Here is a 72,089-nt window from a genome sequence, read left to right as displayed (position 1 = left end):
TGAATTCCTTTAAGATAGCCATGTGGAGATGTGGAAGTAGACAGCTAGACTCAGGAGCAGGAAGCTCAAAGGGAAAGTATGATGGTCAGGAGTACACTGTGGGGAGCACTGACTACAGCCTAGGAACACTCTGATGACAAGGACCACTTTGTATTATATATACTTGCCATAGAATCTAACACGCACATATGAGCTCTTGCATTCATTGCAATTAGTAAATATGTATAAAGGCGCTGTACGGGTTATCTTAAAGAAGCAAAGTAAATGTTCACTTGGAAAAGTTTTTAAGATATAGCAAAGAAACAGTGAATGACAGGGAAATCAGATATTCTAATTTTGCTCTGAATATTCACATTTTTCTACTAGCATTTTAAACTGGTTACAATTTGCCACATTAGAAACTCCCCAAATGGCTACTTTCTTTACTGGCAAGTTTATTGGGGTTCCAAATCTAGGTTAGTAATGAGACACATTCTAAGGACATTACTTTGTTAGTATTTTTTCAACAGGCTCCTCACTCAATGTGGGGCTTGAACTCATGACCCTGAAATTAAGAGTTGCATGCTCTACCAACCGAGCCAGCCAGGCATCCCTGAGACAAATATTTTTAAATGAATATTTGTAATATAATTCTAACACCACTGTTTTCTGAGACGAAGAATCATAATGAAAAGGGTACCTTTTCCTTACTTCCGGAGTAGTTCACAAAGTTCAGAAGATGCCCTCCCTGCAATTCTAAACTCACCTTTCATCTTACAACTGGACAGACTGACAAGAATTGATTGGACTAGGAGTGCATAAGCTTATTGCATTTTAGTTTAAGTTGCCTTACATGAGACATAGACATAAGTGTGGAAGTGTGTCTGAAGATGCACACGTGAAGTACTGTGAGTGTGAAGGTGTCCGTTTTCTAGAAGTCAGTATTAGTTTCCTAGGGTTGTCATAATGAAATACACAAACTGGTATCTTAAAACAACAGAAATTTATTGTCTCACACTTCTGGAGGCCAGGAGTCTGAAATCCAGGTGTTGGCAGGGCCATGTTCCCTCCAACCACCGCCCCCCCCCCCACCCAAGGCTTCTCCCTTGCCTCCTGCTATGCCCCCAAGCATTCCTTGGCTTGTGGCAGGATAACTGTAATTTCTGCCCTTCTCAGCACCTGGCCATCTTCCCTGTAGGTCTGCGTGATATTTTCCTCTCTGAGCCTCTTTTTTTTTCTTCCTATAATGACCCCAGCCATATTGGATTAGGGTCCACTCAAATTGAGTATGACCTCATCTTAACTTATTACATTCGCAGACAGCCTATTTCCAAATAAATTCACGTTCATACGCATTGGGAGTTAAGACTTCAACATATCTTTGAGGGGGCACACAATTCAAAGGACAGAGTGAACTATGGGAGGTAGTGAAAATGCATACACAAATGTGCAAGAGAGGGCTCATTGTGTGTGTGTGTGTGTGTGTGTGTGTGTGTATAAGTGTGCATGCACATAGTAAAGAACTATGACCAAGTAACCAATTCATTGATCTCTATTCTGCTTCCTGGTCCTTGCTTTCACTGGTTCCTTGGATAGCTTTTATGCTGTCCCATGACTCCATTCACAATGAGTAATGGATTGTTTCCGGGCTCTCACTCCCACTTTTAATGAATACCAACACTAATTAACTGACAGTAACATGTAGCTGCTCTTGGCTGCATGCATTTCTCACTGAGGTCATAACGGCTGTTGGTAATGTAATTTATTACTCTGTAAGGCACACTCTGGGACTCTCAGTGTGAAGACCGTTTTGGCAAGTGCCAAAGCAGTATAAGGCAGGCCTTTCTCGGTAAGGTAATATGTTCCATAGCTCTGGGCCTTGGTATAGTGACGCATCAAAGGCATAATGGTTCCACTGGAATGCTGTAAAGATTTCCAACCACAGTACCATCTGCTGGGAGGGACAGAGGACTACTGTTTGAACAAGGATTGCTGCTTATATCAGGATATCAGGATCAGCAACAGAACCCCCGAAATTATCAGAACACAGTATATTTTGCTATTATTAGTATTGTTAGCTTTAGAATTGTTCTGGGAGTGAGTGACAAAATGCCATCGCAGAAAGAAACAACACCATACAAGCAATATCAAGGATTTCTGATTAGGAGAATGGCAGACACCCAAGCCCTTGTGTGCCCTGCAGGGAGGTCACCTGGGCAGCCTACTTTAGGCCCCAACTCTGTGCTCCCCATGAACTCCACCAAATTAGCTTTACATGAGGAAGCCACCTTGCTTCTCTAGAGGATCAAAGTAGCTGGACCCATTCCCAGAGTTCTGCAGATAACCAGGTCACAGGGTACATTTGCACCCTGTTCTGCTCCTACTACACCATGCTGCAGATTCCTCTCTATTTCCCAGTTTATATCCATAGAGGGGAACTTGGGTTCACATGCTTCCTTCTATTATCTGCACTAATCTGGTAACCTGAGATCATTTATGTACCCTCCACTCTCGTTACAATGCTTCTGGAACTGTGTTACATTTTTCTCTCATGTATGGGGCTACTGTTCCCAACGAAGTACTTTTATCCTTCCTATAATAACCTTTGTAATAGTAACAGCACCTCCTTGTAACACTTAAAATGCTTGTCTCACAAGGGCAGCATGATAAGGGAAACTATGCCAATATAGTTTTTTTAAGTGACATCTGAATAGCGAAAAATCATAAGACTGTCTAGCCAAAGTAACAAATGACAGTGAAAAAGATGCATTAATAGGACTAAAATTAATATGATGAATAAAGAATGGAAGAAAATGATGTAAATAGGATGAATTTTAGCTGTCCCATGGTGGGTGTTATTGGTCAATACGCCACATTTGCATTCATTCTTTTTCTGCTGCTCAATTCACATATAGAAAGACTGCTTTCTACATACATCCATATATACAAATACATAGTAAATGTGACCATAGAGTATTGAGACTGACTTTTTAAAAAATGTCCAGAACTTACATTCCAAATTATTATTTTTCTTAATCCTGGAAACATGTGTCTGTTCCAGTAGTACTGGAACAGTCTTATGGAACTAGGCTTTGTTTTTGTTTTTGTTTTTTTTTTAGAAATACCATTGAATTTAATTTCTGAAAACTAAAAACAAAAATCACATGCATTATTTCGTAGTTACATCTTAATTTAAAAAAAATTTTTTTAACATTTATTTATTTTTGAGACACGGAGAGACAGAGCATGAACGGAGGAGGGTCAGAGAGAGGGAGACACAGAATCTGAAACAGGCTCCAGGCTCTGAGCTGTCAGCACAGAGCCCGACGCGGGGCTCGAACTCACGAACCGTGAGATCATGACCTGAGCCGAAGTCGGATGCTTAACCAACTGAGCCACCCAGGCGCCCCGTTACATCTTAATTTTTGATTGAGATATAATTGACATACATTATATTAGTTTCAGGTGTACATCACAATGACTCAACACTTGTATTCACTATGAAATGATCACCACAATAAGTCTAGTCACCATCCATCACCATAAAAAGTTACAAGAAATATGGTTTTTTTCCTCAGGATGAGAATTTTTAAGATCACTCTCTCACAACCTTCAAATATGTACTACTACTATACCATTGACTATGGTAACCACTCTACACACCACATCCCCATAACCTATTCATTTCACAACTGGAAGTCTGTATCTTTTTTGCCCATTTCACCCACCACACAACCTCCTCCCTGCTGGCAACCACTACTCTGTCATCATATCAAAGAGTTTTCTTTTGGTTTGTTTGTTTGCTTTTTAGATTCCATATATAAGTGAGATCATATCAACTTTCTCTGTCTGAATTATTTCATTTTAGTATAATACCTTCAAAGTCCATCCATGTTGTTGCAAATGGCAAGATTCCATTCTTTTTTATGGCTGAGTAGAATGCCATGATATATCGCATCTTTTTTATCCATCCATCTATCAGTGAACACTTAGGTTATCTCCATATCTTGGTTATTATAAATAATGCTGCAATGAACACAGGGGTGTACCTATCTTTTCAAATTAGTGTTTTTGTTTTCATGGATAAATACCAAGAAGTAGAATTGCTAGATCATATTGTAGTTCTTTTTATTTTTTTGAAAAACCTCCATACTGTTTTCCATAGTAAGAAGGATACTCACTCTTACCACTTTTATTCAACATAGTATTGAAAATCCTAGCTTGTGCAATGAAAATCCTAGCTTCTGCAATTAGGCAAGAAAAAGAAATAAAAGTTATCCAAACTGGAAAGGCAGAAGTAAAATTGTTACTGCTTGCAGGCAACATGATTTTATATAGAGAAAATCCTAAAGACTCTACCAAAAACCTGTTTGAACTAATGAATAAATTCAGTAAAGTTGTGGAGTACAAAAGCAACATAAAAACACTTGTTGCATTTCTATAAACTAATAACAAACTATCAGAAAGAGAAAATAACAAAACAATCCCACTTATAATTGCATAAAAAATAATAAAATACCAGGAAAAAATTTAACCAAGGAGGTGAGAGACCAGTACACTGAAAAACATAACACATTGATGAAAGAAATTGAAGATACAAAAAAAATGGGAAGATTCTCCATGCTCATGGATTAGAAGAATTATATTGTTCAAATGTCATATTATCCAAAACAATTTACAGATTCAATGCAATCCCTAAGAAAATTCCAACGGCATTTTTCACAGAAATAGAACAAACAATCCTAAAATTTGTATGTAACCACAAAAGACCCTGAAAAGCCAAAGCAATCTTCAGAAAGAACAAAGCTGGAAGCAACATGCTTCCTGATTTCAAACTATATTACAAAGCTATAGTAATCAAAACAGTATGGTATTGGCTTAAAAACAGACAGATATGCCAATGGAACAGACTAGAGAACCCAGAAATAAACCCACCCATGTATGGTCAATTAATTTATGACAAAGGAGCCAAGAATATACAATGACTAAAGGACAATATATTCAATAAATGGTGTTGGGGAAACTGGAAAGCCACTGGAAAAAGAATGAAACTAGACCACTATCTTATACCATACACAAAAACTAACTCAAAATGGATGAATGACTTGAATGTAAAACCCAAAACCATAAAACCCATACAAGAAAACATAGGTAGTTCCATGATATCTGTCTTGGGGATTTTTTTTTTTTTTTTTGGATCTGACTGCAAAAGCAAAGGTCACACCCTAAAATTGTCATCAAACTGTTTCATCATCTTTGAATATTCATCATATTCAGAGACATAGTTCTAAAACTCTTTATCTTTAAACCAGCCTCCTTGAATGAACATTTACCATCACATTTTAAACTCTATATTCTTAACAACAAAAGTGATAATGTTCATTATAACAAGTCAAAGATACATAAAAGAAAAGAATAATAAACAGCTGTGTGTATTAACCTGAAGGGATGCCCAAGGTATATTTTAATTAAAAAAGAAAAAGAAGGATATGTATCATATAACTCTGTTTTTAATTTTGTCTATAAATGTATATATCTGTAGTGTGGATGTACCAAATTCTGTATAAACGCTGCTCTGCAGATGGACGGTTTGCGGTGAATACAAGCAATGTTCCAGGAAATTTCCTTAACCATGAGACTTTGTAGAGAGGCACCTTTATATCTGTAGAAGAAATTACCTTAAGCTAGAATTTCTGGGTCAAAATGTATGTATCATATTTCTCATTACTCCTGGAAAGAGGAAAAAATCCATAGACTTGGTAAGGTATCATTGAAAACCAGTTCATAGAAAAATTCAAAGTCCTATCTGTTTCCCTGTGCCAATGGCCACATAAAACTAGCCAGATGATTGTTTTGATATTTGGTCAGAACATAGTTATATTGTGCAACAAATCCATCACAGTGGTAGGCAGCTATGTTTGTTCAAGCTGTCATACTTGAGTTATTTCTCATTCTCCAAAGATCTAAAGCCAAGTTTCAAGATGAAATGATGGTGATACAGGCATTAAAAAAATACCATAGTTATAATATTAGATATAACCTGAAACCAAAAAATATCCAGGAAATAAGATGTGGATTTGGTCATCCTATTTTATGACCACAGTGGATACAATAATCCAAGCCTAACATATTATTAAACCATTGTAAACTCTGCCTGAAAAAAGCAATAATTTCATCCATTTGTGACATTCTTTAGAGTCACATGATACCTACCATAGCAACGTCTATGTTTCACTGCTGAGTCATTCTCCTAGCCTTATCACCTTCATAATGTCATCACAGTGACTTGTCAGCACGTAATGTGCACACTGATAAAAAATGCTGCGTGCCAGTCTACAAAGAGTACCTTCTACAAAGACCGTCAAATAATGTGTCCACCAACAGTCATGAAATATCTTCTTTTATCTGTATATGTTTATTATACTTTAGTGTCTTCAATTTTCATGATATTCTAGTGTTCAGGAGAGAGGAAATACATACTCTTTGTAATGTATAAAATAATAAAAATCAAGGTCATGACTGAAGAAAAGTTCTAGTGTGTTCTATAAAGTTTAAATTTTTATTTCACTTGACAAATATTTATTGAGTGCCTCCTTTCTACCAGATATAGTCCTAGGCATAGGGGACTTAGAAATGGACACACTGGTCACTGACCTCAAGGAGGCGAGAGACAAACCAATAACCACATTTGCATAGTGTGCGAGGAACTATGACGTAGATGTATGTAAGTTGCACTAGGAACCCAGATGTCAGTCACCTATCATACTTAAGATTGTCTAAAATACCGAGAACCACCACATCTGGCAAGCTGAATATTCAGTTTGCTAAATAGTACTGAGCTCAATGATTTTTTTTTAATGTTTATTTATTTTTGAAAGACAGAGAGAGATAGCGTGAATCTGTCTGGGCAATAAATCATACAATAACTGACCATCTACAAGGTTTATATCTAAGCTCTTCACTTTGAAAAACTAAAGGACAGACACATATATTTATAGTGGAACCTTAGGATAATGTTCATTGGGATTAGGAAGAAACAAACTTTCTAACTTATGAAATCAATTTATCAAATAAAATGATTCTTTGGCCACCAAGGTATCCAAATCCATGTAAGGATAAGCCATTACACAATGAGATTTGACTTATTTATACAATCTTAATAAACAAAAGTCATTGAAAATAAAAATCTTATCTTTTGATTTAGTGTTTGTTGACAGGAACAGAGTTCTGTGTGACACAGCCATTACAGCTTAAATCAGCTTTCAAAGATGAGCTATAAAATAAAGGAAACCCAGGGAATCTATAAAATAAAGGAATCCCAGGAAAGGTTTTTAAATTGAAGATGTGTTAGCTTTAGAAACATCTGCATAATCCACTTAAAAGGAAATAGTAAACTTCATAAAATATTTCCATCAATGTTTACTTTTAATCTAAAAACACGGTAGTCTATAAAAGTGCAATTTTAACCCTTTAGCTTTTCTTCTGAAAAAGCTGGTTTTCTCAGTTTTTCCTCCACAGCAGAGGGTTATTTGCTGATTTTGCATTTGTTTGTATACCATGAGAGTTCTTAAGTCATTTGCTTAAATAAAATATTGCTACCTTCATTTAGTGTTTTCCTGCAAGGGAATAAAAAAAGAGGTTATTAATTTTTTTCCTTAAGGCCATTTTGCAAGGACTCCAGTACATCATCACTTAGCACTCATCTATATACCAGTAAATAACAACTCCTTGCTTCCTCTCTTCCTTCCTTCCTTCCTTGGTCTCTCTTCCTTCAACAGTATTGACCAGCAACAATTACATGATTATAATGGCATTATCTACACAGATTCCAAAATCAACTTTACAGTTATATCGCAACTATTCCATTAAAGGGTTTCATAAAACAGTGTAGTATTAAATTGCAAATATATATGGTTAAGTTTAGAAAATCGAACACTTCTGATTCAGCATTGTGTAATAACTTCATCAGCAGGATGATTGAATATTTGAATATAAGCCTGCGTATCAATCCATAGGGCCCCAAACCATTTTTTACTGCCTTTGAGGATGCGCTCTGAATTCCAAGTGATCATGGTAACTTAGGAATGCAGTCAGATAGAAACTGATTAAAATCACGGAGAAAAATTGCATGCTAATTTAGAAGTAGAAAAAATGCATTGTGCAAATAAAATTATTGAGAATGATTTCTTATGTGAAAGAATGACAGAAAAATATCACCCAGTCTGGAACTCGGAGTGAATAGAAAATGGCTGTTATAGCAGTGCAGAAATGTCATTTCTCGAAGTATGCATAATAGGCTCTAGAAACCCAAAGGTTAATTCTTGCTTGACACTCACATAGTATTACCAAAGCATACCATTCAGTTGGGATACACCCACTGAAAGAAACATTGACGCTGATAGCAACATTGACATATATGTCTGTATTTTGTGATATTAAGATTATTAAGTCTCTTAGAAATGACTGACAAGAGGCCCCCGAGTATATTCACAGCATGACTCCAAAGCACCATCCTCCACTTCCACTGAGGATGGATTCAAGTACACATGGGTGAGGAAAAGCAGATGAGTGAGGAAATGGGCAAGAAATGGTTTGAGATCAGACCAAAGTCTCATCTTCTGGAAATATTGGCAGTGTTGTCCTCCCTAGAAATATGGAGGAGCAAAAAACCAAAATACTGTCTTTCAAGAGCTAATTAATAGCAAGCAGCTTCTCAGAAATTGCAACAGCAGAATTATATTTCTCTTTTGACTACAGTATGTCTGTATGTATGAATTACTTACATGTAACATAGGAGTTTATAAAGCATATGAAGAACTTTGTGTTTTGTTTATTTGCTTCTTTTATAACCTGCTTCACTTCCGAAAGGATTGTTAAGCGGCTGGCAATGACTCTGTGAAGACGGCAGTTGCAGAGGCATGGTATTTAAGTATTCCTGAATCCCCTCATAAAGAACTGGCAGAGCAACTATAACAACAAAACCCAAAAACCGACGGGCAACATGTGCGGCAACCTAGGTGCCAAGATATCTCCACAAAATACTAGGTGCCAGAGCTCCCATAGTTACGAGACCCATGTGGGACCGTATTTAGTGCGGAAGGAAGCAAAAGAAAGTCAGCAAGACATCTGGCCACCCTGAGAATGGGAGAACGCCAACAGGCTCTCAATGAAGGCCCCACAGTCATCTGAGAGAGGGGCTTAGGCTGGAGGTCTCACCAAAGCACTCCTTCAGGACAAAGCCTCACAATGAGAAGAAATTGCTAGGATAAAATCTAATTTGAGCAGGCAGGGGCACAGAAAGGAAAGAAAGAGAAGGTCCTGATAAGTGTCATGAAAAAAACAAGGGGGAGCATAAGATTCATGAAACTAGAAAAGATATCCCAAACTGCTACCACCACTCTAAAAATACTAGAAAATTCATTTCCCTTAAAAATTAGCATCAGAAAAATATCAGGGTTTGATCCCAAGCAAAGTTGTGAAATGAGAGAGAGAGAGAGAGAGAGAGAGGAAGAGGGGGGAGCAAAACAAGGTCCTTAAAAACAATAAAAATAATGGAAAAGAGATGCCCACCAAAAGATGAAAAATGTAACCTAATATTTAGAAGTGATATAAGTGATATGAACAAAATGATAGAAGATAAAAGAATAACAAGTGAGAACAAGGAAAAACTCAACAATGAAGTGACCAGAGACAAGTAACGTTTGAAAAGAAAGGTGACAAAAGTTGTTAAATAATAAGAAGTAAAGTAAAAACGATATAATTTAAGACTAAACCAGGATGAATGCAAGAGCAAGTAAACACAACAGATAAGATCCTTGATGAATCAGACGACTCAAAAAACTAGAAAACTTCCTCAACCTGATGAAGGGCATCTATGAAAACTCACAGCTAAGATCATACTTAATGGGAAAGACTGACTGGCTTTCCTCTAAAGTGAAAAACAAGGTAAGGATACCTGCTCTCACCATTTCTGTTCAAGATTGTGCACAGGGTCTAGCCATGGCAAGTGGGCAAGAAAATGAACTAAAAGCCCTCCAGACTGGAAATGCAGAAACACTATCTCTATTTGCTGATGACACGATCTTTTTCTTTTTAATGCATATTTATTTATTTTGAGAGAGATAGAGAGAGAGAGAGAAAGAGCACACATGTGCATGCACATGAGCACAAGCTGGGCAGGGGCACAGACAGAGGAAGAGAGAGAATCCCAAGCAGGCTCCAAGCTGTCAGCACAGAGCCCGACACAGGACTCAGTCTCACCAACCATGAGATCATGACTTGAGCCGAAATCAAGAGCTGGACACTTAACTGACTGAGCCACCCAGGTGCGCCGACATGATCTTGTATAGAGAAAATCCTAAGCAATCCACTTAAAAACCATCAGAACTAATAAACAAGTTCACCAAGGTTTCATGATATAAATCAATATGCAAAAGTCAATAGTATCTCTGTACATTTGCGAGGGACAATCTGAAAATGAAATTAAGAAAACAATTTAATTTACAATAGCATTAAAAGAAATAAATACTTGGGAATAAATTCAACAAAAGTCCAAATTATATACTTTGAAAACTACAAAACACTGATGAAAAAATCAAGGAATACAGACATTAAAATCCCAGATGGTTTCTTTAGAGAAATTGACAAGCTGATTCTAAAATCTTTATGGAAATTCAAGGAGCCCAGGATGGAAAAAATTAAAAAACAAAAAAATTAAAAAACAAAAATAAAAAACCTTGAAAAGGAAGAGTATGGAAGACTCATACTTTCTGATTCAAAATATTCCAGGAAGCTACAATAATCATAAAAACATAGAATCATAAAAAACATATATATAGAATCATAATAAAGAGCAATCAAATAGAATAGAGTCCAGAAATAGATCCTCCCATTCAGCCCATTGATTTTCAATCAGGTACTAAAAGAATTCAATGGCAGAAAGAATAGATTTTTCAAAAAGTGATGTTGGGACAACTAGATGTCTGCACTGCAAAAGAATAAAGTTGGACCTTCCCTAACCCAATATACAAAAATTAACTCAAAATTGATCAAAGATTTATATGTAAGAGCTAATATTATAAAACCCTTAGGAGAAAACATGGGTATAAATCTTGAAGACCCTGGATTAGGCAATGGTTTCTGAGATATGATGCCAAAAGCAAAAACATCAAAAGAAAAACAGATAAATTAAATTTCATCAAAATTAAAACCCATTGTGTTTTAAAGGACACTAGCAAGAAAGTGAAAAGATAGCCACAGAATAAAAGATAATTTGCAAATCATAGATCTGATAAGGAATTTGTATCTAGAATACATAAAGAACTTTTCCAACTCAACACGAAAAGACAAACAACTCAATTTAAAAATAGCAAAGGATCTGAATATGCATTTTTCAGAAGATATACAAATGGCAAAAAAAAAAAAAGCAGACACATGAAAAGATGCACAGCATCATTAACCATCAGGGAAATGAAAATCAAAACCACAATGACATATCATTTTGTACCTACTGATATTGCTATAGTCAGAAAGATAATAAAAGTGTAAATTAAATGAGGATGTGGGGAAATTGGAATCCTCATACACTGCTGGTTGGAATGTAAAATGTTGCAGCTACTTTGGAATAACAACTTCGCAAAAGGTTTTACAAATTTACCATACGACCCAGAAATTCGAGTCCTAGGTATACACCCTAGAATAACAAAACTATATATTTATACAAAAACTAGTACACAAATATTCATAGCAACATTATACATAATGGGAAAAAATGGAGTAAACCCAAATGTTCATCAATTGATGAATGAATGGATCAGAAAAATGTGGTATATCCATACAATGGATTATTCAGCAATAAAACCAATTGAACTGATACCCATTACAACATTATGCTAAGTGAAAGAAGCCAGTGTCAAAACAGCACATATTTTATTATTCCATTTACATGATATGTCCATAATAAGCAAATCTGTAGAAATGGAGAGTAGATTAATGGTTGCCCAGGGGTTAGGTGGGTTTGGGGGATTAAGGAAATTGGGAGGTGACTGCAAATAGGCACTGGGTTTCTTTTTGGGGTGATGGAATGTTCCAAAATTGATTGTGATGTTAATAGCACCACTCTGTAGATATATTTTAAAAAACATTGTACACTTTAAACAGGTGAATTGTGTGGTATATGAATTATATGCCAATAAAACCATTACAAAATATATTTTAAGAGTATTAGATTTTAAGAAGTATTTTAAAATTTAAAAGTAAATGATGGGATAAAAAAAAACTCATGAAAATATAATAGGTCTATTATACCTAGATAGAAGCCCCCAAGGGGGAAAAAATCAAGTCATGGGATAGGACAAATGCTAAATTCTATAATTCAAGAAAGATTTCCCAATAAAAAGAAACTTGAAACTATATATTGAATCATCAGCATTGATAATTACTATTGATTTAAAGAATGTGTGAATGGAGATTACCTATGGGGATGGAGATGAAAATGGGTGAGATCTGAAAGGAACAATCAAGGGCCACCCTGAAATTTAGTAATATTGTCTCCAAAGCTTGGTCGTGGAGATACAGATGTTTGTGTTGTCGTTCGTCTTTATGCCTCTCAAATATGCTATTGTGTGTTCGATATTTAGTAAGAGCAATCAAATTGACTAGTGTCACAAGGCAGGATCTAATAAGTGCCTCATAAGGGCAGAATTATCCTGCAATGAGTGTGTGAGCTTTTAAATCGAGTCACATGGCGATATCTAACATCTGTAGAGCTCTTATATACAACAGGCATAAAACACTTTATATTCATTAGTTAATTTGATCTTGTGAACTGCCCTAAGAGGCAGGCACTATTCTTTCCCCATTTGACAGATGAGGAACCTAAGGTACAAAGTTCAGCAACTTGTTTTAAGTTTGCCCAGTGAGTTGGTGGCAGAGCTGGAATCTGAACCCAGGAAGCCTGGCTTGAGGGGCCATAGCCTTCATTTACAATGCTCCACTCTCTGTGGGTTTGCTTAGGCAGAAGTGGTGGTGGTTTAAGATATTGGGAGTCATGCCAGCTATTCACGAGGACAAGAGAGGGAAGGGCAGGCAGCTTCTGAGATTAGTCAGAAGGCTAAAGTGGGGTCAGCTCCAGAAATACCCTTAATGCCATGCAAATCATATATCTGATATCTAGTCTTTAGTCTTTAATCAGTGGTAGGTCTTAAACATTCTTGAGCAAGCAGTAATAAGTGGAAGTCATGTTTAAGAGATGATAGTAAGCTAGACTGGAAAGTGGAGGAAAGAACCAAATGAAGACAGAAGATCTGTTTGGAGATTCAGGGGGTGGGAGGGATGGATGAATTTAAAGGGGATGACTTTGAGCCAGGAACCAGAATCCTCAAATACTATTTTTGGCCACAGTACTGAGCAGTTCCCAAGTGAAATTGTGTGCAGGGGACCAAGCCAGCAAAAGCATGTCCTTTAATACTTTGGAGTCCTGACTCCCAGCAAAGCATGTCTCCTGCTTGAAGCCTGACAAATGAATTGTGTAGAGAACTCTGTCTGCCTGACTAGGGGCAGGACAAGAGCTTAGACCAAAAAGTGTCAAGAAGTCACATAATTCTTCACCCTAAGCAGCCTACCATTCTCATGGTGAAACAAGAGTAGTCTGAGAAGGGCAGCTCAGACAGGTGAGAGCAAGCAGCTGTGAGAGCAAGAGGGCCCAGAGCATCTCCTGGGACGGGATTAACACATGCCCACGTTCGACAATCCCACCCCTGCTACTGGCGCTCCTCACACTCTCATGGACAGGGACTGGAGAGAGAAGGGTTTCCCGCTGCACCTGCAGGCAGAAAGCACTCCTGCAACAGTCAAGCATAAGTGATCTAAGCACCACTAACGGTGGTGGATATGGGAGCAGAAAGAAGCGATTTGCCATGAGATCACGATGACTGGTTGGTTATGAGATGAAGGGGCGGAGTCATTAAAAATGAGACTTTTGAGCCAAGACAATGACAATAGTGGTACTGAGAGAGCTGTGGGAACCACATCTCTTTCTAGAGATGGTTGCTCAGACTAGACAATTGTTCTCCCTCTTTCTGAAGCATCACAGTGTAGTGAAACACAAAACTTAAATGAAATTTCAAATTCCTGCTACACTACCTTCACTGCTTGAGTGAAGGCTAAAAATTCAGTAGTAACTTCTCCTCAGGTTCATGTTTTTTTAATTTACAGAGAGACCTTTTTTTTAGGGTAATGTACATACAATCTATTCATATTCCTTTTTATTAAGCATAACAGAAAATGTTATGGGTTTCTTAATACGAATGTTTCTATTTCTTGAGTACTTATTTTGTTCCAAGCATTATGCTAAGCTTTTTGTACACATTGCAGTAATAAACCCTCACAATAGTGCTATGAAGACTGTTACTGTCCTCATTTCGCTGATTAGGAAATTTAAGCACTGAGGAGTTTAGAAAGCTAAGAAACTTATTGCAAAGTACGTGGCTAGTAAATAGTCAACCCAGACTTCAAACCGGGTTCTAACTTCGACTTGTTTTATCCGTGGTTACAAATGGTGTTCATACTGGCTCTGATTTCTTTTCCTAGCGTCTAGCATTCTCCTGCCAAAAGTTTTGCTCATGTGGGGGTTCTACAAAATTAACAGGTGTTTTTTTTTAACTAGACCCTAATCATTGGTTGTTTAACTGAATTGCTAGTCAGTTTACTCAGCATCTCTAATTCCTTCTTTATTTGTTAAAGCATGAAGTTGACTGAACTCTCCCATGTGCCCAGCACATCAGTCTGCCGCACAAAGTGAACACAGAGACTTTCCTTCTCTGTCTCAAGTTTATCATATGTGGAGAGACATACCCTGAGAAATAAGGTATAGCGTTCCAAAACTATTCAGGGCAACGTTATTCAGAGTCCCAATTAGACTGGCACGATAATAAAGAATTCTGTTCTGGAGTCACCAATTTGAGTCCGGTTTGGAGAAAAGTCTGTACCTAGTAGGCAAATAACAGCAATAATTGGTATAATAATCTAATGTAAATTATTTCCATTGCCAGTGCTTGCAAAGTGACTAAGGCAATAAATAACTTGAAAAACTTAAAAAAAAAAAACTATACCTTGATAGATACAAACTGAAATACAAATAATTGAGATCATTTTTCAGAATCAGATGAAACAGCTATCTTTCACTGAATCATTCAGATACTTCCTTTTCCAAAATGTTACCTGGGCCTGAACGATTTGTAAGTTGCTTCAATGATCTGTTTTGCTTTAGCAGCGGAGACTTAGAATGAGAAAAACACTTCAGGCTGAAGGTTTAGAAGATAAGGCCAGAAGGGAAACGTCACAGAACTGAGTGACCTCTGCCTGAAGCAGGGGCAATAATAACAAGTCCACAAGTACAGAAGAGGTTGATGACCACTGTTGTCTCCTTGCACTGAGCACAGCATGGTGACAGCACAGTGCCTGGAGCACCGCAGCCACGTAAATAAGTCCTGAGGCATGAACTCCTGCTTCATAACAAGATCCCTTCCCAACAGGCGCAATGCAGGAAAGGGTAACTCTCTTAGTGAGAGTTGTCTCTTGCGTGAAGTCTCAAAACCAAGTTCAGTACCCCCTCCCCGACTCTGTGTAAGGAGAGCATCCCCATTAAAACTCTTGTAAGTTGAGGGGCGCCTGGGTGGCGCACTCGACTCCGTTAAGCGTCCGACTTCAGCCAGGTCACGATCTCGCGGTCTGTGAGTTCGAGCCCCGCGTCGGGCTCTGGGCTGATGGCTCAGAGCTTGGAGCCTGTTTCCGATTCTGTGTCTCCCCCTCTCTCTGCCCCTCCCCCGTTCATGCTCTGTCTCTCTCTGTCCCAAAAATAAAATAAACGTTGAAAAAATAAATAAATAAATAAATAAACTCTTGTAAGTTGAAATGACATAAAGTTGAAAAGTACTTCTAGTTAACTTCTAGGGAAAAGATTTTAAGTGTTCCCAGGCCCAATAAAGAATCTCTCTTAGGCTTTTCTGGTACCTTAATATATATCTTGCTAATAGATGCACAGAATGAATCAAGATAAAGCACAGATGCTCAGACACAATTCACAGGCCTGGCCTGTTGAGTACAGTTCCTGGGGGTGGGAGGAGCCGGCCGCTCTCGCTGCTGAGCTGTGTGCTGCTTTGTAACAACCTGATACAAAACAAATGCTGGAGGCTATTTTTGCTTTTCACTTTTTCCCCTAAACACTGAAACCCTCTTCAGACTTCTTTTGGTTATCGAAAGCAGGTACTAAAGTAGGTCTTTTGCTAAAGCAAAGTGGCATACTGCAGCCTTCCGGATCGTGGGGGACACCTGTATTTAGAATGGTTTAGATTGAGGGACGACCTTTCTTGGGACCTTTCTCAAAGAAGAGCCTGTTGTGTTCTCAGCCGTGAGTCCTACACTGCTCGTTCCTCATGAACACTGGCCAGTGTGACATAGCCACCCCCCACCCGCTTCATGCTCTGTGGTCTCAGGAGATGAAGCTCTGCTTCCTAAATCAAACACTAGGAGAGGATTGTAAACCTAGGTGGTACTAAACTCAGGGGAAAGGAGAGAAAGAGGACAGTGATTCTTAACGATCTCCAATATTTTTCTCTCTAGTTTTACCAGTTTTCTCTCCAGTTTTATCTTAAAATCACCTCTCTGATGGGGTGCCTGGGTGGCTCAGTCGGTTAAGCAACCAACTTCAGCTCAGGTCATGATCTCGCAGTCTGTGGGTTCAAGCCCCATCGGGCTCGGTGCTGACAGCTCAGAGCTTGGAGCCTGCTTCAGATTCTGTCTCCCTCCCTCTCTGCCCCTCTCCCACTCGCACTCTGTCTGTCTCCATCTCAAAAATAAATAAACATTAATTTTTTTTTTAAATCACCTCTCTGAATTATTCAGGATAAAAGTAGAACACCTGGTAAGCCATTTCATGACTGCTGAGGCCTCTGGCATTAAAAAAGTCAAATAGATGAATAAGTGACTTGCTTACAAATGCAGTGACTTAGAGGTGGACTCAATAGCTTACATCTGCTTAGTCTCAACCCAAATAATGCTTTAAAAAAGTGTTTCATATTAAGTCACTAGGAGAAGGTATCTTGTTACAATGCTCCATTTATTTATTATTTTTTTATTTTTTTTTATATTTATTTTTTGAGAGACATAGAGAGGCAAAGCACAAGTTGGGGAGGGGCAGAGAGAGAAGGAGACAGAATCCGAAGCAGGTTCCAGGCTCTGAGCTGTCAGCGCAGAGCCTGATGTGGGGCTCGAACTCACAAACCATGAGATCATGACCTGAGCCGAAGTCGGACGCTTAACCGACTGAGCCACCCAGGAGACCCTACAATGCTCCTCTTAAATGGGAATTTATCATTATTCAGACGCATCACTAAATTAAACTCACATATCACTGTAATATATCCTAATGCAGCCCTCAGATTAGTCACACAGAGAAATACAGTATGTATTGAAATGCAACCATTTTTTGCCTGTGTGGTAGGACACAGAAGCTATCTTGTTTCACAAGTATAACATGATGGTTTTTATGGGGGAAGTAAAGGATAATTTATCCAGTGGGGGAGGAATGTAATTAGCTTGAATATAGAGTATTGGAATTGGGCCAGCACAATAGCCAAGTTACTGAAAAAAAGATTCCATTTTGGATACCAAAAATTAAAATAGTGTCCCCCTAGGGACGCCTAGGTGGCTCAGTCGGTTAAGCATCCAACTTTGGCTCAGGACATGATCTCATGGTTCGTGGGTTCAAGCCCCAAGTCGGGGTCTGTGCTGACAGCCCAGAGCCTGAAGCCTGCTTCAGATTCTGTGTGTGTCTCTCTCTCTCTTTCCCTCCCCTGCTTGCTCTCTCTCTCTTTCAAAAATAAATAAACATTAAAAAATAATAATAAAATAAATAGTGTCCCCCTATAGAAGCTTTATTCTCATGGTTATTTTCTTTTTCTCTCTCTCTCTCTCAAAGCAGAAAATATCACGTAATAAGATACTAAGGGATTTGTCAAAAATAACATTTGTCAAGCATCCACTGCATGGTAGGCACTGTGTTAAATAGTTCCCATTTTCACAATGACTCTGTGCCAGTCTGTGCAGCCAAACTCCTTCCACATCCCCCCCCCCCCAAATGTCTGTACTTTGCCCCTCTCTGAGCCTGAGAGTGATCCCTTAGTGATATAATGCACTTTCAGAGAAAAGGACCTGGGAAGAGGCCTGAGCAGACTGGAATTAGGCTTGGGCCCCGAGGCAGAAAATTCTAGGGTCCCTGGAACCTGGATGATGGCCTAAAAGGCAGGGTGGCCACAAAGAGCACAGGTTCTACAGGAATGCGCCCCTTGACCGTGCATACTCCTCAATCCCAACCCCAGCAGCCAGAACAGGGACATGGAGCCTGGTACGGACCCCCCACGTACTATTCCACCTCCTGCCTGGGTCTGAGGCTAGTGCTACCAAACTGGGTCTGACTCCAAAGCTTATGCTCTTAACCATGAGGCTACATAGCTTCAAAGAACACAAAAGGTGTTTGAAATTTGCTAGTTGAATGAGTGATTGTATCGAGAGGCCCAGTACCTGGAGTTTAATGAGTAAGACTTGAATATTACCTATGAAACAAAATTGAAAAAATGCTGGGCTATACAAGCAAAAGAACTCTGATCATCACCAGTTTTCAAACCTGTGACATTCGGTTAGACTTTCCGTGAGGGGTATCTTGCAGCTTAGCTGTCCATGAAGGCAGTTATTTCCTAGCGCACAGGTTCCAGCATGCTGGATTTTTGATCAGAGTTCAGGACTCCACATTCTCCCCATGATAAGCCATCTCAAACAAGCCCAGAGGCAATACTGGGGTAATAGGAGAAGAATAACCCCAGGTTATGTTGCTTAACCTGCTGTATATTTTTACGGGGTGGGGGGGGAGATTTCAAGAAGAAAAAAAAGGAAGTGAAAGTCAATCTAATCAGCACCAAAAATAGTCTCAGCAGGACTTCCTGGTAACACGTCGAGGTATTGATTCATTTATATTGTTTTTAAGTAAAATAACCCTTAGATGGATATTTAGAGGTATTGATTCATTTATATTGTTTTTAAGTAAAATAACCCTTAGATGAATATTTGGAGGTTTTTATTAGTCTTTTTACAACAGAAGAAATTTTTTTAAAAATAAACTTTTTAATGATTCCGAAATATGGCATATGCCCTTTGTCAATAATTTTGAAAATGTGGAAATGTACATTGAAAAATCAACCATAACCCCACCAACAAGACAACGATCATTAGTGTTTATTGCACTTTTCTATGCTAAAACCATAACCAGTCACTCAATGACAGCTTCTCTTTTCTCCTAACGTTTATAAGCATTCTCCCATACTATTAAGAATCTTTGCGTACATCAATTTTATTTTTTTTTAAGTTTACTTATTTATTTTTGAGTGTGAGAAAGAGAAAGAAAGAGCATGCCCAAGCAGGGGAGAGGCAGAGAAAGAAGAGAGAAACCCAAGCAGGCTCCTTGCTGTCAGCATGGACCCTCATGCAGGGCTCTATTCCACGAACCATGAGTTCATGACCTGACCTAAAATCAAGAGTTGGACACTTAGCTGCTGAACCGAGGGACCCACCCAGGTGCCCCTGGATACATCAATTTTTAATAGCTTCGTAGTGTCCTATCATGTAGATTTATTTAGGGTTAACAAGGTAACTCTATTTTCATTTTGTTCGGGGGCTTTGTTTCTTTCTGTTTTTGCTTTTATTTTCCCCTTGATGAATAATACTGTATTTGCCTTATTTTGCCTTCAGTATAATATTTTTCACATACGTATGTAATATATAAGCACATAAATATATTTTAAGAAGTAGGATAACTGAGTCAAAGGGACAGAGTACTACTAAGATTCTGCTAAATTGCTGTCTAAATCTGTGGATCCAATTTACACATCATATTCTCCTTCTACCTCCACCGTCAGCATGCAGCACACTGTCATTTGTTTGCATATTTGAAAATTGATACGTAAATATGGCATCCCGTTACTGGAATCTGTACTTATTTTTAAAAAGGCAATTTAAATAGATAAAATTATGCCACATTGACCATTGAAACATATTAAAAGATCATTTTATCCAATTGTTAAAAATACTTCCTGACCTTTAATCGGTAATAAATACATGACATATATCTCTTGAATTTACACAGTTCTAAAAAATTTTGTTTCACTTATTGTTATTTTTTTTTTAATTTTTTTTTCAACGTTTATTTATTTTGGGGACAGAGAGAGACAGAGCATGAACGGGAGAGGGGCGGAGAGAGAGGGAGACACAGAATCGGAAACAGGCTCCAGGCTCTGAGCCATCAGCCCAGAGCCTGACGCGGGGCTCGAACTCACGGACCACGAGATCGTGACCTGGCTGAAGTCGGACGCTTAACCGACTGCGCCACCCAGGCGCCCCCACTTATTGCTATTTTTAAAACCAGAGTTGGAGACGTCCTTGGCTTGGTCTACAGAAAGGGCAGACTTTGGGGCACATATTCAAAATTCAAAATTGAGTTAAAATGATTCCACTTTATACCTGAAAACCATATTCTTATATCTCCAAATTCAACTGCTTAAGATTCACAGTGGCTTGTACCACTAGTTTCTTAACTCAGCAGCAGCCTACCTCAATTTATCTTCTTTACATTTATGACATTTTATTTTTGTTATACTCCCCATTTTCCATACTACTGCGTGCCATATGCTCATTTATCAAAAGTCAAACCTAATTTTTTTGGTAGACATCAGTGAGAATTATGTTATCACCATTTCAGCTAAATATACTTAAACACAAACAAACAAAAAAGAAAAAGGAAACAGGTATGAGCATCACCAGCCTGGAGGGAGACTCACTCGCTAGAAAAGCATCTGCACAGCAACTTAGCAGGATGTGGGATTTTTGCCACTGACTTTTTTTTTCCATTCATGGTCTCACTTGTGAACAGTAGGAGTGAAGGGAGCTGGTTGGTGGTCTGTGCCTGTCCAGTCAATGCTGGGAAACTGTCAGGATTACAATGCTCCTTTGTTGGCTGGCTTGGCAACTATGCCAAGAGCTGAATGGGCCACAGAGACTGAACTAGTTATGACGACTGCTTGGTCCTCTCAAATGACCAGAGGCCCTCCCACCTCTTTGCCCGGCCACCCTGGGATGACAGTATGGATGTGGAGATGCTCTGATTCCTCCCACAAGTTGGCTAATGGAAAATTTTGACTTCCTCACAATCAATTTCTATCTAATTCAGTTAAGAGTTCCGATCTCACTTTTAACTTACAAAAATGAAGGAAGGAAGGAAGGAAGGAAGGAAGGAAGGAAGGAAGGAAGGAAAAGAGGGAGGGAGGGAGGAAGAAAGAAAAGCAGATTAATAATATAGAAAGTAAAACATGAAAATGGTATGGTATAATGATGTGCTAATCTCTCTCACTGAAATTGTGTGGTGATGGTTGGCAATAGAGAGTAAAAGATAAAAAAAATAAACTCAGAACAAAACAGAAAAAGAAGCTCCCCAGGATGATATTCATGGGAAAAATCTGATTTGACCGATTTAGGTCATCATGACTTTTCATGCTTATTTTTGTCATATCGTATTTCCTGGAGCCCCAATTTTCAGATTTAGGTGCAGCCCCCTCCCCCAAGAACACAAAGAAGGAAACTGAAGATTATGAAGCAGGTAGGACAAAAAGATTACTAAACTAAAAGTGCGTTGTTTTTTAACAGCTTTCTGCTAACCCAGACTCCTGGTTTTATTTAAGAAACCCACTGCCTTTGAAAATACACAGGGTCTTTTCAATAGCAAAAGATCAAATGATGTTAATCAGGCAGTGGGGCCTAATCCTTTAATGCAGCTGTCTCTTTACATTATAAACATTCCAGCTATATAAGTGGGAATGATTTTTATCTTAGCTTGTCTTTTCTTCTTCTTCTTCTTCCTCTTTCCCCCCTCTCTCTCTGTCTTTCCCTGCTTCTCTGTAGCTGTCTCTAAATCTTAAGTTGCTCACGGTACAGAATATGCTTTCTTCTACCTGGTTTCTAACCCCCATCAAGGAACAATCTGTTGTGCCTCAGAACGAAAGAAGACAAGAAGATGGGGAACTAAGTGCATCCACTTGCCTTTTCTTCTCTGTGCTCCCCACACTTTTGGTTGGTCACTGTAGACGATGTTCTTCTGGAAAGACCACATCTACAGGGCATCACACAAAGCTCAGGCTTCTCCCTGCTGGTCACCTCTCTTCTTCCTCGGCTGTTGCTTTGGCCTGATGGATTCAGGTTCACTTCTCACAGATTTCTTCTGCCTTTAGAGCTGCTCTCAACAGCTTTTTTTTGAGGCCATCTTTTCTTCAGAATAAAATAATCATAGTTTGAATTATGTGGCATGTTTAACTGGAAGAAATGATTATGGAGGGAAGAAAGAAATATGACAGTTTTCTTCAGATATTTGATGTGACATCCTGCTGGAGTAAGATTGGACTTCTGGAGGAATATAAAAGCATTAGAGCAATGACTCTTAAACAGGGCTGTGGTGGTAAATAAAGTCACTTAGGGACCCCTTCAGGTTATAGCCCCTTTCTCTACTGAGATGCTGATGTACCTACAGTAGAGTCCCACTGTTGTTCACAGGAGTATGACCTATTTTCTAGAAGAATTAGGATGGAAAAAATGGAGAGATCCATGCAATTGGATTATAAGTCCCACAAGATCAGCTAAACCATATATAATTTTCTCATCTTTTTATCCCTAAGGACTAACAGGGCCTGACATGTAGCAGATACTACGAAATGCTTCTTGAATTATTGTTTCGTTGATGGATTAAAAAAAAAAGAACTTCGGGTAAGCAAATTTAATTTTAACATAAGTAGAACGATTTAATAAGAAGTACTGTCCAAGGTGGGTCATCATGAGAGACAGTGAGTTCTCCATCTTTGGAGGAATTCAAGCATAAAACGGGGACACTGGTACATAAGCAAGACAGTTGACCATACCTGGGAGGTTAACACAGGGGCAGCCAACTTGGCTAGGAGGCCAAGGAAAATTCCAACGCCTTCTATTTCATGAACACAAAGATACTCATTACTTGAAAGGTATAAAAAGATGCATCCTGTGATACCATCAGTTCAAACCAGGGGACCAAATACTTGTGCCTTGCTTTCTGGGAGTTGTGTGTTACATTTGAACCATAGTTTATTAAATCCTAAGTTTTTAATTTCTATTTACAATCCTTCAGGTTTTTTTTTTTTTTTTTCTAACTAAGAATAGCATTTATACCTTTGAAAGTCTGCAAGAATTTGGTCTGGTACATACAAGCTCAATGCTGTGGCTTAGGGGGTCCTAAAAACCCAATTCCTTCTACCTGCAGAATCAAACCTAAGCCTACCTCGTTGGCGCACTAATTTGCAACCCAAATTTTTAAATTAGTTTACAGGTGGCCCACAAGAGAATACAAACATTTCTTGAAACACTGGAAGTTTTTTCAAGATTTCTCTCCCCTCCCCCACTCTCACCCTTCTTTTTACCCTTTTTCTTCTTTCAGTGCTGAACGAAGTTTATCATCCAAAGGAATGCGATGCCTTGATAATCACTTTTTGGATATTCATGCATTCCACGTTCATATATACTGAACATCTGCAGCCCATTAAAAGGAAGGAATAAAGTGGTAAGCCTCCCGCCCAACCGTCAGGTTGTGGTGATGATCTTTTGGTGAAGTGCGCCATCTGTCATCAGAAACCAGTATGGCCTCTCTGTGGGCCAGAGTCAAAGGAACTGTCAACCAGAGGAGTGAATCTGTGTTCATTAGCATTTCCTCTTTGCACAGCATTTGACCACTTTTTCTACCAACAATGGCAAAGGACCTGAGACTATACATCCATCCTGCCTGTTGCAGTGGAAGCAGCCAGGTGGGTGCTTTGAAAATAAATCCTGAGCTTCCCATGTCAAAATGTTTTTTCACCACCTGTGAATTCACGGGTAAAAAAGAGTAATGGGTGCTCGCTTTGGCAGCACATATATTAACATTGGAACAACACAAAGAAGATGAGCATCACCTCTGCACAAGGAAGACATGCAAATTCATGAAGCATTCCATATTTTTAGGAAGCACCTAGAATTTTTCAACTAAAAGAATATATCCTCTGGGTTCTGCTGTGGCCCAGACAGTGTTAACTTTTTTTTTTTTCTGTTGTGGGTTTTGATTTTTCTCCCCCAGAAACTGGTTTTATTTGATGTGCCCAAGTCTTAAGTTTTTCAATAAAGAAAAAAAAGTCTCCATAAAAATGAATAAATAATAAAAAATAATTTTAAAAGAATAATGGAAAGTCCACAATCTATTTCTCAGCCTGGACCATTCTTAAAAGTTCTGGATCTTCTGCCGAATAACACAAATCTCAAAATATGATTCATATTAAGAACTATTCTTTAGAAGTATAGGGATCTTAAAGGTCTTCTGGGGTTCTCCCGTTACAGACGAGGAGCCTGGGGTCCAGAGTGGTGTAGTGACTACATCATACACTTCCTTTGCTGACTCCACACCCAACTGATGACTACCCTAGGGTCCTTTCCTTTGGACCACTCTTCCCTCACTTGAGTTCACAGAATTTTGCAGCTTAGAGGGTATTGGAAATATTGGGACTGTATAAAAACTTACTGTAATATCTCAGGCTGTAACTGAACAGCTTTCTTACCTTTAAACTCTACTATGTTCTGTTCGTATTAATAAAGTACAGACCTCCCTATTTATAACACATAAAAAACACAGATGTTGATTGCAAATAGTTTTATAAATCACTGCATATGTTTCCAAATCATTCATGTGAAATATTTGGAAAAGCATTTCAGATTCTTCTTCCTTTGCTGGGAGTTTTAAGTAATTTAAAATATATACCGTTATGTATTATTTGATATTCATGCAGTTTTTCCTATATAGCTTGTTTGACTTTTAACAGAAACTCTTGGAGATAATGTATTCTGAGTGCCAATGGCAGAAATTTTACCTAATAATACATTATTTACTATGAAGGGGTGCTGCTATTGGAGGAGAAAGGCAATGGGCTAAGGATGAGAATTTTGGGTTCAAGTGTCTGCCACTTAGTAGCTCTGTGACTTAACCTAAGTTACTAAACTCTTTGTTGGAGGCATGTGTATCCATCAGCAGGGGCAGGAAGGACAGTGGAAGGGAAGGGAGAGGCAAGAAAATCTAAACTGTCTTTCTCACTGGATTTCTGCTAGCCTCAAATCCAGTAACATCCTTGAAAGCTCTTTGAATCTTATAAATCAAAATCAAGTTAGTATTACGATGGCCAGAGCATTTGCTCACTGCCATGTAGCATGCATGTTAAATGGAAGCACTGTATTTAAAGGTTAAAAGCTGGGTTCTTTGATCTGCCGATTTGGATGAAATCTCGGCCTCATCACTTACTAGCTGTGCGCTCTTTGGTGAGTTACATAACCTGCCTAAGCTCGACATTCTGAGGGAATACTAATTTAATGAACATTTTATGGAGTTGGGTTAAGATTAAGTTCAGTGATGCATGCAAGGTACCAGGTGGGATGCCCAGCCTCCAGCAAATAAACATTCATTTATTTTAGTATTATGATATTCCTGGCTCTTGCTGTTCTTATGGTTCTACAGGATAAAGAATCTGGAATAGTTGGGTTTCTTAACCCTCAAAACGTTTTCCTTAGGTCTCTTCATCTATGTATAGAGCTCTAGCTGAGATATCACCTCCAAGGGCATAGAGCAAATCTGAGTGTCATGAAAAAAAGAAACCCACCATTAACAATAGAGATTCCTGAGTTTGAGAGCTAAACCCAAGAATATCTGCTCTTTTTTCTGCCTTTATCACTCCTGTCTTCAGAACTGTCCCCACAGAAAAATTCTACTCCAAGAGAAGAGTCGACTTCAGGATGTCTTCTTGAATCTACACCTAGTAAGTGTTACCAACAATCTCACACTCCTTATAAATTTATGGTCTTATAAATGTCATATATATATACATATACATATTTCTTTCATTTGAATTACAAATAATTTGCTCTATTTCCCTTATTTTTACTTTATATCCTCTTTTAGATTATGAACTTCACAAAGGCTAGACTCCTGTTTTTTCTCATTGCAACCAATATTCAACTTCTGTGAATGACCCAACGATCATTAATACCTTGGCAATTACTTAAACTTGGATTCATGCTGTGCCTCTTTACCTCCTTGTTGGGTATCCTTGGGAAAGTTGCTTCAGTTCTCTGAACCTTAGTTTCTTTGTTCATAAAGTGAAGGCAACCTTGCAGAGTTTCTGTGAGTCTTGGAAGCAATACCTAGAAATACATCATAAGTCTTCAATAAAAGGTCACTATCAGTGTCTCTAAGTCGTCTGTCATGATTATCACTACCGTGGTGGCCATCAACTCTATGCCTATCCCTAGGTTTTGACCCAGATTCCCAAGAACCAAAATAAAATACAGGAAAGTAGAAAGACAGAAAAAGTCACAGAAGTGTAGAGAGAGGTGAAAGCTTTCTGTAAGTCCAAATTAACACAGAACAATAAATTATTTCATGATTCAGAAAGGCCCAGCAGGCTTCAGTCTGCTGATGAAAAGGAACCCTGATTACATGGTGCCACCTAGTGGGAATCTTCTAATACTACAGGCGGTGTCTGTAAACGGCCGGGAAATAATTGCCAAAGGAGCCAAACTCCGAGAAGTTTGTATTTCTTCTTGTCTTTACTGAGAAGGCGAGAACGCACTGCTTAATCTCACACCCTCCTCTCTCACCCATCCTGAACAGGGATGTGGACAGTATACACAGATCTGTTCAACAGCACTTTACTATTTTGCTTGTTACTTCTTCATGAAGAGATCCTCTCTGAGCTTATAGATCAACTCAGTAGCAACTAGTTGGCAATGGACCAACATTAATCACAAAGTAACAAAGGATGATGGATTAATTTTTCATTAACTGAGTTAAACTGAGGCCTTGATACCCATTCAGAATTTTTTTCTCATCTAAAAAGAAGGAAGAAAATGCTCATTAATAAGGAAAGTTTAAAGAATAATATTTTATCTGATAGTGCAGCCTGCAATTATTACCGACAATTATTATCTTTTAAACACAATGATAAGTAAAAGAAAAAAATAACTAAGGGGGCGCCTAGGTGGCTCAGTCAATTGGGCAGTCAACTCTTGATTTTGGCTCAGGTCATGATCCCAGATGGGGATCCCAGATGTGGGATTGAGCCCTGCGTCAGGGTCCACACTGAGTGTGGAGCCTGTTTAAGATCTCTCTTCCCTCTGCCCCTCTCCTCGGCTCACACTCTCTATCACATAAAAAAAATGTATATTTAAACGCAATGTGGAGTCCTATATAGACATTCAATCCTGAATCTCTGGCACAGAGAAAAGGAGCAGATTCAATTATCCCTTTATCATTCATTCACTTGTTTATAGTAGAATCTGTGAAGACAAGCTAACTCCGCTAACAGGGGAGTGTTCCAACAGCCCAAGCACAAAACAACATATACCTCGACTTTGAGGAAATGTTGTTTTATAGGTTAGAATTTTAGAATTGGAAGGCACTTTAAAAATTAGATGGTCCAGCTCCTTCTTTTATAGATGAAATTCTATTTATCTTACTCCTATTATATGATTTTGTGTTTTAACCTTGATTGCTGGGCTAGGTTTTGTTACAGAACTGTCTGGCTCTATTAACAAGTGGAGCTATAAAACACCTTCTACAATGTGTCATTTACTGGGAGAGAGTGGGCCTGGGAGAGAATTAGAAACAGCTGAAGGCACATACAGGCTCATAGCTGCTCCCATTTGAAAGCAGTTTACAAGCTCAAAAGACAGAATAGGAAGCAGCAGAAGGAGCAGAACAGATGTGGCTGCTGCCGTGGCTGCGGTGGTAGGTGGACCGTGCGTGGGCTTGGAGACAGGAAGGATCTCCTGGAAGCCTGACAGCTTCCTCCCCAGCTCCTTGCCACCCCAGCCTCACCCGGGCACAGGAGAAGAGGGGTACACGTGTCTCCCAACCCAGGGTACTCTTGCTTCACACAAAATCTGGAGTATTTAGATCAATGGCATCTCCTCTGGTAGAAGTTGGCAACCATCTCCCAGAGACTGGTTTTGTTCATCAAATTAACATTTTAAGCTCCTGATTTGTGCAACTCTACAAATGCCTTTGGGCAAGAGGATTCTATCCCCAAATGGGTCTCCCTTCTACGTTCCCCTCCCACTTGCCATTTTCTTGTCACCGTATCTAGGGGAATGTCAGGCTAGGCTTTAGGTTCTGTGGATAAAAGATGGTTTGGACAGTGTCTACCTACAAGAATCTTTCTGTCTAGTGTCAGCCGTCATGATAAAACGAAGAAATATTCCATGAGCTCAGATATGGACTTCTTAAGTTAAAGAATTCTTAAAGTCGGAGCCTGTTCCTTATGATAAAGATGGGGTGACAGAGCAGCTAAAGGTACCTGTACAACTATGACTATATTTTAGTCTCTGAAGATGGACACCTACAGAGAAGATGTGAGGGCTTGCTTACCAGAAAACTGATGCAAAGGAATTATTCACTCAGCTAATTTAAAATAAAACAAAACAGTAATGTTGTCTTTGTACACGTAGGAATCCTTCACCCTGTAATCCAGATACGTGCAAAGGTGACTATCACACCTTTTGATGGCGATTGGCCTGGAGCCAAACCGTCCTTGCTCTGTTTAAGGTTAGCTGGAAGAAGGCGCCTTGTTCCTGGCAATGTGTTTGCCATCACCCTCAGCCACCACAGGCTTGGAGAGCTCAGCTGCTGCCCATCTCGACAGGAAGTCTTCCCGAGCTCTTTAGTTACAGTCTGGTTTTACAGGGGAGGTACACGCTCTGACTTCTCTCCTGCACTGCAGTCCTACGCTGCAGGCAAGAGAAGTGGCAAAAGAGAACAGAGCCCGATCTCCTTCTCGCGAATAAGCATTCCTCTTGTACTGTTCCTTCGCTCCCACACTTACTATCCCACAGTGACGGTCTGTGAGAGGAGTTGCTCTGCTTTTACCTAGTTACAGAAATGATCAAAACCTTCCTCCAATTTCCCTGATCTCTGCACGGCGTCCGTCAGGAGCTTTTCTGTGCCGCTGAAGAAAGAGGGGTTACATGCGAAACTTGTTTGTTTTCTTTATTCCCTTACCCATTTTATTTTTTTTTCAAAGTTTATTTATGTTTGAGGGGGGAGGGGCAGAGAGAGAGAGAGAGGGAGAGGGAGACAGAGAATCGCAAGCAGGCTCCATGCTGTCAGCGCAGAGCCCAATGCAGGGCTCGAACTCACAAACCACGAGCCAGATCATGACCTAAGCCGAAATCAAGAGTTGGATGCTTAATTGACTGAGCCACCCAGGCACCTCTATTTCCTTCTTCATTTTAATATAAACCTAACATCAGTTTTCTGCCTCTTATAATTCATCAACAATATAAGGAATTTAATCGTAAGCATTTTCTCCTTGGCCCCACAGACTGTGGCACTGGTGACATTTTGTGCCAGGTAATTCTTTGTTGTGGGAGGTTGTTGTATGCCCATAGGAATTTTAGCAGCAGCCCTGGCCTCCACCCACTAGGTGCAACCCCCACTTTATGACAACCCAAAATGTCTCCAAACATTGCAAGTGTTCCCTTGGGGAAAAATCACCTTGAGGTTGAGAACCACTGATGTAGATCAACTATTAACTTTTTTTTTTAATCTATGAAGATACAGCAGGCAGAAGCAATATTTCTTCCTTGAATATCTTAAGGGGGAAAAAAAGAACTTGGATCTCAGTCAGACTTGGTCTCTACTCTGTTCAGTCAGTTGCTAAAGCATACTTAGGATTGTTTTCAAGGCAGATTGTCTCAATTGATCTACTGCTCTCTATTCTCTCCCCCAATTCTTTACCTAAGTAATTACAAAATCTATTTCATGCATAGAGTCTCATTTAATACTTACAATAATAAGAAACAGGTACGGGCAGGCAGCCGGCTGGGGAGCAGCAGGATGTCATGTAAAGAAAGAGGTGGAGGAAGGTGGCACCACCATTCCCTGGCTACAAAACTGAGGCCAGTTCGTCAGCCTCTGTGCAACACAATTTTCTCATGTGAAACGGGGGATTATTAATAGCTAGGATTATTAATAGCTAGGAGGGAGGCTGGGAGGGTTAAAGCGCAGTGAGCTGTGTGACAGCACACGTCATAGCAGAGGCTCCATCAGTTGTAGCTTTTTTTTTTTTACTGTAACACCAAGACCACAGCATTGTGTGCGACACCACAGCTGCATAGCTGCAACTTTCTCTTTCTGGTCACAGATCTCTGGAAGGATCTGTTCACCAGAAAAGTCCTCAGAAGCAACTCAACTTGTAGACCATTTCAGGATATTCACAGATTCACCTGAAATGTATAGTGAGCCCAAGGGAAGAAGCCGTCTAGAGAGAGCCTACGAATTTCATCTTTTCTTCCAACTGACTCAAGTAAATGGTGCCAAATAGTTTTCCTTGCCCATTGCTTAACACGGGCGATCCTTCTGGAGAGACAAGTTGCTTCAGATTTCCTCCAACGCTACTGATTGACCAACAGGTCTTTGAAATAAGTCACTGGTTTGGTAGTGATTTGGTAGGGACCAAGGTTTGGGATTGCCAATTTCCCTTCTTTGGGGGAAGAAAAAAGGGTGAAGGTCGGTTGTTCAATATGATTAGTCACTCTATTAGCTTCCTATTGCTGCTTTACCACATTACCACAAACTTAGAACACACTTCATCCAGCAAAAATTTATTATCTAACAGTCCTGGGAGTCAGAAGTCCAAAACAGGTCTCACTGGGCCAACAGAAAGATGTTGGCCAGGCTGCATTCCTTTCTGGAGGTTTGAGAGGAAAATCTAATTTTCTTGCCTTTTCTACCTTGTAGAGATTGCCATTTTCCCTGGCTCATGACCCCCTTCCATCTTCAAAGCCAGCAATGGCCAGTTGAATCTTTTTCACATGGCATCACTATGATACTTACTCGTGTCCCCTTCTTCAACCTTCAAGGCCTGTCTAGATAATTCAACATAATCTCCCTATTTTAAATCTAGCTGATTAGCAAACTAAATTTCATGTGCTGCCATTCCCCTTGGCCATGAACTATAACATATGCACAGGCTCTGGAGATTAGCAGACAGACGTCCTTGGGAGGCCATTACTCTATGCACCATAGTCACTACTTGTTGGTATTTTTGATGACAAGGAAGCAATAAAGCCCTGTTACAAGCCCTGACCAATTTTTACAGTTTAGAAAAGTAATAAGGTGACAGTACTTTTTGAATTGTCATAACAATTTATTTTTGGATAATAAAATCCCCTCAGATCCATTATCATCTTTAAAATAGGGCCTCTCAAAAATAATATATGCCCAATTTCTTGTCAACTTAATGTCTTCTGACTCCTGATAATTTAGGAAACTGGAGAAAGTCTTTATAGCTTGCTACACAAAGTAGAGAGCTCACATGTATTTTGTAAAGCAAGTTGCAAATACATGTAGAGGTACCCATGAAGACTAAATGAACCCTGTGTAAGGAAATCAAGGCACTGTTGGCAAAAGAAGCGGGCAGGGCCGCTCAAAAAGAGAACTTACAGGTTGCACTGCACATCCACCATCTGGCTTGCAGTCCCATTGCTTCACGGCACCCATCTCTAGAATGTTCCTCATTATGTACTTCTGCAAATCAAACATCCTCCTCTTTTTTATTCTACTGGACCTTTTGTTTGTTTAGTTTTGTTTTCCTCCACGGGACCTGACCACTTTATCTCTGATCCTTCCTTCATCTGGCACCACCTAGCCCATTACCCTAACCGGTTTTAACATATGCCCCCCCACCCCGTCCTTGGCATTCATTCAGTCCTTAGTCATATTTACACCTGTTATCCCACTCTCCAAAACGTTATTTTATGCCTTCACTCTCCATAATCGTCCAAACCTCCTCTTCCACTCACAAATGTTCTGGTTTCCTTTCCTTCCAGAAGCATAGTAAGACTGCACCCATAGCCCCACTTTGAATTAGATATGGCAGTGTTGCTCATTTTGGCCAATGACACGTAGAAGGGTGATATAACACTTCCAGACAGAGGCTCTAAGTGGCAGTATGCCACTCTTCTCTTTTCAGTGTCAGCCATAGAGGAGCACAGAGAGCCCTCTAGCCCCATGGATGAGTCAGAGCAGCATTCCCAGGCTGATCAGCAATAGACATTTAGCAAGAGAGAAACACGCCTTTGATGTGTTGAACTGCTGCAATACAGAGGGAGGTTGTTTGTTACTACAACATAACCTAGTCTAGATCTTGCTTTTTATTTCAGTGAGAAAACAGAAGCAATCAGAAGAGAACTCTACAATCTCCGATGCCCACATCTGCCATAAATTAGTTACCGTACACTTTCCTTCTTCTTGTATTATGGATGAATTCTCCATATTCCTAAGGTTAATCTGTCAACTTATACACTAGATTGCATCCTCTTTTACCTACTCAAGGCCATCATTACAGCATTTCTCTCCTTTGTCTCTTATATCATGATTTTTTTCCCTTGCTACTTACTAGATTACCTCTATCAGTAAACATACTATAATATCTCTAGTCTTAAAAAAAAAAAAATCCTCCAGTAGCCCCACTCTATTTGAAATGAGTTGAAATACTCACTCCTGTTTTCTCTGGAATGATCTCCAGTTAGGGTTCTGTTTGCCTCTCTACAGTGAAACTGCTCTTACTACCATCACGAATGACATTGAATCTATTAAGTCCGGTAATCAAATCTCAATCCTTATCCGACATAACATTGACTTGGCTGACCACGGTTTTTTGGGGGGAGGCAAATTAATCCTCAGACTGAGTTTGTCTGTCCCAGGAATTTATTTTTCACAGGTTCGCCGTAGGAATTTTATAAACCAATGGCATACAGGATAATGTCTCTTAATAACCCAGTAAAGAATAACATACTCCAAACCAATGACAGATTAATCACACTATTGTTCCAGGCAAGGGAAGATGAAAGAAAGACCATATTTAGTTGAAGTGTTCCTTTATACCAGTTGATACTCAGGAGAGCCGGCTTAGCCAATCAACCGCTGGCAGCGCAAAACTAAAATCCCCTGTTGCTAGTAGCATGTTACTGCTGATCAGCAAGGTCTCCTTGGTCTGCCATTGCTTGGGTTTTGCACTGAGGGTAAGAATTGTCTTTACAGCAGCAGGCGTTAATTGCCCCAAGGTCTTTAGGGAACTGTGGTCAGCGGAGACAGTCACCTTGCACAGAGCAAACACTCTCTGATAGTCCTTACAAACTCTTCGTATTTAGAGTCTTAATGTCCCCCTTGCCATAGCTGCTTCTTCCTTCATACGTTTTCACTGCTAAGCCCCCAGCACCTGAGCTCCTAAGTGCTTATAAACAACAACAGACGCGATGTCCTTAGCCCGTCGCAGCTTACTTCAGTCTTAGTCAAACTTTACTCTTAAAAACAATCTCATTTTTGTCATAAATGCGGAGATTTGGAAATCACAACAAACGAATACACAACAACCACATTCCTTCCTTCTTGAAATATTTTCTTCATTCAGCTCTAGAACACATCTCTTAGTTCTCTTTCTACCTCACTGATTGCTTCTTCTCGTCTCCCAAACTCTAAATGTTGGGTACTCCAGGTACCAAACCTCTGATTCCTACCCTTCCCCACAACATACTCTTCTTGCAGTTTTCTCCAGCTCCCTAAATATCAACTCCATCCTTCCAGTTGGTCAGGCCAAATTTTGTGGAGTCATCCTTCTCTTTCTCTCATACTCCACGTCCAGTCTGTCACAAATCTTATTAGTTAGTCCTACCTTTAACTTGTATACAAAATTAACAACCTCTCATCACCTGCATTACCACTCTGGACCAAACCAAAATTATCTCCTTGAAGAATTATTTCAATAGTCTCCTAAATGATCTCCCTACTTCCTCCCTGCCCCATGTAGTCTATTCTCCACATTAGCCTCTCCCTGAGTCCTTCTGTATGCATGTCCATCAAATGTCTTTAAAAACTAGTATCATTGGTTGTTGAGGAAATTAAGACAGTTGAGACAGACAGACAACTTTTTGGAGTAGGGGATTCTTCACACGTTAGGGAGGCTGTAATTGCATCATGGGATTGCTTTCACTCCCTAGCCTTTTATGGCTAGTCCCAAATTCTCCCAGTGTTTTTTTGTGTCTCCTAGTTTACTTCTCCCTTCCAGACTACTTTCCTTGTGCCTCTGTTAAAATGTTCATAGACTGCCCACCTTTTAGTAGAGCTCTTATTTCTTCCCCCAATCGGACACTGAGTTGCTAATTTGGGTAAGATTTTCCTGCAATATTGCCTAGCCCTCCTGCTCCAAAGGCACACTACCCTCTGCCTCTCCCCTACCCAAATGCAATCCATTTAACAATTTGACAGTTCAGTTGAGTGGAGATTAGCAAACAAGTAGTGAGTGACTAGTATGCACCAAACACTATGCCTGCCACGGATGGTTCAGTGCCTGAGGCACAGTCATCAAGGCCAGGAAGGTGGAACACTTCTTTTCCATAAGGGTCTGGGAAAACCTGGGTGAGGAGGAAGAGGAGGGCGAGGGAGGTGAAGGAGTCTGGAGAGAAAGAGGAGGATGGGGAGGGAGGAGGAGGGGGGGAAGAGGAGGAGGAAGGAGGAGGCGGAGGAGGGGGAGGAGCTTCAGGAGGCGGCCTCGCGGCCTGCTCGGACCTGCCAGACCGGTGGCCTTATGGCTTCGGCCTCCGCTGCGGCGCTATCGGGCCGGGGGGCCCAGAACCTGCTGCAGTTCCTGCGGCTGGTAGGGCAGCTCAAGGTGAACGGGCTCCGGGCCGGGCAGGGCCGTTTAGGGCCGGGCGGGCGGCGCGCGGGGAGAGGCCGGGGTGGCCGCGGGGGCCCTGGAGCTCCTGCTCGCCGCGGGCCGGGGCCTTCACCCTCCCTCCGCCCTCCTGCCTCGCAGGGTTGGGCCCAGAAACTGCCCTGGGAGCTGGGGCGCGTCCGGACGGCGGGCGGAGGAGGCGCGGCCGGGCTGCCAGGCCCAGCCCAGGCCCGGCGGAGTCTGAACCGCGAAAGTCCCGTGTGGGGAGGCAGGCCTGGTGCTCGGCTGGGGACCGGCCCTGGCAGCCACTCGAGCGGTTCCCGGCGAACCGCCGGCGCGCGGATGTTCGGGGCCCTCCGCGCTGGGCCGAGGCCGCCCGGAGTACAGGCGGGGCTCACGACCGCTCAGCTGCGCGGTTAAGCGTGGCCCTCCGAGCAGCAGGTGGGAAGAGCGGAACTGCCCCTCAGTCCGGCAGATTTGAAGCGGGGTGCCTTCAATCTCTTAGCTCCTTCTAGAGATAAAAATACTTTTTTTTTTTTAACAGAATATTTTCTGTAGTACATACTGGAGTTGTATCCTGTGCGTCCTCCCCAGTCCATAATTTCTGCAGAATTTCTACAAGTTAAAGGCAGATTATGTTTCCTGCCACCATTGCTACTGTTTATATGAAGTCCTTTTAAAATGTGGACTTTTGGAGAGAAAATGCAGTCTCACAAGATCACATCCTGATCTGAACAAAAGGAAGAATTATGACAGGTGGTAGCAGGAACGATTAGAAATGCCTTACTCCTTTCTGCTCCAGAATTTGGAAGTCTGTCACTTGTTCAAGTTGAAAGCTTTCACCGCAAGAGTTTCTAGCGTGTGGAATGGTATTGTCTGAAGGCAGAAAGTCCCAACTCTTGTAGTTAGGAAAAACACAGTAATTTGCAGCTTTATTTTTCTGTCCAAAGGACTAGTATAAGTTCCTTAATTTACACATTAGTAACACAGAGTAATTTGACTATTGGAATTTTGCATGGTATGCTTGTGAATTATTTCTCCCTCTCTCTCTCATTCTCTGACCTCCCTGGTTTATTTGAGGTTAGTTGAGAATTTTTTACTACTTTCTGAAACCATGACCCTGCTTCTATACCCTATTCCCTGGACTTGTCTCAAAGAGCATAACAGATAGTTTAAATATTTATTTTTATAAACTTCTTTCTTTTCTTCATTTTCATTAGAGAGTCCCAAGGACTGGCTGGGTATACAGAAATGTTCAGAGTCCAGAGAGCGTATCAGATCACATGTACAGAATGGCAATTATGGCTCTGGTGACCAAGGATGAGCATCTTAACAAAGACCGGTAAGCTGATGTGAACATCGATGCTTATTAAGATCTCTGGTCTGTGCATATGCACCACTTCCCTTGACTGAGGCCTGTGTCTAATTCTTGCAGGTTAGTTTATCTGTCAAGAGATAAACCACACAGATTCAGGATGTAAGAAGGGGAATTATGGGTGTTGATTGCTTCAATTGTAAACTGCATTCTGGGTTTTCTCTGGCAAGTGATAGAGCCTGCCTTGGTCTCAAGAAAACAAGTGTGATATTAGGATTTCCAGGGCTGGAGAGTGAGTGTGGCATGTCTAAAATTCTATTATTGTATTAGTACACCATGTGCTTTAATTTAGCCCCTTTCATAAATACTAGCACCTGTTTGTGAGGTGACTTTTTAGAGAGGTAATGTGCAGGATGTAGCTAAGAAAGGGATATCTTGTCCTTCAATCAGTCAGCAAGTTTTTGAACACAGGACAAAGTTTCGTAGCTAAGACAGTAAAATAAGTCTCCCATGAGTTACACGGGTCCCAACTGGCTTCTCTAAAAGGAACAAAATAAGTTATGCTAAAAAATTAGCAAGGTTGGGGCTCCTGGCTGGCTCAGTTGGCAGAGCATGTGACTCTTGATCTTGGGGTCATGAGCTTGAGCCCCACGTCGGGTGTAGGGATTACTTTAAAAATAAATAAATACAAAGTTTAAGAAAAAACTAGCAAGTTATTCTAACAGACGAGATCATGTGTTCTTGGGGAAGTGGAAGAAGTGGAATGTGAGGTGAGCTCTGAAGAGTTGATGAGGTAGAGGAGTAGATGGCACAGTGTGCAGAGCGAACAGCTTAGCAACCGAGGCCCTGATGGTAGGAACGTAAAGGTATATTTTGGAAACAGTAAGTAAATCAATGTGTAGCAAAGGTCCATTAGAGAGCGTTCATTAGCCCTGTTATTCTGTCGATGGTGTGGAAGTGGGATTTTCTGGCAAAAAGTACAAGATGAACATGGTGTCGAATAGAGATAAACCTAAGTGTAGTCTGAGATTTGAACTGGATGACAGAGAGAGACTGTGGATGGGACACCCCTGAGGAGGTTGTTAGGCCTTGTGCCACCTTGGAGATAGTGGGTACGTGAAAAGATGGCCCTCCGGGGCGTTTATATTATGACCTGCCTTCATTATTTTGACAGTGATTATTTTCATCACTAATCATTATCAGGAACATAAATTATCAAATTTAGTTTTTAGACCAACCTTATGATGTATTATTATCCTTTTGTGCAGATGATAAAATGAAGGCTGACAGAATTGAGCATGTAAAGAAATTAAGTAATTTGGCAAAGGTCACACAGCTAATAAATGATTGCTGGATTTGAACCTAGATCTGTCCAACTCCACCATTTCTTTATGAAGCAACTCATTTTGACATCTAACTAGTATATTAGGGGATGATTGTTTCTGAATTTTGTATCAGTAAGTAAATACTATAACCAGATCATCTCCTCTTGGCGTTGTATTCTGAAGTTATCAACCTATTTTAAAGTGAAATTTGAAAAACCAGCCATTTAAAAAAAAAAATCCATGTTAACCGTTTCCTCTGCAATCATGTATTATTGTGTTGAATATTAGCTAGCAGTTTTGAACCAGAAGTGTTGTGGGCTGGTAGAATATAATTACCTTAGAAAATACTGCATTAAAATGCCCTGCGAGGGTGGAGAAAAAAAAATATGCAACTTCAAAATCGTATAGAGAAGGAACTTGTAGTGAATCTAATTTTGTGTAATTATTCACCATTTTTTGCCTGGTCAGATGTATTCGTCTAGCCCTGGTTCACGATATGGCAGAATGCATCGTTGGGGACATAGCACCAGCAGATAACATCCCCAAAGAAGAAAAACATAGGCGAGAAGAGGTCAGTGTTGACTGTTGACTCCACAAGAGACTACCAGAGAAACCTGTTGCTGAAGCAAAGCTAAGTTTATTAGACCTGTTGCAGTAAGGGAGAGTACCTGGGCAGAGTTTTAGTAGTGTCTCAGGAAAGGGAAGTCAGGAGAGAATATTTATCGAGTTTTAGGGCCGGGGCTGGAGGATGCTTAGATGGATCTTAACGAGATGGGCAGCTAGTTAGATTGCACAAGGTTTAGGGCAAAACAGCCTTGGATTGGTAGGATTGGTGTGGCAAAGTCTTAAATTCTTGAGGAGTAAGCTGTTAGTGTTTACTCTGTTTTGGGTGGTTTACAGTCTTCTCTTCCAGAAGCAAGGATTCCGTGAAATAAGCAGTGCATTGGTTTTTGGTTGTTCTCAGCCTTGTTTAACACAAGATCAGAAAAGTATGCCTATTCCCAGCCTTGTTTAACACAGGGACAGGAAACTGTTGGTTTCTGTTCTCATTAGTATGTGGACATAGATGCTATGGCTTTCATTAGAACAATGGAAGTAGCTAGATCTTGAAGGAATTCTCCATGCTGGTTAAGCTCTTTGGAGAAAAGTTCTATAAATCACAAATATAATCAATATTATAGTAATTTGTGAATTTTCCATTAGTATTTTAATTTATTGGTCAGAAGTGAAGAAAAATACTTGGCAATAGTAAGAAATGAACAGCAATAAAATATTAAATCTGTGTTAATTTGGACTTTAAATCCAAAGACCAGGACCAAAGAAGGACACATATTTGAGGCAGAGGTTGGAAAATCCAGGATTTTTTTTTTTTTTTTTTTTTTTTTTTATTGAACAGCTGTTTCTCCATTCAGGGATTATTGCAAGCTACTTTTATTACAGGAGTTTGGTCATAAATTCCTAAGTGGATGGAACCTCATCAACATGGTTTAACAGAGTAGGTGGGCCTGAATATCTGTTCTCAGAGCTGAGGGAGACTGGAGTTCAGTAGCCAACAGTATTTCTATCCCTCCAGAAACAAGAAGATCCACAAGGAATCCTAGTTTAGGAGTTCTAACATTATGGGAACAAGGAAAATCACATAAGGAATGTTTTCTTCCTGCCAAAATACAGATCCAGAATACAGGCTCAGCATCATGACAGCTTGTGAAAAAGGGAGGAAACTGAGGAGATGTCTCTCTGTAGGAGTCTAGACTGTTGGGAATAAAGAATTCCTAGATTGATTGGCAGAATTTATAGAAAAAGAAACCAATTAGTTCAAGAGACAGAGTCGCAGAGAGGAATGAACCCTGAACCAGATCATGTTGAGTAATGACATAAAGGAGAGGAGATAGGGAAAAATCTCCCTAATTATGCAGCTCATTTCAGGATGATAAATTTGGACTTTGTGGAGGAGAAATGGTATATTGAAGTACCAGAAGGTCATCAGAGACTATAAAGTGACACAGAACAAGGAGAAAAGACAAACTGTCCCCATGAAGGTACATAATGAATTTGAGGCTTCCTCCACAGAGGAGCAAACCAGAGCCTTTTGGAAGAAAAAAAGAACCCATCAGAGGCTCTCTAGCCACTGAAGATGAGAGAAAACATGCTACTGTTTTGACACGAGTGAGGCCTGGCTGGTGACACCTTGTGGAAGGGCCTGGTGGAGATGTGAACTGTCAGTGCCGCTGCCTTTCTGGATGTCCTGTCCTGGCAATGATGAGAATTTTTCTGGTTTCCTTGTACTTCCTGGCTGCTGCCACTCCAGTGTTCTCTAGGGGACTCAGTGCCATAATCAGAAGGGACAGGGGAAGCATCTTGAAGAACCACAAGTTCTTGGACAAGAAACCAAAGGCTTGGAAGAGTGCTGATATTCCATTACCTCTTCCTGCTGCTGGTTAGGATTTGGGAACAGAGAGAAAGATCTGGAAGGTGAACAATTCTTTATGCAGATGGTGTTTATGAACAAGATTTAGATGTCTGAATCATGCATTAAGATAATTAAATGAGGGTTTCTTGGCTCAAGGTGGAATGCACATAATGAGAAGCAGGCAGCGTTATTCGCCCAGAGGCTAGCCAACTGCATCAGGAAGGCTTAAACTGAAGTAGGAGGGAGAGAACATATTTGATAAACTTGGAAGGCTGATTGCTTTGAGGGAGAGTAGGTATTAAGATGAAAAGGAAAATGAGGGCATGGAAGAGAAAATTTAGGGCCAAAAGCAATATGTGTTGTCTGATCCCCTTCCTAAACAAGATAAAACAGACTTTATTTCATAACCCCAGTTGGTGAATGATGCCTAGTAAGGATCATCGGGAACTGGTGGGATGGAAATTGAGGCTGGAATACAGCAATAGCAGGTTATATTCTTTTGCAAAGAGAAAACATTAAGTTAGAAGGCAGAATCATGGTATGTATGTATCTTCTAGGGTTAAAGTTGCTAAAAGTTGCTTGAGAATGAGGACGTTCAAAGGGGAAGAACCAAACTTTATGATGGAAATGAACACGGCAAAATAGTGAAACTGAAAAATAGTGAACGTTTTATAGAGTGCTCATTATGTGCCAGATACTTGAAGCTTTACATATATTACCTACTTAATCGTCACAACGAGTAAGGTGGATGCCGTTATTAACCCCCATTTTACAGATGAGAAACCTGAAGGACAAAGAGGTTAATAACCTTTAACCTCAGGGTTCCACAGTCAGTGATGGGCAAGTTAAGTGTCAAACCCCGTTCAAACCCCAGTGAACTTTTGTACTGTTCAGCCTTACCAGTGATGTGTGAAGATGCGTAATGGTTTCTGGGTACGGTCACAAAACTGACCTAAGACATTTGCTACAAGCTTATTCGGCTCAGGACTTTAGGCAAATTCTTTTGACATGCTTTACTCACAGGAAGAAGCATGTCAAGTTAGGACAAATATCACTCTAGGGGCGCCTGGGTGGCTCAGTCAGTTAAGTGTCTGACTGGCTCAGGTCATGATCTCACAGCTTGTGAGTTCGAGCCCTGCATCGGGCTCTGTGCTGACAGCTCAGAGCCTGGAGCCTGCTTCAGATTTTGTGACTCCGTCTCTCTCTGCCCCTTCTCTGCTTGCGCTCTGTCTCTCTCTCTCAAAAATAAATAAACATTAAAAAAAAAAAAAAAAGGAAAATTATCACTCTAAATCTGTGTGTGAACAAGGCAAAACTCAGTATAGAAGTGGGAGTGGCAGAGCTCACCACCGGGAGGGTAAGTCTGGCCTTTGGAGCCATATACCCTTTGAGTTTAGCAAAGTTGGTTTTGGAGGGTTCATTTAAAAAGTTAGGCACGATTCTTTGGCATATGTTGCCGAACAAGGAATATTGACCACCTAAAAGGTCTCAAAATGCAGATTTTGATTGTGTAATAACATGATATCAATGAGTTTTAGATCCAGAAAATCTTTGTTCAATTTCAAGAAGAGAGCAACAACATATTTGTTATCTGTTTTGTTTTTTAAAGGACAGGGCGATTTTAATCAACTGGAAGTTTATTGGATGTGATCTCCAAAAAGCTGATTCAGTCTCAGGCTACCTTTATAGAAATACAGCGTCCAGCATGATGGAGGCAATGGCCCCATTCTCTCCCACGTTGGTCAGACCACACATCATTCACTATGTTCGGTGCTGGGTACGTCACCATAAAGGGAATATATTAATCCAAGAGTTTAGATATTTATATACCTGTAAATACATATTACTCAGTTCATTCTTTTCAAACAAAGGCAGTGGACAAACGTGTGTTTTTGGAATAGTGTAGAGAAAGGCGATCTATTTGTAAAGACGCCTTTAATTTTTGAAAATGCAAAGATTTTTCAGGCATTTTCTGCAGTTTATGAAAAAGAAACAAATGAGGATGCAGATACACAATACCCTAAATTTGATACCGCTGAGGGTGCTATGACGCTACGGGCCGTTCAAGATGGTGATGTTACTTACGAGAGCACACTGTTGACACTGGCACATGCCGTTTGCTCTGCCAGTGGTTGTGTTCTGTAACATTTTCCTCCCATTTTTATTTTCAATGCTTTTTCCCAGCTCACTATTCAGTTTTATATGGGGCCTTTGCCACTTGGCCAAGGACCCTCACCTCCGGTTAGAAGAACTGAAGCGAATTAAGAGGTGTAGGATGAGGAGGGTGAAGGGATCTGAAGCCATTTGAGAGTAAGTTGCAGACCTCATGCCCCCCAAGATGTGATATCTTTTTAAATTTTTTTTTTATTTTTTAGAGAGAGAGAGCGTGAGTGGGGGAGAGGGGCAAAGGGAGAGAGCAAGAGAGATCATCTTAAAGTGGGTGTCATGCTCAGCCTGGAGCCCAACAGAGGGCATGATCCCACGATCCTGGGATCATGACCTGAGCCCAGATCAAGAGTCGGCTGCCCAACTGACTGAGCCACCCAGGTGTCCCAAGACATGATGTTTTAGAAAGACACTGGAGCAACACAGAAATGAAGGAGGAAGGGACGAGGGTGGCTCCGGGGACTTCAGAGAGTAGTGCCTTCTCTCTCCTACCCTCTGCTGGACAGACCATGCAGATGTCCCTCAAATGGCTGGTTTGGGTTACATGGCCTTCCCTTGGACCGGTCACTGTGGCCGCAGTGATTCTGGCCCAGCTGGGTCACTGCCCACGTATTCGATGCTGTGTTTGCAAGGGGTGAGGTGAGCCCTGGTGGAGGACCTGCAGGGATAGCTTCCAACTTGGTACAAGAAGGTATTTTCTGTCAGTGCTGCCTAAAGCCCATTTGGGCAGCCTCTGGAGGAGCTAGAGTCCCAGCCCTGGACATTATGAAGGGAGGGCAAGAAGTGATTGGTGATGCTGTCGAATGGCTCAGATACTACACGGGTGGTATGGCTGATTATGCTTTAATATCCCTTTCTTTCATCCTGTGCATATGACCCCACAAAATACTATCCTGTAGTTTCCTTTATGTTAATGACAGTAACTGCCCATGTGTGTAGTGCTTTATGTTATGCAATAAAAATATTAACAGTGGGAAATGAATATAATAATACACAGGAAATTTCTTTGAGCTTTGTTATTCAGCGTTACTTTCCTGTTCTTGTTCTCAGGTTAGTTTTGAACTCCAGGATGCTTATGATTGAAATCACAAGATGTGATTCATCCACAAGATGTAAAACCTTGGCCTCACTTCTGATATCTCTGTAATCATCTCACACCTTCCTTATTGTCTTTTTTTTTTTTTTTTTGGTGTCTGGTGTGCTTCAGGCCACAAAATAAGTGCTTGCTGAACCCCATATGAATAAGTACGCATGTTTCTTTAAAGTATACAACTGCCCTCCTTGTAATCTATAAATATTGTCCAACATTTGGCTGTCCTTTGGGGAATTGTTTGTAAGAGTTTGAGCCCACTATTTGGCTTTTGTAGTTGAATTGTTAATTAGATAAATGTTATCATGAGTAAAATAACAGTTTGGTATTTCAGGAAGCTATGAAGCAGCTAACACAGCTCCTCCCAGAAGATCTCAGGAAGGAACTTTATGGGCTTTGGGAAGTAAGTATATGTGATTTGCTTTTTATTTACTGTGATTGAGTTTATATGGATCTTCAATGTTGTAGTTGCCTTAGATTATCTTAACAAGCTGTCTCTAACTTATTATTTTCTCGTTTGTGTCTGTTTCTCACCTCCTGGTTGCTGCAGGGGTTTCTCATGGCTAATAGAAATTTTTCTTCCCTCCAATCTCCCCATTTCCCTTGACACCATGATGCCTGGTGCAGATCTTGACTCAGCCCCTGGATTTCCTCTTGCGCTGCTCTCACCCCCACCCTGCCAGCCTGCACTCGCCCAGCCTTCTGGTCCTTGAAAAGAATGTGGGCCCTCACCACCTCCTGCCTCTGACCTTGGGCTTCTTCCCCTCCCTGAGCCAGTTGCCCACCTGTGAAACCTTGAAGGGCTGTTAAGGGCTGAGTGAGGTCAAAGTGAAATGGTGCCATGATGCCCGGCACAGAACAGGGGCCCTGTAGGTGCTCACTGCCTTCCCGGTGCTTGATGGCAAGGTGGGAGGCAGAATGGCTGGCGGCATAGGGCAGGAAGAGTGGAAAGAGCAAAGAAAGCCCACGCGCTCCTGTTGCTCCCCCCTCCTAGTGCTGGTTTTCATTTGTGAAGAGAAAACAACAGCAGACAAATCCTTGCCTGCTGCAGTTTCTCACTTCCCTGCAGTCCGTACTGGCCCTTCCTTGCGTGAGCCCTGAGACGCCCCCCTCCACAGCCCCTCTCCCCTCTCCCACTGTCAGAGGACGATCTTCCCCCTTTCACAACCACAGCCCCCCCCACCCCCTGCTCTCCCTGGAGCCTCAGAGCTGGCAGACTTCTCTTCCCACTGCCTGGTGTGCTGGGTCAGGTCTTTCCTTGACTTGGGAAGACTAGGGGTCAGGTTGGGAAGTGACCAGGTTGAACCCTGACTAGATGTTTCTCCTATAAATGCCATTTTCCTCAGTGGTCAGGTTCTGTAGTATGATGTCATTTCTGTGGGTTAGCTGGATTATGGGATGAAATGAGCATCCTTCCCTTGTGAGGCCGTACACTATGATGCAGAGAGCAAGGCTTGCCTCCAGAGACCTGGATTTGAGTCCCACCTCCCTTGGGTGAGTTACTTGGTTCTAGTTGGCCTATTTCTCCTAGAACATGAGAGTAATACAGCTCCACAGGCCCTAAATCCTCAGTTAGGAAATCTACAAAGTTCAGAGAGCCCATTTTTAAAAAACCTGACCTAACTTCACCTCATACGGCAAAATTTACCTGAATCAACATGAGGCTGTTTAGAGTCCTCACTCATTCCCCTTGATGTGAAAATTAATATGCTTTGATGTAGGAATATTCATTCATCTGTTTAGCAGCTGAGTCTGCCCTAGACCCCACTAGAGGTTTTCTGTAATGTGTACTATATATACCATATTGTTTTCTAAGTTAAAAATATGCTGAAAACTGAAACAGTTTTGTCCTCGGGATTGAAGGTGAAAGATTGTGGCTGTTAATGCCTACCTTGCCAAATAATTGTGAAAATTCAATCTGGCAAAATATGCATGGTATGTAGCCGGAGCCTGGCTCGGGTGGTATCTGTCACTAGGTGTAACAGGGTTTCTTTAGGAAAAAGAGTCCCTTGTGCCAAAGTAGGTCCTTTCAAGTGAACTTCTGGAACACTGTGAGTTGAGGAATAATGGAATAGAGTTCATTATAGAAAGAGATTTCATACATAGAAAGAGAAAAAAAGTGGCCCTGAGCTTATGAAACTAATCTCAAGTATTGTTTTTACAAAGGAAAGACTCCTTTAATTTAAAACTTTTCTACTTCTAAAATCGTTGTTGCACTATATGCTAACTAATTTGGATGTAAATTAAAAAACAAAAACAAAAAACAAACAACAACAAAAAAACCCAAAAAACTTTTCATAAGAATTGGTACTCTTGTGTCTCCTAGTTATTATAAACACAGTGGCAGTATCTGTTAAATTGTTTTCTCAGTTAGCCATCAGCTACTGGCCAAAAAAAGCTTACAGCAAAATTTACTTACAAAAATTATTTTACATTTACTGGAAAATTTCCTTTTATTTAAGTAGGTTCCAAATGAAAACATCACAATAAAGACTTTGGGTTTGGAAAAAATATAAAATACAGAGCATAAAGGACTCGATAACCCCTAAATAGGTGACAGTTTTATGATCTCATGAAAGTCAGTGGTTGAATCAATTAAGCTTGTTAAAGAAGGTCCCAGGACAGGTACGCAGTGGCCACCTTGGAATGTGACAGTCCTTCTTTAGAATTGTTGGAGCTGTGCCGGCAGACAGCTTAAAAGAAGAGAACATGGGATTCGGTTACTTTGTTGGTGACACTGTGGGATATTGATGGATGTGGAGGAGGAACATTTGCACTTTCTTACTTTCTGACATGAACCCCATCTTTGCATGCTATGAAAGGGTTGGGCTCGTTTTTCTGTTAACAGCCTGAGGGGGAAAAAATGAGGACCATATAAATAGGCAGCAACAAATTTTTCAGACAGAATTGTAAAAATGTATTTATAGAGAATATTATTCATGGCTCTTAAACTTTCCTTAACCAATTCATACACCCCTATGAATGAAGTAGCTGCTTCAGGTCAAGAGAGGCTCCTGAGGTACAGGCTGGGCATACATGTTTAAGTCTTAGTGTTTATTCTCTGTGCAAGGGGGCGAGTGTGTATGTATGTGCTGATGCTGGGGGGCACAGATACATTTAAGTTTATTTAAATATCATGAAAACAAAGCAGGAAAACGTACCTCTCTAGTATCTAGTATTATTCTTTAAAGAGAGTTTTAGACATTAGAATTGTTCCTAATTTCTTTGACTATTTCTCCCCATCCTGTGTCTATTAAAGCCTGTATTTCAGGAACTAGAGTATCACTGTCCTTCCGTACACAACACATGTTTCTTCACAGCTCACGGGATCTTATGACAAAAAAACCTAGCTCTAGGCAGTACATCAGAAGAAGATATTCCTCTCCCCTCTTCTCTTTCTGATATGGATTGAATTGTGTCCCGCTAAAATTCAGAGGTATCTCCAAATAAGATGTTATTTGGAGATACGATTTTTTTTCTCCTCCATTCAGTAGTTTATTCTCAGTGCCTAGTAAAATATAAAATAGATGGTGGGCAATGAATATTTGAATATTTGTTGAATGAATTGATAGGACTTTTTATTGTTAGTGTGAAGGAGGTCTTTTTTTTTTTATAATTGTATTTCAGATTTTTATTGTTCATGTCAAAATATAATTATATCATTTCAGGTGTTCTTCAAAGAGGAAGTGATTACTGGAGGATTTTTTTTTCCTTGAGATAGGATTTTAAAAAGTGTTTTGGGAGATGGGATTCTTATAGATGTAATCAAATTATTATGGGGTTATTCAGGTGGGTCCTCATGCAATATGACTGTTATCCTTCTACAAAGGGGAACTTGGACACAAAGATGCATATTGGGGAAGTGCTATGTGAACATGAGAGAGGCCATCTATAAGCCCAGGAGAAGGGCCTGGAGTGGATTCTTCCTCACAGCCCTCCGAAGGAACCAGTCCTGCCAACAGCTAGCTTTCCAACTTCTAGCTCCAGAGTTATGAGACCATAAATTTCTGTTACCTAAGCCCCAGTTTGTGGTTCTTTTTATAGCAGCCCTAGAAAACTGATTCATTCCTTCTCTCTCTCTTTTTCTCTCTTTCTCTGTATCTCTCTGTGTTTTTCCTCTTTCTGAGACCTTTGGTACTATGTAGTGGCTACTTTACCATATTCTTACGTATTTTAAAATTATTTCTGGATCCCATCTCTATGACTCTTTACTGTACATGTTAGAATTTTGTAAATTTAAAACTGGAAGAAAAACCATGCCCAATTCCTTTATTTTACGCATAAGAAAACGGGGCTGAGGAGCAGTATGTTTCCCAGGGTCTCTTAGCTACTGGGTGACAAAGCCTGCCTCCTAGTTCAGCATTGTCTTTAGATTATGATGCAGCACAGGGGTTGATTGAACAAGCATTTATAGTTCTCTTGTATTTAGGACACCATATCAGTTACTTACTAGTAGTAAGATACTCTTTTACTGTCCTAGGGCTGCTGTAACAAATTGCCAGAAATTTGGATGGCTTTATTTTATTTATTTATTTATTTTTTTAATTTTTTTAACGTTTATTTATTTTTGAGACAGAGAGAGACAGAGCATGAACGGGGGAGGGGCAGACAGAGAGGGAGACACAGAATCGGAAGCAGGCTCCAGGCTCTGAGCCATCAGCCCAGAGCCTGACGTGGGGCTCGAACTCACAGACCGCGAGATCGTGACCTGAGCTGAAGTCGGTCGCTTAACCGACTGAGCCACCCAGGCGCCCCTGGATGGCTTTAAACAACAGAAATGTATTGTTTCACGGTTCTGGAGGCTGGAAGTCCAAAATCAAGGTGTTGGCAGGGCTGTGCTCTGAAGGCTCCAGGGGAGGATCCTTTCTTACCTCTGCCTGGCTTCTGATAGATGCTGCTTCTAGCTTTTGGCATCCCTTGCCTTACAGACACATCACTCCAATGTAGGCCTCAGTAGTCAGATGCTGTTCTCCCTGGGTCTGTATCTGTGCCCAGATCTCCCTCTTCTTGTAAGGACACCAGCCATTGGACTAGGGTCCATCCCAATCCAGTGTGACTTTATCTCAATTTGATTACATCTGCAATCTTCCAGATATTCCATTATTTGGAAATAAGGTCACATCCACAGGTTCCAGGTAGACTTGAATTTTTGGAAAACACTATGCAACCCATATACACTCTCATGTTAACTTAAGCATTTTTATAATTCATGTCCTGTGGTAGTACATGGATTTCAATATCCAATTTTCAGGGTTCAGATGCCCTGTTTACTAGCATTGTGATCTTGGGCAACTTATTGAACCTCTGTGTGCTTCAATATCCTTATTTATAAAATGGCAATAGCAGTAGAATGCCTATCTTATAGTGTTGTATGGCAATCAGATTAATTACTATATGTAAAGTGCTTGGAATATTGCCTGGCACACGGTAAGCTCTATCTTTCTTCTGTCTCCATTCCATATGTTCTGATTTTGGTTTAAGAAGATACAGTCATTCTGTACCCAGGGAACTTAGAATAGTACAGTTACATAGAAAATGCCAGTTGAGGGGCACCTGGGTGGCCCAGTCTATTAAGTGTCAGACTTCAGCTCAGGTCATGATCTCATGATTCATGGGTTTGAGCCCCTCATCGGGTTCTGTGCTGACAGCTCAGAGCCTGGATCCTGCTTCGGATTCTGTGTCTCCCTCTGTCTCTGCCTCTCTCTTTCTCTCAAAAATAAATTAAACATTAAAAAAAATTTTTTTTTAATTAAAAAAAGAAAATGCCAGTTGATTGATTTCTGAAATGTTAATCATAGCTGCTCACCACTATAAATAGCTATGAACCCAGAGGGTCACATCTATTTAATGCAGTTCAACATCCTTGATTATAATGTATCTTTGCCATAGAAGTGTGAAACCAAATATCAGTAAGTCAAGAGCAAACATTTTCATTTTTCTCAAAGCATCACCGAAAGATGTTCACTCCACCACGTGCCTTTCACTTTAAAGAAATATCCCCATGAATCCCAAGGCATAGCAGGAGCTGCCCCTCATGCAGTTGCCATTGCCGGAAGTCCAATCAGTTGGAGACACGGTGGGTTAATGGGTACCCTTTAAAAAGTCTCCCTACAAAGGATACTTTGTAGTTCAGGTGCAGTATTTTATTGGGGAGTTTGATGCAGAGCAACATGAGTGTGCTGGGTCCCAGAGGTAGAGTCACAGAAGGTGGGGAGTGAGAGGTGCAAGAGAGAGACTCCATGTAAGTCTTCAGTCGGGGCCGACCCCTCCCCAAGGAAGAGGGAGGAGACTTGTGGCCTCGTCCCCTTTCGTCCCCTTCTCTTCCCTTTCACGACCTAGACTTGTATCTCTTTGCAGCTTGAACTCCTTCTTGAACTTCTTCTGTTGCTCCACAGAACCCCAGTCTGAGTCATTTCAGTCAGCTTGTCTTCCCGAGTCCTACCTGGAGGCTGCAGAGTGCTGATACAGGGACCTTCCTACCCCCCTGCCTTGGGGACCGGCATCACTCACAACCCATCTAGGTCTCCAGGCTCTGCTGAGCCTCAGGGCTGCAGGACTCCTCGTTGGCAACAGTCTCTCTGTCTCTGGCCCCACATCAGCTGTCCATCCCTCTCTTTGCTCACCTGCTTTGCACTTCTCTCCCAACTTTATAGCAAATAATCTTGCCTCTTTCACCGAGAACATAGAAGTTTCCAGATGGTAACTTTTTCAGGTTTTTGTAAGCCTTGTAAATAATGTTTACACATCATATTTTGAAATAAACTTCCTAGATACTACATCTCTCTACTTCCCTTCACCACCAAATGGGTTGGACATAGTCCCCACTCCCTGCCTCTGCCTCCCCACAGCCCGCCAGTGTGACTCAGCCCCACCATGCGCTGCTCTTGCAGCGACCACAGACTGCCTCTGTGTGACTCTGTCTGGCAAGTCCTGCTCTGCCCAGGTGCCACCTGACACCTTGGCTGCATAGAAGATGTTGCCTCTCGTCCCTCAGGTCTGCGACATGGCTCCCTCCTGATTTTCTTTGTACCTTTCTGGCTCTTTCTGAGTTTCTTCAAGTGTTCCTCTTCTTCAGCCGACTTTGTCAGAGCCGATGTTGTCTTCCCAGGGCTGTGTCCTTGGCCTGTCCTTTCTGCACGCTCCTCCAAGGCTTCAGTGGTCACATTCTGATTATTCCATATGTTCTGAAAATCTTCCTTCGAGGCTCCAAACATACAAATCCAACAGCCTAATGGAGCTCCACTTAAGTATGCTGTTCAGCAGGTTCACAGCATCCTCCTCTTCAGCCATTTTTGTTACTTTAAAAACTATTGTATTGAAAACCAAAACAGGGGCGCCTGGGTGGCCAGGTCACGATCTCGCGGTCTGTGAGTTCGAGCCCCGAGTCAGGCTCTGGGCTGATGGCTCAGAGCCTGGAGCCTGTTTCCGATTCTGTGTCTCCCTCTCTCTCTGCCCCTCCCCCGTTCATGCTCTGTCTCTCTCTGTCCCCAAAAAAATAAAACGTTGAAAAAAAAAGCAAAAAAAAAAAAAAAAAACAAAACAAAACAAAAAAATTCAAAAACCTTTGTATAGCATGAGTTCCTGGAGGGATGACATCCTGGTAACTACCACCTACATCAAAATTTGGAACTTGACCATTTCACTGCAAGAAGCCCCGTCCTAGGCCCTGACCGAAGCCAGCCCCTCCCTTCCTCCAAAAGAACCCACTGTCCTGATTTTCAGTGATCACCCGAATTTCTTTATGGTTTTTTCACCAAAGTGCTCATCCTTAGACATTTTAGCTTAATCTTGCACATTTTTTTTAAGGCTTAATATGTCTTTTAAATCTCCTTTAATCTATAGTTTGTCCCTGACCCCCACCCTGTCTCTTTCTTTTTCTTGCAAGTTATCTGTTGAAGAATTCAGAACATGTGGCTTACAGAGTTTTCCATAGTTTTGCCATGGGTTTTGCCAGTTGCACACTCATGATGCAGTTCATGTTCCTCTGTTTTCGTTTTCTGCAGAGTGGCAGCTGGATCCAGAGGCTGGATCAGACTTACGTTGGATCTTTTTAGCAAAACTGTAGGTGGTGTTGGATTCTTTCATCATGAGGCACATGATGTCTGGGTTTTCTTTTTCTTCTTCTTCAGAATTCTATTTAAATTCTAGTCAGTTAACAGATAGTGTAATAATGGTTTCAGGAGTAGAATTTAGTGATTCACTGCTTACCTATAACACCCAGTGCTTATCATCACAAGTGCCCCCCTTAAGTCACCCATCTAGCCCTGCCTCCATCCTTTTTCTTGATGCTTCTATCCCTTAATCCCTTTGGGTTGCAAAATCGTAAGACACTATTGTTTTTATTTTATTTTCATTTAGTAGTTGAAGTAATTATATTAGCAGAGGCTTCTTCCTTATCTGCTCTTTGGTTGCAGTTCACAAAGGAAAGGGGGGTTAACACTTTGGTTGTTTCCTTGATGGCAGGAGTGGCAGGATATTGTAGCCTCACTTATCTCGAACACGCTTCAGCTAGACCTCCTTCCTGTTTTTTGTTTGTTTGGTTGGTTTTGTTTAAATGGGTTATGTTGTTTCAAGACCACAATATGTGCACTAGGGTGCTTCCTGCTACTGAGTTGGTTATGGTTTTCATGTTTTTAATGGACAGTGCTAGGATATATATGTGTGTGTGCCTCCTGAGTTCATGGTGATGTTTTCAAGTCAGATACAGTACTGTACGGTTTTCACGTAACCTCTTATGTTATGTCTTAACCTCTTCTATATTATACTTTCTTCCATACAAGGAACCCTGATTATACAGGCTTTATCCTTCTCTACACATGTACATGTCTCAGAATAACAATTGTATGTCCCACCATCATCAACTCCGATTATTAAAAACAGTTTAAAAAATTGTTTTGCCTATGCTGTTTTTATTTTCCCTTTATTTATTTATAGTTGAATTCCATCTAGACTGTCAAAACATTTAACCATTACATGCTGTCTCTCACACCTCATTTAATCTTAGTTCTGGGACGCCTGGGTGGCTCAGTCCGTTAAGTGTCTGACTCTTGATCTCAGCTCAGGTCTTGATCTCAGGGTCCTGAGTCTGAGCCCCATGTTAGGCTCCACGAGCAGTATGGAACCTACTTAAAAAAAAAAAAAAAAGTTCTATGAGTCCCTGTTGATGCTCACCACCAGTCCTTATGTCAATTTCTCCTGGTCATTTTGTGTGTCTGAAACTTGTTCTCTTGTAAGTTCTCCAACAAGGACTCACAGGAGCAATATTCTCTAAATCTTGCCTGTTTTTATTTGTTCCTCTGTGTTCTTTACTCTGGAAGGTCCGTTTTGCTTGATATAAAAATCCCATGGTTCCCAGTTTCTTTCCTTGAATATCTTAAATACATTCCTCCATTCTCTTTGGTCGTAAAGCATTGTTGTTAGATAATAATTTTATTTTCCTTATGTGTCAGCTGCTCCTTTTGCATAGGTGTACAAATGATTTTTTTAAATATATATGGTAATTTCATTAGAATGTGCTTTGGTATTGGTCCTTCTGGGTCAATATCCTTAGCTATTTAGTATGGGCTTTTAATTTCAAGAAAGTTTTTTTGAATATAGTTTTTCTTTTACTTTAGTTTCCTTTTCCCCCCCCAAGACTCCTACGTATCTGTCTGTTGATTCTTCTTCAACTCAGTATTTGTCACCTTCTCTCTCAGATCCTTTACGTCATGTTCATTTCTTTTTGACTTTTAAGCCTAACTTCCTTTGCAATTTCTGTTTCTCTTAAGGCGTTATTTATCGTGTTAAAATATCCCAGTGTTCCTGTTTGCTGCTTAGCCTTCGCTGAGAAAATGACTTTTTCTTTCATCTCTATCTCTAATTTTTTTAATGTGGTTCTTTCATGTCTTACCATTTTCTTACCATCTTTTAATTATTTTTGAAGTAGTTTCTTACAGATTTGATCCTTTAAAAAAGTGAAGAATGTCTTTCTGAGGTGAATTTTCTGTAGAGATGTCATTTTGCTCCTTGCTCTCTGTATCTTCTGGTAGCCTTGTAGGGGATTTGATCTCTGTATTTTTTACATTGCTCATTTTGATATGCACTTCATTTTCCTTAACTTTTGGAAGGAAACTTGGTCCAGATAACTTTTTTTTTGACTTCACAGAACTTCCTCTTCTGTTTCGGTTTGTGTTTTAATGGGATGTTAAAATGTTCGGTGGCTTATGTTCAGATATTCCCTGGCTTTGTGCTTTTTCCCCACTTTTATCTGGACTTTTTCTTTGCTTCGTCTTGTTATCTTACCCAACTCAATTGTATTATTTTTTTTAAGTTTATTTATTTTAAGGGGGGGTGGGGCGCAGAGAGAATCCCAAACAGGCTCTGCACTGTCCACACAGAGCCCGATGTGGGGCTCGAACCCAGGAACCTTGAGATTATGACCTGAGCCAAAATCATGAGTCAGAGGCTTAACTGACTGAGCCACCCAGGCGCCCCATTTTACCTCACTCGGTTTTAATTCCACCCCAGCAGCTTCTGTTTATGTGGGGTCCTGTCCTGGAGGAGCCCCAGGAGGTCAGACTGGTGAATCCACCTTGGCTGGGATTGTGTCAGGTGCTGTTGGAGCACACATCTTGACTGTCGTGAGCTTCTCCAGTTCTCAGGTGCATCAGATGCCCTGTTGCTCCTGCTGATTGAAAGTGGGGCTTATGGGGCTCCTGGGTGGCTCAGTCGGTTAAGCGTCCGACTTCGGCTCAGGTCATGATCTCACGGTCCATGAGTTCGAGCCCCGCGTTGGGCTCTGTGCTGACAGCTCAGAGCCTGGAGCCTGTTTCAGATTCTGTGTCTCCCTCTGTCTCTGACCCTCCCCCCCGTTCAAGCTCTGTCTCTCTCTGTCTCAAAAATAAATAAACGTTAAAAAATGTAAAAAGAAAGTGGGGCTTATGGCCGGGGGCGGTTTGTCTGTCCCCACTTATGTATATTTTGTGATACATGGCAATGCTATGTACCTTAGTTTGTTTATAAATGTTGCTCATTAGGTTTCGGTTTTGCTGTTTCTTTGTTCTGTCAGTCTTTTGGGTCTGTTTCTTCTCTTTTGCTCCCTCTTGAGTTACGCATGCCAGGAACTAGGAAGGCATTCTCAGCTCTGTCTTTTGTTCACATTCATGTTTTGGTTCCCTTCTTCATCCTTAGCATTTCTCAAATTTGCACTCTTGTCCCATCTTCGTTGCCATCAGATTAAGCCAGACCAGATTCTCCAAACTTCTCTGCTGGTGCTACAGTCTCAGAGCCTGATTTCTCTGCTTCACATCTAGCCATTTTCCACACCGAAGGGAGAATGATCTTTCTAAAATGCAAATCTGACCGTGACCCTTCTGGCCTGAAATCTCTCGGTGATGTCCAGTAGCTGCAGGGTAAGCCGAAACCACTTCTCACAACCACAAGGCCTTTTGGGAGTTGGCCCTCCTCCTCCTTCAGCGTCTTCTCTCTCTTCCTCCTGCAATTAATTCTGCATTCTGTCGTGAGAAACTACTTGCAGTGCGTTCCCAAAGATGCCTTGTCTTCTTACTTCTAGAGCTTTGTGGCCACACTGTTCTTACCCTGCCTCCTTGTTGGAAAGTGAAACTGAAGAATGTCTGTACCATTATTTTTTGACCAAAAAAACTCAACAATTTACATTTTTTTTTTAATTTTTTTTTTCAACATTTATTTATCTTTGGGACAGAGAGAGACAGAGCATGAACGGGGGAGGGGCAGAGAGAGAGGGAGACACAGAATCGGAAACAGGCTCCAGGCTCTGAGCCATCAGCCCAGAGCCCGACGCGGGGCTCGAACTCACGGACCGCGAGATCGTGACCTGGCTGAAGTCGGACGCTTAACCGACTGCGCCACCCAGGCGCCCCAACAATTTACATTTTTAAGAGAAATGGAATTTCACCAGAATTTGTTATACAATATGTGGTATTTCCTAGTGGTCTTGAAATCTTTTTCTTCTCACTTTCAGTAGAGAAAAATCCTGGACTGCTATACTTTGAGTATATTCCATTTCTTTTTCATTAACTAATGAACGTGAATTTGTTAAATATAAATATATAATTGTAAATGTGAATCAGCATTAAGTAAAAGGAGTTATTTGTAAGTGCTTTTGAATTAAAACAAAATGTATTTGGTCTCGTATTAAAATGTTTTTTCCGTGTACAATTTTCAGCTCTATCAAAATCCAAATAGCTGCCTTTATAAGAATAAGGCATCTGATAGAAACTGAGAAACCTTAAGTGATTCACATCACATCACCCTGCCAAGAAGGCATGACAGGTTCATTATCCAGACACATCTGGGGTGGAGTTACAAATGAGAACTTTGCAGGGAAATCAGTTGGGAACACTTCGGTCTTAATAGAAGAACGATTCTATACAGTATTAATTAGGACTTGTGTGGCATGTGTCATGCTATAAGAGGCAGCCCTCCTGTAGCTTTTTGGTTCAGTTTTGCAGTAAGGAGGGAGAGAGACCCCAGGGAGGAAGATAGAAAAAAAAAAAAAAAACAACCCTGCTCCCCATCCGCTGCCTTCACCACCTCCTTGTCACCAATATCACACACACACCATTGCATGAAGAACTCCCAGACCCTGACTGTATCCTCAGGAGTTATAACCCAGGGGGACTCGATTGAATCCTCCCTGTATGGATAGCAAGGACAGAGATTTCCACTGGAAAGGGACAGCGAAAATTAAACGAGAAAGCCAGAAATTCACTTAAAAAGGAAAAGGAAGGGGCTCCTGGGTGGCTTGGTCGGTTAAGCGTCCGACTTCGGCTCAGGTCATGATCTCACGGTCCGTGAGTTCGAGCCCCGCATCAGGCTCTGTGCTGACAGCTCAGAGCCTGGAGCCTGTTTCAGATTCTGTGTCTCCCTCTCTCTCTGCTCCTCCCCTGTTCATGCTCTGTCTCTCTCTGTCTCAAAAATAAATAAACGTTAAAAAAAAAAAATTAAAAAAAAAAAAAGGAAAAGGACGCTGACTTTTTTAAATGGACAGGGAAATCATTTGAGAAACATGAGATGAAATATTAGCTTGAAGTTAAAAAGACCTCCAGCACTCGGGTGGGTTAAAGAGTAACGATCTTGAGATGCAGACAGGGTACCAGACAGGAAGAGAAATGCTTGGAGCGTCGATGTGAACGAATGGGCCTCCTGAGGCCTCCGGTGGAATGCATGGACTGGCACACACACCCTTCTCAAAAGGAGTGCTGATGGTGAGCCGTGAAATTACAGCCGAAGCCTCTCTGGGAAGGGTTTGTACGTGGTCGAGAAGGGCGGCCAGTACACAGTGTGCTTTTACATGTGGCTCTGATGTCAGTATCAGAGTCTGAATTTTCCTGGAGGACCCTGTCCTGCGGCTCTCATCATGCTGCTTTAATTGTCTGTTCACTTAGGAGTATGAGACCCAGTCTAGTGCAGAAGCCAAATTTGTGAAGCAGCTGGACCAGTGTGAGATGATTCTTCAGGCATCCGAGTATGAAGACCTTGAGAACACACCGGGGAGGCTGCAGGACTTCTATGATTCCACAGCAGGTACTCGGTGCTCTTTTCAGTAAACACCATTTTAGTTTGGCTTTTACCCCTCGCGTAGTGACTGACATGACGTTAGCGAAATCTGCTGTTGTTACCTTCTTCTGACACTTTGACCTGGGGCACATAAATAGGAAAGGGTGGGATTCATGGTGAGAGGTGGTCTGTTGTGGGAGGGCATTGGCGCCTTGGATCTGAGCACCAAGCCAGGTTCACGTCCACACCTGCCTGTGTGCCCCCCCGGGCAGTCTTCTGGCTTTTCTGTGTCCTCCCAGAAAAATGGAAAGCACAGAACTGACCCTGCTTGAGTCATAGGTGGGTTTTGAGATTCAAGAGAGAGAATGTATGTGAAAGTACATTGTAATCTGAAGGTCTTTATAGGAGTAAAGTCATATGAGATGAAGGTAGAAAAAGAGATGTAAAAATAGGAAACCCCAGACAGTTGAAGTCGTCAGTGTCATTATAGTGCTCCATTGCACAGGCCGGGAGCTTGATTTGTTCTGGTTCTGCCACCTACAGTCCATGTAACCTCCAGCAAATTACTCAACGTAGCTCTGGGCCTTAGTTTCTGTATTTTTAAAATAAGGATAATTATAGAAGCGCCTGGCTGACTCAGTAGAGTGTGCAGCTCTTGATCTCAGAGTTGTGCGTTTGAGCCCCACGTTGGGTATAGAGATTACTTAAATCTTTAAAATCAACTTTATAGGGCTACTTGAAGACATGGCAGGTTAGTTCACGTGAAGTGCTTAGAATGATACCTGGCAAGAAGCCTTCACTATCTTCATTTTGATAACAGTGTTTAGTGAAGCTGCATACGCTATGGAGGTGCTGGCTGGTGTTCATGAGGTTGGTTCCGTTTTCCTTTCCTCTTTTCCAGCCCCACTCTCTCTGCCTCTCTCTGCTTGTTATTTCTGTATCATAGCCTCCACACTCGGCCAGCCAGGCTCACTAGTTCATCCTGCAGGTCTCAACGTTTTCCTCCTTTGTAGACCTAGATAGTATCGCATCTTCCTTTTTGAAACTTTTGTGGCTTTCCTCTTCCTAAAAAGTAAGATCTTAACACTTTGGAGTGGCCTAAAGAGCTCTGCAGTCTGAGGCCACTTATATCCCTAGTCTCCTTTCTGAATCCTCCCTGTCAACATGAGGTATTCCCTTCTTTTTGCTCAGTCTGCATTTGCCATAATGTTGTAACAGTGTGATTTGCATTTAAGGATGCATTTAATGCATTTAAGAAACATTTAAGGATGTTTCTTACTGGGTCTCTTCCCAAAACCCCCAGTTGCTCATCCTATCCCATACTAAGCTGTGTGAGGGCCAAGACCAGGTTTGTCTCATCTATCTTTGATATAGACGGTGCTCGGAAATGTTTGACTTCAGCTAAATAGAGTAGCATTGTAAACTAGGGATCAGCAAACTCTGGCTCATCGGCCAAGCTGGACTGGTGCTGGTTTGTATAAATAAATTTTATTGAAACAGCCACACTCATTCTCTATGTATTGTCTATACTGCTTTTACACCACAGTGGCAGAATTGAGTAGTCGGCAAGAAGCCACATAGTTCACAAAGCCTAAAGTATTTACTGTCTTACTCTTTACGGAAAAGGTTTGCCAACCCGTTGTGAGCAATGATCGCTCTCCAAGATAGCCTGCGTCACCAATAATGTAACTCTAAAATACAAGTCATGTTTATGTGGTGCTTTGCATTTTCACACTATCATCTTCTATTTTGATACACTCACAATGAAAAGTAGAAAATGAAACATCAGACTACTAGTAGAATCAAAAAATGTGGGAACTGGAAGGGTCATCTAGTTTAAACTCCAGATTTTATTGAGGAAGAAATGAGGTGAGAAAGAGGGTGACGTGCCCGCAGCTGAGTTGAGATTAAAATTCACTTTCCACTCTGGTGCACTACGCTTAAAAAAGTTAAGAATTTTAAGTAATATAAGTGATGTAAGGAGTGGTTGCTTTTCTCAAAAATGCTTAAAGAAAACAACAGGCTTAGTTTGGGAGCAATGAAGATGTACATGGCAAACCTCAGGAGGATTTTAAGTAAACTGTACCCCGAATGTGGGGCTCGAATTCATGACCCCAAGATCAAGGGCCTCATGCTTACCAACTGAGCCAGCCGGGTGCCACTCCCCCCTGTATTAGGATTTTGAAGGGGACTTAAAGGCTTTAGTTTGATAACATTTACAATTTTATTTCTCTAATTCAGTCAATACTTAGGGCTCTCTTTTTCTCTTTTCTTTTTGAAACTTTGTGTGTGAGGAGCAGCACGAAGGCCATTGTGGCTCGTGGGGGTGGATGAGAGGAGAGGGTGGCAGGTGAGGCCCACCGAGCAGCCTAAGAGGTTGGCTTGTGCTCTGAGCAAGATGGGGACCCCTTGGCGGAGGTGGATCGCGGGGCGAATGGGATCTGACTTGGGTTTTGAAAGGGGCACTTGGGCTGGAAGCAGGAGACCAGCTGGTGGCTATTGCAGTATCTGAGTGAGAAATGATAGTGGTTTGAGCCAGGTTGGTAGCGATAGAAAAAGAAAGGAATGGCCAGATTCTGGATATATTCTGAATATAAAGGCCAACAGAATTTGTGTAGGGGTGTTTCTGAGAGAAATCCAAGGACTTTGGTCTGAGCAACTATAGAAGAATGGAGTTGCCACTAGATGGGGAAGGTGGGGAAAAGATGGGTTTCAAAGGAGAAAGTCAGGAGTCCCAGAAGCCACGGGAAGAAAATGTTTCAAGAGGGGTAGTCATCAGATTCAGCAACGTGTTGCTAATTGGTGTGTCCTAAGTAAGAGCCATTTTGGTGGAATCGCGGTAATAGTTTGACAGCGTGACCTTTACACAGTGGGGCAGACGGTGGCCTGGAGGCAACGGGGAGCGTAGAGGGCAGACCCAGGCCCAGTGAAAAGAGCCATGTAAGAGAGAAAACATCCACCATGTGACAAGGCTGCAGGGAAAGCCATATCCTCAGGACAAGCCAGACATCAGGGCCAGAAAGTGAAGGGAACGTTCAGAGAAGAGGTTGAGGATAGGGAATAAATGGAATCAAATTTGGACTGAACAGTAAACAACAAAGGCACTGGCAAGAAAAAAACAGGGAAGAAGTGGTGGGTTTGATAATCCTGCACGCCAACCACCTTCAACTAAGAAAGCTTATAGGTAGGTTGCTGCCCAGGGCAGAAGTCTGGGAGGGTTGAGGAGCAGGGAAGACAGATCAGTGGGTTTTAGTGTAGTTGTGTACAAGAGACACGTTTGCATCCTGGGACTGCCTAGACCTTCTGCTCTTCCTATTAGTCTTTTTATATGTATGTGCTTTGTGCCCGTGAGTTCCGGTTTCAGAATGGGCAGAGATTGTGTCCAGCTCTCTACCTGGTGAAGTTTTCCCTAGCTCTGCCTGATGAACAGTTCTTTGCCCGACTGTCATCCCCAATGCTTGGTGGCATCCAGGGTGATGGAGGATAAGCTCCAAGTGGTCCTCTGTCCGGGACCTGGAGTTGTATTCTGTCTTGGAGTCGATCACAGAACCCAGGCCCTGACAAGCCTAGGATCAAGCGGGAGAAACTGATGTATCCTCTTGTCAACCTCTTTCCCGGTCTTCTTGCCTTGCAGGAAAATTCAGTCACCCGGAGATAGTCCAACTTGTCTCTGAACTTGAGGCAGAAAGAAACGCTAACATAGCTGCCGCCACCAGTGAGCCCCGCTCCTGATGTGCTCTCTGGGTTGCTGCACTCCTGTGACAGACATTGTGTTTTTCCCTTTCATGGTGTTGTTGGGCCACTGTTGCTTTGTTGATTCCCCAGATGCAAGTCTGTTTATTTTCCGTTGCCTGGACTCCAGTAAGAAACCTGATACAATCTGGATAATAAAAGGAGCTACAGAACCGGATGTGGTCCTGAAAATGCCATGGATGAAGCCTGAGGGTAGTGGGGGGAGTTTTTTAATGAACTAACTAAATAAATTTTTAAAACCTTAAACTTTGGACTATTTATTGGAGATTTTGAATCATTTTATTCTAAATTAATAACCTACAGCCCTGAAGGCCAGATTCATGCAATGATGGAAAATTAAGTTACGATTGCTTTTAAGAACAGATTCTTCAGCTGACTTAGTGGTGAGGATCCAAGAAAAGGAATGTATTATAATGCATTTATGAAATGCTGCTTTGTTCAGATGATCACTCCGTGGAGCCACATTGTTCATTTCACTGTGACCTGCCTTAGGCCCCTGATCATAGACTTGTAAACAGGCTAACAGGTTCTGCCTCTCCCCCTAATCCTTTTTGTCATTTGGGGATATAAATTCAGGCATACGGTTTCAAATGCCATCTTGTCTTCCTCTGTGTATTTTTCCCTGTCTGATTTATAAATATTCAGACCTTGATTATGAGAACATTTATCACCAGGTAAGAAATCTGTAATCAGAGGAATGTTACTGAGGGCACTGCACCTTATGTTGGGAACACATCAGACCAGGTTTCTTCCCCCGTTTCCTTTCATTGGACAAGTAACCTACCCTGCTTGCCTCTGAATGAGGCACAACCATGGAATGGTCAGGAAAAGAAGACCATCTGTGCAAACTTGCCCAGTATTTTGGCGTGAAGCAATGATGCCTGCCCCTTTAATTCAAACGTCAGTTTCCATTTGAAGAAGGCCCGTTACTCTGGCATGATGAGAGTATTCTAGGAAGCGTTTCTTTGGAAACTCTTGGCAGTATCCATGGATACCCAGTCTGCAGGAAGCAAAGTGCATGATCTCTTCAGAAGCAACACACGTGTACATACAACTGCTCCGCGTTGAAAAGAGCAACGCGGTTTGCTTCAAAATACTGATGCATCATAGCAACGGTATCTAAAAAGTGGTAAATGGTTGAAAATTCCAAGTCTGCTCGTTACTAGAGATATGGTTAGTAGGAAAACAGAACTCCATCTATCAGTATTTTGTTGGAGTTTTTTCTCCTGGCATGAAAATATGCACATAAAATAATCACAGATAAAAGTTCAAATATTTATAACCAGAAGATTTTCTGTGGTCATGAAGTTTTACTTGTGATGTTTTTTGCCTGCTGCAATTTTCATAAATCCAGCCTGTATTGGGTCAGACTTAATACTGGTCACCTAATCATTATTTCAGTTTCCCATCTGCCTACCTAGTTCACACTTGTCCTAAACCTTACTCGCTGGAGTAACGGGCTTAAAAAGAGAGCTATAAATATCATTTAATAAAGAACACAACGAAGATCAATAGGAAGAGATAGCTATTGAATTCATCAGCCAACTCTACAAATATTTGGGCATCATTGCTTAATTTTTTTTTTTTTTCTCTTAGAAGATACCTGCTACTTGCCTGGAATCGATCTTCTGAATAACAGAACCTATAATTAAAATGTGGTACCAAAAAATTATTAAATTATTGTTGAGTTGAATTCAACAAAAGAGAATTTGTTACCTCCTTGTAATTAGGAAGAGAGACTACCCCCACTCAAAAGGAGGACAGGGTGGAAAGGCAGGGCTGCAGGGGAAGACAGACGGGGCTCTTCTCAGCCTGACTCTCCCTACCTAGATCCTGGGGGCGTGGAGGCGTGGGTGAGGGGGCCCTTTTTCAAAAATAGTTCCTTTGTTTTTCCCTTGTGGACTGGAATTTCACCAGCTGTTACATAATTCTATTTGAAAACTGTCAGTTCTACCAGAATGTCCAACCTGTTCATCTCAGTCTCGTGGTGATGTGTGCTTGGAGATGAATGGCTGATAAAGTACCTTGTGGAAGAGCATCCTCTGTACCCAGCATTTCTACCTGAGTAATTTGCCAGTCTTCATACTCAAAGTGAGATTGGGATGATTTCTGGGGGGGGGGGGAGATTTATGATTGATTATGTTATTTTTGGATTGCCTTGATACCTACTCTTTATGGTATGAGCTAAAAGACATGTAAAGAATTTTTACCATTCTTAGATATTATTAAAAGTAACCATAAGAGGGGCACCTGGGTGGCACAGTTGGTCAAGCAACTGGCTCTTGATTTCGGCTCAGGTCTTGATCTCACAGTTCGTGGGTTTGAGCCCCGCGTTGGGCTCCGTGCTGACAGTGTGGAGCCTGCTTGCCATCCTCTCTCCCTCTCTCTGCCCCTCCCCTGCTTGTGCTTTCTCTCAAAAAATAAACTTAAAACACACACACACACACACACACACACACAAGATTTTGCCACATATGATAGTCTGAAGTTCTCTGAACACCAGGTTTGAAGCAGTCTTATTACATCTCATGTTTAAATCACTTTTTCATCTTCCCACCATCTTCCTTTCCCACACCCATCTACACTCCAACTTGATAAGTGCACAAGCTTATGCACCGTTTTGTGGTGAAGTTCTACAAATTTCAAGCTGTCGGATACTTTTGGAACAATGAACAGTGACAGAGCAGCAGTCTAGGCTTCCAGTGCTTTCTTCACATTGACCACCATGAATGGTGTGGCCTATTAAGACGTTCCATAATAAAGCATGCAGCTCTGCTTTCTATAGTTCGAGAACAGCGTTATAAGAAAGTGTATAATTTAGAGTAAGATGCAGATTGCTTTGCTGACATTACCTACCAATGGTCATAGTCTTTATGAGATGTGAGTTGTAAGATAAATTTGCACAGTAAATTCATGAATATTTTCCATCAAGCAACAGCATTTTAAAAAGTGGCAAATGGTTAGTTTATAGAACTGCATACTTTTTTGAAGAGCCAGTTTATTTTGTAACCACAACTCATATTGGAATTCCAGGTTATCGAGAATTTTTTTGTTGTACTATAATTTTGTATACATGGTGTTGACCTGAAGTCATTTTGATTTTTTAGTAAAAGATGACATCCATCGTGTGTGAATACCTTTTAGCACTTGTGGAAACACTTTAAACTACCGCATGTGAACATAATAGGGAAACTCCAGGGCCAGTCAAGTCGGGATGACCTTGCACGTGCAAAGTGAGGCAGAAACAGGCAGCTCTTGAGTGATTAGGAAATGAAACCTCTACGCTAAGACTGCCCACCTACCAACAACTGGTTTGATTATTTCAGTTGGAGTGATGTGACTTATTCACACATCACAAAATGATACTCGTGTCATTGTCTCTTATATCACTCCCAGATCAGAGTGAATAGTAATCAAAGAAAACCTTTCAATTAGTAGACATGACATGAATATAGTTTTTATAAAATGGGTGAAATCCAAAGTTTTGAAGAATGGTTTAAAAGAAGCAGCTAAAATATATTTGAAGCTTCAAGACATTAACACTAATTTTCTTGATTGTTTTTCTATCCACTTTTAATATGGTTTTCAGATTTTAAGGCTGAGACCTGTGTGTGCAGAAATTAGTTGGTGAATGAAGAAATTTGTTTATGCACCATAACTCTTTTTTCTAATACAGTGCAGTGTGCTGAATGCGGTCAAAGGGAGTATGGTCGAGAAGTGAGTTTATAAAAGGTGACCATTTCAAACACACCAGGCAACTGCAGATTGAGCACAGGAAGATTGATACCCACATGCAGCAGTGGGTGAGCAAGTCACAAGCCAGCTGGACAGGGTTTAGTTTCAACCAACATGCTGGAAGCTTAAAATTAGGGAAAATGCCAATGATCTTACCGGCAGGGCTTCTTTGTCCACATTTGTCCACTCTGGTTCAAATTTATAGCCCCATACCTACCTCTGCTAATATTCCAAGCCTCAGATTATATGGCTTTGAACTAGCTTGATTTTCAGTTGGCTGTATGCATTGTCCTGCCCCATTCATCTGAATAGGATTTTTCAGACTGGCTTTATTTCCCTATGTCACATATATCCACTTCTCTCTAATAGTAAATTTAAAAATGAATAAACACAGATATTATATAATATATATTGCATGGATAATATATATATATAGTGAATTTTTTTCTTAGGTCAATTCTGTGTTCATTTAAAAATTGCATCTATAGCATATGTGTCTACTTAGTAACAAATGTATGTTCCCATTTAGAAGGAAAGAGAAGCATATGATGTGGAAGGTAAAAATTCCTGCAGAAATCCTGCAGATTGTATTAATATAATGCTTTTTTTCATTCATGTGCGCAATTTGCAAAATGAAAGGGGTTGAAGAACTATTTCTCCCAGTTTCTAGCTACTCCCTTTTCAGATCTCCTTTACCTGAGTTAAATACTACTCTATGTAAAAAAAACAAAAAACAAAACAAAAAAACCTACTCTATGTAGATTAGAGAGAATTTTAGAATTGGTAGAGTCGCTGGGTAATTACCTAACCACCCTCTTATGTACACCAAATTAGCAGAAGTTGATTTCAAATAGCATCTGCAGATTCATAGCTACCACCTTTTAAAGTCTGTACTAGCCCTGAAAACTTAAAGAAATTAAGAATTCAAAGTCATCATTAAAATCGATTTTAATTGCTTAAATAAACATACATAATTGATGCAAGTGAGGGCGATCACAAGCAGTTTGATGAAACTTGCAGTGAGTCCATCCCGTTGCTGCAGACTTCTCAGAAAGAGCTCCATCCCGCCCATGTGACTGAACTGAAACGGGGTGCTCACCCTCAGCCTTCAAAAACATGCACATCGTAAGTCCAAGCAAAAATCAAAGCAGGTCATTAATAGCTACGGGAAATACAGGTTGAATTACACAAAGACAAAGGTATGGCCAATTGTGTACCTGCTGAAGTGGGGATATTTTAAATTATGACAATCTACGAATACTTAAGTGTGATGGTCAAGTGGTTCATTAGCACAGATACAAAATGGAAATCATTTTATGAAACTCCGCGGTGGGGCCATTCGAAGAACAGGTCAAGGCCTGGGTTTTTCGCAGTGGGTGTTTGGTCGCCGCATCCCAGGGCGCGCTGGGCGGGGGCGGGGCTCGGCGGCGGCTGCAGGGGGCGGCCCTAGCACTGCAGCTCCTCCTCCTCGGCCCGCCGGGGCCCGCCCCCCGAGCTCTGCGCGCTGGCGTGCGCCGTGGAGCTGAGCACCTCTTCAAAGCTGCCTCCGCCGTGGTTCGCCCCGCCTACTTTCGTCTGAAATGGGCAGAGACGCAAGCGTGCCGTTAGTTCATCGGGTCTGCAATGTTCCTGTAAGACGGATTACTCTCAAGCTCAGAAATATATTTTTTTCTTGCAAAGGGACGTAAAGGGTGTAGAGTAATTTCCTTTAAGAGTGCTAGAATGCCATTTATACTTGGGTTCTGGGATAGGATCCAAAACTCCACAATTTTGTACAATTTTAGCAGTGCCCTCTTTATCCCGTCTACATCTAAGAATCTCAATCCCTTCAGGAGCATATCCAGATCTGTGGATTTACACTGTCTACACATTCACCCTGAGAACAGATGTAATCAAAATGTAACCGGATTTTAGATAAATTCCCTCAATTAAAAAAATGTATGAACATCTTTAAGTGACTTCAGTTGAGGCTTTCTGCTGGGATTTAGCAAGGCGATCTGGATTCCTGACAAATGTGTTTTTAAAAGCGGCTGCATTGAACATGCTTTCTGGTCTCTGCTCTGAGAGGTAGACAGGACTCAAATCTTAAGTTCTGGCCCCTTCACATCTTTCTAGGCAGTTGCCCTTATAGGAGGAATATCCCTTGAAATGCAAAGTTATGATGCTTTAGGAGGCTCCCTTTTCATGTACTTGTTACTGGTAATAAGAATAGAATCAGGAAGAAATCAATTTATAAGAAATATGGTTAAAGTATTTTGAAAAATTCCTCATAAAAAGTCCTTTGAAAGAGTATTTAATGCTTAATGCAAGCCTTATTGATGGTCACATTGGTTTCCTTTAACTATCAACAATATGGAAAAACACGTTAAGAAAAGAAAGGTACAGAATAGAAAATGTTGCTTTTCCCAAAATGCTGACTACTCCTCACTGCCACCAAAGTGATCACTCACTCACAGGAACATAAGCCACACTGGGGGATGTATCCGCTTCCTGCCTGGTCTGCCCTTTAAAAAACTTAACCAGGTTTTAAAAGCTGTTTAATCATTGCAGAACAAGCACACACTTTTCTCCAATTGTCACTAAAATCCCTCTCTGCCTCTTTAAATTCAGTTCCTAAGTTGAATTTACCACCACGCTCGGGGTCAGAAAACTCATTCCAGAAAGTGACAGATAATAAATATTTTAAGCTTAGGAATCACATCGTCTCTGTCACAAATACTCAAATCAACCATTGTACAAAGCAGCCAAAAACAACACATAAATGAATGAGCATGGCTGCTTTCCCAGAAAACTGTATGTATGGACACTGAAATGTGAATTTCATGTAATTTTAACACATCACAAAATAGCATTCTTCCTTTGATTTTTTTTCAACCATTAAGAAAGATAAAAACCATTCTTAGCTTACAGGCCATTCAAAAATAGGCAACCAGCTGGATTTGGCCCACAGGCCTTCATTTGCAGACCTCTGGCACTGAGCATGGATTCCTCCCCCACTCTGGGTCATCTCAGCACTGGGAAGAAGCAGGCGTTCTTTCAACTTGGTACTTTTTCACTATGTTTATTTCTTTCCAGAGAGAAACAAGAGTAATCTACTCTCTTAATAGTTCCCATTCTCCTCTTTATTGTATTTGTATTCAGTTTTGCAACAGAAGTCATACACAGTTTTGAATCAGGTGAATACCAAGTACTGATATTTTCTGTTGGGTTTTGTTGCATTCTCCTTTCCTCTCCTCTCCTCTCCTCTCCTCTCCTCTCCTCTCCTCTCTTCTTGATATTCTCAAATCAAAATAGAAAAATAAAGGAGGGAATCGTTTTGAAATAAAGCAAATTTGGCAAAAAGGAGAATGAAATAAAGGGGTTTTCTAACCATGTGGGTTGAGTGGAATAAAGGGGTGTCCTAACCATGTGGGTTGAATGAGTGCACACAGCAATACTTTAGGTGAGGAGTTGCTTCAGCAAAGATGTGAACAATAAACATCTTCTGGACTCTTAATCCAAGCATTTGTCACTTTGTCCCCAAAACTATGATTGCTGTTTGCATACAATTCTATTTGAATTATGGTGTCGGGCCTCCTAATCTCTAATAATAAAATGGCTGGTTGAGAGGACACCAAGAAGTAATAAGTATATGTTGTCTTTTTTTTTTTTAAGGTTTTAAATCAGGCCATGCAATGTATTCATCAAAAAGAGGCGTGCTAAAAATATGGTGTGGTTGACATGGTTCGAAGAATGATTGGAAGGCTACGTGATTAGAATGGTTGGAAGGGATGTGCTTATTCACTGGAACATGGCAGAATATAACAAATATGATTTCACAGGAGCTGGGTTTTGGTCTGCTTGCTTGTTTGTTTTAGATGAAATACAAAGTGTACAGGTGAAATCAGCTGATATGTCATCAAATAATGCCATCAATGATGTAGGCAAAAAGGACTAAATTTTACATAATTATGATGCATTGGGAAAATGTTCATGGAAAATCAAACTATCTACAGAACTTGGTAAAAAAAAAAAAAAGGGAAGAACAATCAATTGGATATAAATGCCACCTGGTGTGTGACAGCTTGTGCTGGAAGATGCAAGAACGGACCTCTCTTCACAGCAGAACATTATTTCTAACAGAACACACACATGAACATGACTTCTTTCATGTGGTGTTTTACAAATCAAGCCTAAAGCAGTGTGTGTGAATGGAACTGCAGACTATAAACCTACAAGGAATGCCCTTACTGATTCATCCTTACTGATTTGTGAGTCAGCTGAAACAGCCTCACGATCCATAACTGAAGAAAGTTACAGAAGTTTTGAAGAAAATCTAGAACACAAAAGTAAACTATACGGCAAAGAAACTAGATAAAGAAGGGTTAAACCTGTATTATTTAGTCTGGAGGAAAAAAAGAATGAGCAATTTGCAATTACTGAATATGAGTGGGAAGTTTTACACAAAGCACAATTATTAGCTGCTTATTCTCCATTGCCTGGGTGGGCAGAAAAAGAGGAAGTAGGCATTGACTGTGACATAGGAAGTGGGTGGCATGTGAGTCTTGTTAATCCCGGGGACAATCATGCAGACACAGAATCCACTTTAAGAAAGTCTTGACACAGGCTAGTATCTAGTCGGCTGAGTTAGTTCTGTGCTTGTCTGAAGGAGGAGGCAGGCTCTCCACTTTCCATCCCCATGAAGTGAGAAAAGTGAGAAGCTCAGAGTGTGGACCAAACAAATGATATGTGAGCTGCGAGCTTACCAGAGTTTCCTAAAAGCAAATGGAAATAGGTTGTTCTTTATTCTTCTTTTGCTTCTTCATATCTCCTTCTTCTAAAGAAAACCTAAAAACCTGTGTCAGAACTTATCTAACAAGTAACAGAATCCATCTCCCTTTGATTGTCTGAGGCTGAGAACCAAATGCCGAGAAATTAACTCCTAGGATTTTCTGAACCTTTAGTTCTGAAACTTGATATCTTAGCAAGAGAAATGTTCAAGGAACCACACTGGCCCTTCTTATCAAAAGTTTTCCCTACCCATGGGGGCAATTGTAATGGCTCCTACGGGTCCCTATACACCCAATAAGCAATGATGTTGACAAGAGGGATAGTGAAATTACACAACTACAAACTGCTGGTAAATGCTGAGTAACAATCTCATTCTTGGGTCATAAACATCTAATCACAGGCTAAATAAAGTAGAAGTAGAAGACTGTGTGGAAGATCCTTCCCTAAGAGGAAAGACTCTTCGAGATCCTATAGGAGGAAGACCTTCCAGCCTCACAGGCTTATCGGGCAGCACATGGTGGCAGAGAATTCAGAGGCAGCTGGATAATCAGCATGTGCATATACCTGCTTTTGATCTGGTTAAAGATCATCTGCATCCTTCATTTTCCCAGCTAGGGAAATACAGAAATGGATGGTCTACAAAATAGTGATAATAGCGTCAAGATGTATTTAAGTCATTGTTTAAATAAACAATCTTAGTAGTTTCAATGATTTTTCCTGTTTTGAAAGTTCTCTATCTTTTAAGCCTAGATTGATTTTATTTGTGCTTTCTTCCTCTGTAGACTAACCTACCTATGCTCAGACAATATATTCAAATGAAATTTTTTAGCCCCTCCCATGAAACAGACATATTTTCAGTTTAAACCTGGAAATCAAATGTGTTATTACAAAGTTATGCATTTTGTGACTCAGCTTTATTTTCCCTCCATGATAATCCTGTTGTGCTGTGCTCAGTGTGTGAATGGAGGAAACAAGTCTAGGTGTCTGACAGGAGGTGGAAGGCAGAATAACGCGTGGAGTCGAGTTCACTATTGCTAGCCCGTGTGCAAACTGGAGGGGCTCTGAGTTGTTACTGACCTTCCACTTGCATTCTAAATCCAGAATTCACATATCCTTTATCCTATCCACAATCCTCTCTTACATACCTGTTTTCGGGGGTACCACTAAGTTCTAATTTAGTAATCTTAGTTCTAATCTTAGTTCAAGACGTGAACACAAATCCCAGTTCACTTCCAACAAGTAATCACCCCTGAACGGCTTACATGAACAACTCTGTGAGGGCACAGCAACACCGTTCAGTACTGGTTTATTGACAGATTCATATGGAAAGAAAAAGATGGACTCTGTGCAAGTTTGCCTTCCTGCTGGCGGCCCTGCCTTCGGAACTAACCATAGCAGTGACTAATGCTGTCCTGATTCACGGACCCAACGACACAAAATTCACTTCATCTGTACCTTAAGGCTTGTGACAGTTGTCTCAACCCTCTCCTCAAATGATTTGAAAGTAGGAGAATTCCTAAAATAACAAAAAAAGAAGAGAGGTCAGCCCCAAAGACTCGCTGTCTTAGCAACTGTGCTGGTTGCAGAAACCGTGGCTTTCTGTTCTTATTGGTAAACATCATCTCTGTACCACAGCCATGTCCTGACATGGACATTTTCTAGATAAAATATTCAGATAATCAACTGTAGAATAAATAGTACAGCATTTTGTTAATGACACAACTGTAATAATTTCAAGGGGCACTGGAAATCATTTCTAATGAGTCAAAGGAGTGATAGCTTAATTTGTCATTTACTAATTAATTGTTTCTAGCACAGTACTCCTTTTTCCAACTTTTTTTTTTTTTTGGTAAGCAATGGAAAGTCTATCTGAGGAATGTTGTGTTAGAGTTGTCTCCCCTGGAATTTTAAAGTTATTTATTTCAGTAAATGTGAGAGAAGACAGAAATAGCTCCAGGAAAAAAAATGTTCATAAATTTTTCTTTTCCATGCCTCAAAAGGTAATCACTTCGTCAATTTTCATGAAGTGGTGTTTCTGAACGTCAATGCTTTCATTGTTTTTCCTCGTAAAGAGGATATACTTTTTGTTCTCTTACCAAACAGAATCTTTTCAGTTATTGACATTTTATTTGTGACTCATTCATTGTGTTAAATAATCTATATACACCATCTTGTTACTTTAAGCGTTAGATACTTCATTTGGTGCTTTTTAGTTTCCTATATTGGATTTGGCCACATGACATCATGATTTAATGACACCATGACCATTGAAAATGATATCCCTAACTAAAGAAACAGGAAATAAGAAGGAACTAAAAATGTATCTGAATTCTTGTATTCATGTAAGCACTCAGCCACAAGGACTGTCATCATTTTCAAGTCAAATAACTCAACTGAATGATACTAACTTTAATAAGCTGCCCGTTATTCTGTCTTGAGTGCAAAAGAACTGAAACAAAAGGAATGGCCTAGAGGAATTTTATAAGGGAGAATGGCTATAATATATGGGCTTCTTTGTATGGTGTGGAGTGAAGCATGGCTCTAATACTATCAAGAGGAAACTAATGTACATAATATGTTTTTGGAGTGCATTTGTCTTTGTTAGAGATTATCTCCGGAAACTGTGACACTCCAGATGGTCAGAAATGCATCTGCATTCATACTGTATGAATTAAGAACAGTGAGTTTACAGGGCCTTATGATCTCACATCTTATCTATAATGCAAGTATAAGTCAAATTCTTGGGTAATCCTCCATAATATTGCTGTTTCATTATGAAATATTAACAAATTTATATCTGAATGACTCAAGAGTATACATTCACTGGCACTTTACTTCCACTGTGGGTTTTATTTGGGCAAGCCTGCTTACATGCCTGCCTATCACTGATGAGTTAACAGGCCTGCGGTGGTCAGACAATTCAGCCTAATGCCTCATGGGTACATGTTAGATGAGTAAAAATTTTTTTTAAGTTAATTTCAGGCAAGATCATGAGGACTACATCTGCATAAGCCAATAAGACTACATCTGCATGAGGACTACATAAGCCACTAGATGGGTTCATAGAGCAAAACCATGTTAATTTTTGTCAAGCCCTTCTTTGGACACCTACACTTAGAATTGGACATGTAAAGGAGCTCAGGGCTGCAGTATGTGCTACTCAATT

The 72,089-nt window shown here is 40.8% G+C and overlaps 2 protein-coding genes and 1 non-coding gene across 10 annotated transcripts in view; 2 read left to right on the top strand and 1 right to left on the bottom strand.

Annotated features, from left to right (window-relative positions):
* The first annotated feature begins 23,987 nt into the window (after nt 1–23,987).
* LOC123609987 lies at nt 23,988–24,094 on the top strand. Its single transcript, XR_006718029.1, has one exon. It is a non-coding gene; the product is annotated as a U6 spliceosomal RNA (small nuclear RNA).
* A 10,597-nt stretch (nt 24,095–34,691) lies between these two features.
* On the top strand, nt 34,692–60,664 carry HDDC2 (HD domain containing 2). Of its 2 annotated transcripts, none has more exons than XM_045499472.1 (6): nt 34,692–34,823; nt 36,062–36,183; nt 37,950–38,052; nt 43,482–43,550; nt 56,554–56,692; nt 60,300–60,664. In XM_045499472.1, the coding sequence occupies exons 1-6, from the start codon at nt 34,755–34,757 to the stop codon at nt 60,395–60,397; spliced, it is 600 nt and encodes a 199-aa protein (XP_045355428.1). In that variant the 5' UTR covers nt 34,692–34,754; the 3' UTR covers nt 60,398–60,664. The 2 variants fall into 2 exon arrangements, with proteins under 2 accessions (XP_045355428.1, XP_045355427.1); XM_045499471.1 differs by having other exon boundaries at nt 34,702–34,838.
* Nucleotides 60,665–65,083: 4,419 nt separating this feature from the next.
* TPD52L1 (TPD52 like 1) overlaps nt 65,084–72,089 on the bottom strand; it is a 108,518-nt gene continuing 101,512 nt past the window's right edge. For 4 of the 7 annotated variants that reach the window (XM_045499465.1, XM_045499462.1, XM_045499463.1 and 1 more), the window contains 2 exons: nt 70,379–70,439; nt 65,084–65,728 (listed from right to left, as the gene is read on the bottom strand). In XM_045499465.1, the coding sequence (XP_045355421.1) occupies nt 65,600–65,728; nt 70,379–70,439 (190 nt within the window). In that variant the 3' untranslated portion in view covers nt 65,084–65,599. The remainder of the gene's footprint in view (nt 65,729–70,378; nt 70,440–72,089) is intronic. The other 3 variants (XM_045499466.1, XM_045499470.1, XM_045499467.1) reach the window with 2 other exon arrangements.

This window comes from Leopardus geoffroyi, chromosome B2, assembly GCF_018350155.1.
Source record: "Leopardus geoffroyi isolate Oge1 chromosome B2, O.geoffroyi_Oge1_pat1.0, whole genome shotgun sequence".
NCBI lineage: Eukaryota > Metazoa > Chordata > Mammalia > Carnivora > Felidae > Leopardus > Leopardus geoffroyi.
This window is presented reverse-complemented; position numbering and strand designations above follow the sequence as displayed.

Coding starts and splice junctions, on each gene's coding strand:
- HDDC2 (XM_045499471.1), top strand. CDS start 34,755: ATGGCTTCGGCCTCCGCTGCGGCGCTATCGGGCCGGGGGGCCCAGAAC. Junction 34,839..36,061: donor GGCTGGTAGGGCAGCTCAAG/GTGAACGGGCTC, acceptor CATTTTCATTAG/AGAGTCCCAAGGACTGGCTG. Junction 36,184..37,949: donor GAGCATCTTAACAAAGACCG/GTAAGCTGATGT, acceptor TTGCCTGGTCAG/ATGTATTCGTCTAGCCCTGG.